The 65,222-nt window shown below is 61.0% G+C and overlaps 1 protein-coding gene and 1 long non-coding RNA gene across 2 annotated transcripts in view; one reads left to right on the forward strand and one right to left on the reverse strand.

Moving 5' to 3' along the window:
* The window catches only part of LOC135279433 (uncharacterized), a 5,486-nt gene extending 5,355 nt beyond the window's left edge, over window positions 1–131 (reverse strand). The window contains exon 1 of the long non-coding RNA XR_010346675.1: window positions 9–131. This is a non-coding gene — a long non-coding RNA (uncharacterized LOC135279433). The remainder of the gene's footprint in view (window positions 1–8) is intronic.
* Window positions 132–24,929: 24,798 nt separating this feature from the next.
* Window positions 24,930–60,611, forward strand: GSE1 (Gse1 coiled-coil protein). Its single transcript, XM_064386650.1, has 2 exons — window positions 24,930–26,861; window positions 60,143–60,611. The coding sequence occupies exons 1-2, from the start codon at window positions 24,930–24,932 to the stop codon at window positions 60,311–60,313; spliced, it is 2,103 nt and encodes a 700-aa protein (XP_064242720.1). The 3' UTR covers window positions 60,314–60,611.
* The last annotated feature ends 4,611 nt before the right edge of the window (window positions 60,612–65,222 follow it).

Genomic DNA, 65,222 nt, shown 5'->3' on the forward strand with positions numbered 1-65,222 from the left:
ACACTCACCCTGTGGCTCCTGCTACAGCTGCAGAGTCTCAGACACATCTTTAAATCCTGCGGGATCTGCTCCTCCCTGCCCTTCCAGCCGCCGTTCCTGCTGCAGCCCTCCCTCGCTGCCCACCATTGCCGCGTGAGGGAGAAACGCGGCGCCACAGCGCCCCCTGCAGGCTCGGAGGACCCATGGCCCCCCTGCCCGGCCGGCAGCCAGCAGCGCCCCCTGTGGCCGTGCCCGGAACTGCAGACACGGGGAAGCGCCCGCAGGCGGGCGAGGCCGCGCTTGGGTTCTGCTCTTTTTGTTGCTTGTTTGCCTTTTTATACATCCTAGTAAAGAACTGCTGTTCCTTTCCCCCTTATTGTCTCCTGAAAGAACCTTAATTACAAAGTTATAATAATTCAGAGGGAAGGGGGTCATATTTTTTTTCCGTTCCAAGGGCAGTTCCCGCCTTCCTTGGCAGACACCTGTCTTTCAAACCAAGATGCTTTCCCAGGAGTGGTGTCTGCCCGTCAGATGGACCCTGAGGCCAAGAATCCAGCAGAACACAGCTGTAAAGACTGACAGGAGCTGTGCTCGCTCCTCCAGCCTCTCCGTGGTTCCTGCCCTTCCCAGTACTGGTGGCGCTGGTGGGCTCTGGGTTGATGACTGGGAGCACCCTGAGTTTCTCTACTCCAGTGAACTTCTGCTTCCCAGTCCTCTGCCAAAACCGAAGCATTTCCAAGCCACTCTGGTGCTCCTAAGCCATGTGGGGCTTATCCATTCACCCAGATGAGCTGGGGACTAATGAGAGAAGGGAACTGGGACCAGTAAGGAAAAGGTGGGAAGAGCTGACATGAAAGTGAAGAATGAGGGAAAGCTGTGGGGGCTGAGGGCACATCTGGGGATGCTTTTCTCCAGAGACAAGGAGGATGCTGGGTGGATTGGGATGCACAGCTTGAATCCATGGACTGTTGGGAACACCACCAGAGCCAGCAGGTCCCCAATGGAATTATCTGGGAGGTGGGACAGTGGTGGAAATGAAAGGGATGTCTCTGCTGGGAGGAACACCTGGGGCAGGAAGAAGAAGGATGCAGCCTGGTTGTAGCTGCCTGGGAACCTCTTGAGCTCTGGAGCTTTTTCCTGACGAGGCCCCACAAATCCCACGGTGGGATCTTGGCTCGGATTGCGCAGAATAACGTATGGATCCAATAGAGCACAACCCCTGCCTGTCAGAGCTGCCGCCGAGCTCCAGCAGATGCAAAGTTTCGAGGAAATTGTGGTTTCTCCATGTGTCTCTGAACACCGGATCCAAACAGGGTCCTTCTCCTCCACCTCCTGCTCTCGCTGGGAGGTAGCAGGACAGCAGGATGCTTCTCCCTGCTTTCCTCCCTTGAAGGGATGCAGGAGGGGCTGTGATTCCCAGCACATGGCTTTCCTTGGGGAGCTGTGCTGGTGGAAGAATAAAGCCTTGTGTATTTGGAGAGCAAAGCTGTTGGTGGCAGCCAGCATCCCCACGCAGGTAACAGTGCCCAGGAGTCATTGCTGGGCTCGTTTTCAATTAAAAACTGATTAGCTACAGCCCTTTGCTGACCTTCAGTCTGGCAGGCTGCTGCTCTGCAGGAGAAATCAGCCCTGCTCCCTCCCTCCCTGCTCTTGTTTCCTTCCCCCATGCCCAAGATAACTCCCTGTCTTGCTCTGTCATCATGTCTTTATCTTAACCCTACAGATTTTTCCCTTCCCCAGCGAGCTGGATGATTTCTTAATGCTTATTGACAGGGGTTTGTGAGCACGCTATAGAACCCGGGAGCAGGACACGGAGGAACCTGGGGGAGGTCCGTGCTCCTGGTGGCAGGAGGGGCCACGCACAGACAGCGCCCTCAGCTCGCCCGACAGACCCACGGCTGTGCCCACACCCTGTGCCTGCAGCTGCTGCATAACCAGGATCCCAAGGGATTCTCCTTCCCCAGAGTCCTGAGCCATCTCCCATTCCCACACCCTGATGCTGCTGCATAACCAGGATCCCAAGGGATTCTCCTTCCCCAGAATCCTGAGACATTTCCCATCCCCAATTTGTGCCAGCACTTGCTGCTGCATAACCAGGGTCCCACGAGATCCTGGGGCTCTTTAGACATCTTCCCAGTGCTCACAGAGCATTATCCCTCCTCCCCGAGTGCCTTGGAGCTGTCAGGGCCGTGGCGTGGGCAGGAATTGCCAGGCAGGCTCTGGCTCAGCAGCTCTGGTGCCAAGCCTGGGGACCCGCAGGCAGGGCAGCTTTGGCCGGGCCCTCTGCCAGTGCTGGGACTGCAACGACAGCTTTGGATTTAACAATCTGCAGACTCTGCCTTCCGGATGCCAGCCTCCCTGTACCTCCTATGGATTTGCTTATGAGAGGGAAAATTACGGAGCTGTGGAGGGAGGGAGGAGGGAGTTACCTGTTGGGATGGGCACTTTCTGCCTGGGGATGGAGGTGGGGTGGGAGGAAGCGTGACTCCAGGGCAGGTTGCAATCCCCTGGGGATGGAGATTGGATCTCTGCCCCGGAGATTTGATTTTATTTCCTGGAGATTTGATTTATTTCCTGCGTGGAAGGCATTGCCCAGCTCGGCTGAGTGTCTCTGCAGGCTCAGCTAGCAGCAGTGCCTGTAAGGAAAAGCCTCAAGTGAGAGATAACAGGGACAGGGCACCAGAAAGGCTCTTTGCCAGCCAGGGGGGTGGAACAGGCACACAGGGGTGTGCCGAGGCGGAGGCAGCCGGGCTGAGCACGGGCACACTCAGCACACACGTGGCAGCAAGGGACAGCGCTGTCCCGGCCAGCCGCGCTGGGAGCCGGGCTGTCCCCGCTCTCCCTGTCCCTGGACCAGCAGAGGGCAACAGTGACCTTTGCAACCGCCTTGTCCCCAGAAAGTCACCCTCCCTGCACCTGGGAGGCTCGGCTGGCGCATCCCGGCCGCGGGGGACACGGGGGCCCCGGGTGGTCCCATGGTCCCGTCCTGGGAGCGCTCGGCATCTGCTGTGCGAAGCGGCGGCACCTGGAGTGGTGACCCCATCGATGGAGTGACAATTGCCACCTTGGGGCCCATCCATGGGAAAGAAGAGCCACTCCAAAGTGGGAATGATGGTCTCAGTGATGGCTCAGAGGCGGGACTCGGTCACCCCATCCATGAGCTTCAAGGTGGGAATCGCCATCCCATTAATGAGCTATAATCTAGGGAGAACTGCTCTGTGCCCAAATTTTGGGCCTGAGCGAGACCTGGAACTGCCTCCAAGGCTGATGGGCTTGGAGCTGTGTTTTCTAGCCTAGTTTGGACACAATTTCAGGCAACAACCAGTCAATGAAAAGTGCTTGGATGCTTCCTTGAAGCCCAAGTAACATTCCCCCAAGGGAATGACTCGTGGGCAGTGTGCTGGGATGGGCTGTGGGATGTGGATCTGGAGGAACAGCCCTTGCAGGGTGTTGGGGACGGGCTGCAGTGTGGGATTTGGGCACAGCCCGAGCCGGCTCAGCTGGAGCTCAGAGGCTGCAGCAGGACGAGCGCCGAGGGACCTGAAACCCAGACAAGATGTGAACCATCACCCCCAGCCCCTCTGCAATTAGCCTCCTGAACCAGCCGGCGGGCTGAAGCCGCAATTTTCTTTCTGGAATAGCTCTGTGCCTCGACCTGCGCCAAGGTCACCCCCAGAGCGGTCGTTAGCGCCGCATCGACCTCCCATTAACGCCCCGAGCTGCCGGGAGGGGCGGCCGGGCAGCCTCGGCCCTGCCAGCCCGGCCAGCCGGAGGGGTGCGAGGGGGGCCCTTCGATCTCCCCGCAGCCGTGGGAGTCGATCCATTTGCTGAAATGAATGGGAAATGCTTGAAAGGCTAAACCTCAAATGAGGTATTGACTATCTGCCGAGCCGGGCAGCGCTACCTGCCGCAAGCTGAGCCCTGCTCCCAGCGCTCCGGGTGTGCCCGGAGCTCCCGGACCCCCCGGCTGTGCCACACGGCTGCTGGCATCCCAGTCAGGGATGCTGGAGCATCATCTTGGCATCAGGTTTTCCAGTGCCCACCCGCCAGGGAGCCGGAGCCTTCCGTGGGGCTGAGCTCCAAGACGAGACAGTAGGGCTGAAATCCTGCCGTCACGCTTGGGTTAATATTAAACCATTAAATGTGCTCAGCTCTTAATAGAGGGGCTGGTTGGAGTCTTAACCCTGTGTTTGCTGGCTGCTGCTGAGTGTCCGCTTCTCCTCTGCCAGGGGTGGCAGTCCTGGCCCTGCTTTGCACGTTCTCCCTGCCGAGGTGTTTGCTCTGCAGGCTGTTTTCTTCTATTTTATTTAATTTCATTTAATTTCATCTTCATCTCCCCCCACCCCCCTCCAGATATTCTCCTGCCTTTTTCCCGGTCCCAAATCCAAGGCCACCCTGCCAAATAGGTTTTTAAAAGTCTATTCATTCGCAATGCCGTGGTACTCTGCAAAAAATGGTGTTTGAACAAACTCGAAATCATACTTTAAAGAAAACACAGCTGTTTAATTACAGCCTGCATGCAAAGCAGCCTCCATCATGTGAGTGGAGGAGCTGGGTGCTGACTGTGTGTTTGGCCTCTGATCCCCTTTAATCTCTGCAGTCAAAGGATTTTGGTTTGATTTCCTTTTATTTCCCCACCCGCCTTGGAATCTGCAACCAATTTGTTGTTGTTGTTTGGGAAATAAACCCCAGGGAAAAGGTCTGGATCCGGCACAGCCGGGCTCGCACCGGCTCTCGCCGTGCCGCCTCCTGGTTACCCCAGCGCCAAGAAAAAAATCTGTTTTCCCTTTGCCCATCCTGCTCTGCTTTTTTTGGCCCGTCTCTCTCCCGCCCCGGAGGAGCCGATGACTTTCGCATCTGCTGCTGCATCTGTTTTCCCCATCGGGTCCGAGAGCGCCGGTAACTTCAGCTGGGAATGGGAACCACTGCCGAGCCAGGGCTGGGGGAAAGCCCTGCTCCAGAGCCCCTGGCTCCGGGAGGAGCTGAGTGTGAAAAACAGGGGGTATGTGCAGGGATGAGTGTTCCACTGGGGCTCAGAGTCCTTCAGAGTTGGTAAATCCAACCTGGAATTTTAGGCAGTGAGAAGAATACAGGGATTCCAGTTGCACGTTATGTTTTTGGGATGGGGAGCCCGTGTTTTTTGGGATGGCGAGGGTAGCAGGCTGCTCGGCGGGTGAGGACACGCAGATGTTGCTGCAGGCTGCAGCTCCAGGTTCATCCTGGTACAAATCCAGCGCTTCCAGGCTCTGCCTGAGGGGGATCCAGCCGCAGCGAGCAACAAGGCAAATAACCCCTGGCCCCGGATTAAAGCCCAGAGCTCCAGGCAAGCCCTGCTTTGCATCGCTGAGGGGTGGCCGGGGGCTGTCCCCGAGCTGCGGTGGCAGGGGTTGGTGTCCCAGGGGATTGCTGGCTGCAGACCAGGACCACCAGGGCAGCAGGACGAGCTCCCTCGGCTCCGGCAGCCAGTTATTCATCCAAACAAGATGTGGGCAAGGTGGGAGGGTGAGTGTCCTCATGGTGTCTGGGGTCACCAGCTGTTGGGGACAGTGAGTTATGTCTCCTCGGGCTGCTTTGTTTCCCTGAGGTGACCCTGGGCTAACTTTGGCCGGGTTTCACACAATCCAAACCTTCCCCTGTGCCTCTCCTTGCCCTGCTGAGCTTTACCCCGTGCCTCCAGCCGGGTCAGCCCCTGCCTGGACCCTGCACCTTCCCAGGGCTCCAAGCTGTGCTCAGCTCCAGCTCCAGCTTTGATTCCCCCCTGGAGGCTGCACCAGCCTTTCATTCCTCTCTGCTCCGCCGTGCCCGGTGCCTGTGCCATGAGTCTTTCCAGGCGAACATTAAAGCCTTTGTCTGGTTGGGAGTGCGGAGCAGACCATTTAGGAGGAATTAGTGGTTACATTGAAAGGGGAAAATAAGGGCTCCTGGGTTAAATGCGCTTTAAATGTCTTAATAATTGCAATTGGCCAACTCGTTCCTCCCCGGAGCCAAAAGCCTGTAATATGGGAAGCTTTTCTCTAATCAAGAGCAGCACTGATACCTTATGTAGGAAGCCACATAGGATGGAGGGAATTATTTCTCAGCGCTGCCTGCCTGTCATCCCCCGGCTGCCGGCCGGCCCCTCCGAGCCCGCCGGTCACCGGCACAGCCGGGATGGCTTTGGGCTGGCTTTGGGCTGGCTTTGGGATGGCTGCAGCTCCCAGGTGCTGTGGGATTGCAGCCGTGCTCCCTGCTCCCAGCCAGGGTGGCCTCGCTCGTCCCAGTGGCACCCCCGGGTGTCCCCCTGGCCGGGCAGCCTGTCCGTGCCATCCAGGTGGCTGGCTGAGCCCCCGTGCAGACACAGCCCGGCTCCCTGGCTCCAGCCGCCGCACAACCACGTCATCCATCAGCGATGACAAGCTCCTTTTGCAAGGAGCCTTTGTTGGCACCCGGTGCCGAGCCAGGCAAGGGGGGGAAATCAAGGCTCGCTGGCTTGCGGCAGACCTCCAAGGCGAGAGCGTTGGCCCCGGCAAGGAGCAGCCCCCCTCCCTGCCAGCAGCCGGGGGAGGGAGGTTAAAAGGTGCAGCTTGGAGGAGGTTAAAAGCAAAGCAGCTTTTAATTTATAACGTGGCCGAAAGAGAAATGGTAGCCAAAAAAGATAAAGATGCTGAAATAGCTGGAATTCTCCAGCCGCCGCGACTCCGAAGGGTAAAGCCGCTGGAATGTGCGTGTGTGGCGGGTGGGGGTTCTGCTCTGTCCCCCTCGGGGTGTCCCCCACATCCCCCTGTGACAGGCAGGAGGGGTGGAGGTGGTGATGCCCGAGGGTGTCCTGGCACCCAGGATTGGGACTGTGGGGTGCAATTCTGCCCTGCTCCCACCCTCCTGGCTGCTTTGGGAGCTGAATTGGACCTGCTGCCACCCCGCCTGGGCGAGGGCAGGCTCGGAGGTGCTCCCAGGGCAGGGCTGGGGGCCAAAGCTCCTCCGTGTTTGGGCTCAGGGCTTGGCTCGGGCTCTCTGAGAAGCACAGCTAAAATTGAACGGCTGCCCGAGGAGGAGGAGGAGGAGGCTGCTCCTGCCCTGGAAAGCAGAGTGAGCAGGGGCTGTCCCCCAGCTGGGTGCACCCCCACTGGCAAGGTGGGTGGCAAAGAAGGGGTGCAAGCCAGAGGGGAGGTCTGCTCTTCCAGACGGGCCATAAGGCAGGGTCTGCCCCTTTGCAAGGTCTTTTGCAGCTCGGGTTTCTCAGATCTGGGTAACCTTCAAGCAAGGCTGGCCTTTAGCACCTGGCTGCATCGCTCAGGGCTCGGGCCACCGGCCCGTGACGGGGACCAGCCCGCTCCCCATCTGCTCCCTTCCCTCTCCCCACCCACTCACAATAGCCCATTCACAAATCTATCCCGGCTCTTGGAAGAGAGGAGGAGGGGGAAAGAGCCATCAAACCCTGTCTAGGTGGGGAAACACCCCCAAAAATGAGAGGGAGTGCTCCATCCCCTCACTGTCACCCTTGCAGGGATGGGGCAAAGCTCATCGCAGCTCCAGGGGTGAAATGCCTCTGTCAGGGAGGCTTGAGATGGAGCTGGTGGTGCCTGTGCCGCCTTCCCGTGCTGTGCCATCTGCTCCATGCTGGGAAAGCCGGCTGGAGCTTCATTTTGGGGACCAGGAGGGCACAGATGCCCCCAGCACACCGGTGTGCCAGAGCAGCACTGCCCTGAGGAGGCTCGGTGGGAGCGGAGCGTGTCCTGGCTCCCTGCTGGAGAATCCAGCGCTCTCCCTGGAGCTGGCAGCACCTCCAGACACGGGTCATAGGGGAGAAAGAAGGGGCTGCTGGAGCTCTGCAAAGTGCAGGGCCTGGCTGTGGGTTGGCCTCGCAGGGCCTGGCAGAACAAGGTGTCCCTGTGTGGCTCTGGCAGCGCGCCGGGCGCGGCTCGGCCGCAGACACCGCTCGTGTGTCTGCCAGGGCTGCAGGCGTGCTCCTGCCCGGAGCTGGGCTGGATACCCACACCCAGCCTTGTGTTCTGGAGCCTGGAGCTGGGCTGGATACCCACACCCAGCCTTGTGTTCTGGAACCTGGAGCTGAGCTGGATATCCACACCCAGCCTTGTGTTCTGGAACCCGGAGCTGGGCTGGATACCCACACCCAGCCTTGTGTTCTGGAGCCTGGAGCTGGGCTGGATACCCACACCCAGCCTTGTGTTCTGGAGCCTGGAGCTGGGCTGGATACCCACACCCAGTCCCCTGCTCTGGAGCTGGGACAGGTCTGGATGTCCACACCCAGCCCTGTGCTCTGGAACCCCAAACTCAGCTGGATACCCACACCCAGCCCCCTGCTCTGGAGCTGGGGCAGGTCTGGATACCCACAACCAGACTTGTGTTCTGGAGCCTGGAGCTGGGCTGGATATCTACACCCAGCCACTGCTCTGGAGCTGGGACAGGTCTCATGTCCACACCCAGCCCCGTGTTCTGAAGCCTGGAGCTGAGCTGGATGTCCATACCCAGCCCCGTGGTCTGGAGCTGGGGCAGGACTGGATACCCACATCCAGCCCCCTGCTCCAGAGCCAGGGCAGGTCTCACATCCACACCCAGCCCTGTGCTCTGGAACCCCAAACTCAACTGGATATCCACACCAGCCTCATGTTCTGGAGCCTGGAGCTGAGCTGGACACCCACACCCAGCCCCCTGCTCTGGAGCCAGGGCAGGTCTGAGCCTCCTGTCCCAGCCTCACCAGCTCTGCCTGCACGGATGGATGCTCTGACCCAGTTATTGGCTCTTTGCTATTGCAAACTCCAGCCAGGCATGAAAACCAGGGCTGGGGCTGCCTGGATGGACATGGGGGAACTTTTGGGATTTGTTTTTCGTACAGGGCTGGAGGCAGAGCCTTCCCAGCCCTTCCCCAAACAGCACAAAACCACCCAGGGCATCCCGGGTGGTGTCAACAGAGCCAGGCTGAGTTGCTGACACTCATTTCAACTCCCTGGTTTCTCCTTTCCATGGTTCATTTTCCTTCCCTTCATCTAGGAGATGGGACAAGATGCTTCCTTGATTTTTGCCATGGTGTTTGTAACAGCAGATCTTGTGCCTGTGGTTGTTCAGTAGGAACAGTGTTAAAGCAATGGAGTTTATTTGTTGCTGCACCCCCAGGCTGCCAGGCATCCCTTCCCAATGGGATTAAAAGCAAAATCTAGGATAGGCAGCCAAATTATCCATGTTTTGTTTGTGTGGCAAGGGGCAACAGCTCTTGGGATGTACAACCCTGCTGCTGGGGTGGAAAAGCTTGGGATGCTTCCCCTCTAGGGCGAAAAAATCCCATTTTCCAGTGTCTGCAGGGAAATCTGAGGAGAGGGGTGTGTATTTCCCCCCTTCTCTTCCACACTTGCACAGGCAGTGCTTCCAGCATCCCTTTGGCCCATCCCATCTCCCATCCAGATCCCAGCTGAGGTCTGCCTGGCTGCTTTCATCCCAGGCTTTAATACAAATAATGTCATTACCAGGAGCTAATGGAGCAAGAGTGCCTCAACTTCCCCGCTCCTTGCTGCACCTTCCTTATTTTCTTTGAGTTATTTAGAGGGAAAAAGAAGTAAAACCAGGGCTGAGCCCTCCCCCATCCCCACTGCTGCACAATTAGTGCTACAGCAAACCCGTTAATGCCATCCCTGGAACAGGAACTGCTCCAGCTGCTGGCCTGGGAAACAAAAGGGATTTTTTTCCCCCCATGGCTTTATTGTTATGGGAATACCCAGTGCCCCATTCAAAGCCATCCCAGGCAGATGTCAGCCTGAAATTCCCAGCTCCTGAAATCCCACTCTTCCCTAGTGCTCCCTCCTCTCACCACCATGGAGGGTTAGCCCTGGTGAGAGGGATGAGGATGGAGCTCCTTCCTCCTGCATCATCCTGAATCAGAGCAGACACCAGAGGGAATCTCCGTGGATAACCCAGGGAAGTGGTGATGGGGAGGGCTGTTTTCCCTGCTAGAAGCTGCTTTGCTGCTGAAAAAGCTGCTTTATTTTACCCCAGGTAAGTCCCACCCGAGAGCTTCCCTGCAGCAAAAGCTCCAAACCCAGCAGGTCCACCCAGGAGGGTGCCCGTGGCCCAGCATGGGGACTTATTTCATCATAAAATTCAAGCAGCTCCTCTCTCTGCTCTGCTTCCACCCCGAGACTCAGCAGCCACCGCTGAGCTTTTCCCAGCTTGTTAAGCTCAAGCCTAAGCTTTGAAATGGCAGCGCTGTCCCTGCGCTGGGACACCGGGTAAAAATAACGCCGGGGGGATGAAAGGGGATTTGCCATTTTTAGTTGAACTGCTGGAAGTTCTGCTTTTTTGGCAAGTCATCAGGGCACTGAGAGGGGGGCTGCTGCCGTGGTTCCCACCCCGTGTGGGCTCTTGGCTTCGGAGTGCTGGAGACCTCACGAGTGTGGAGCTGCTTTAGCTGAAGAGAGCGGCTTTGCCAGATGGGAAATGTGTTGTTTTGCAGCCTGTGTTAAATATTTTTTAACCTAGAAGGCATTAACAAATAAAAACTCTGTGGTATAGAGCGAGGCGATGCTCCTTGTGCTGCTTTTCCATCACGGTGTGCTCAAGGGCTGTAAAAACCAGCTTGGAGGCTCCTGTCTCCTCATCAAATTGAGCAAAACCTCTGCTTTCCAGTGGCTGGGCGTCAGGATGGCAGCAGGGAAAATCTGCCTTCACATCCAGCTGGATTAGGACTCTAGAGCCTGAGACTTCCTCTTGTGCCCATGGTTTTTATCACCATCAGTGTCCCCACAGATGGTTTAGCTGTCCATATAACGGCCTAGGAGATATTTATTTGTTGGGAAAGGAATTAATCCATGGCTTTAATCCTGCTGAGCTCCCAGCTTTGCTGCTGTGGAGCTGTGAGGAATCCCTCAGGTTAGCACCGAGCTCTGTTCTGGGGAAAAAAAGGGAAGTAATTTTCTTTCCATGGGCTGGTTCTCCCTGCTTAATGCTTCCTCTGCAGCTCCCCCAGTCCCTCTGCATCCCATTGCCCGAGGCCTTATCCTTCTGCTCCTGCATTTCTGCACTTGGCTTCCCTGCAGGGAGGCAGCATTGGGCAGCTCCAGCCCCTCCTCCTCCTCCTCCTCTTCCTCCTCCATCCCTTCTTTCCTCTCTGGTGGTGCTCCCCAGGCTGGGGTGCAGCAAGAAGAGTGGTTTGCATTGATCCATCTGCTGCCACGCTTGGATCTCCTTCCTGAGGGATTTGGGCTCGCTCTGAGCCTGGCAGTGTGCAGGAGTCTCTCTCTCCATCTTTCATGCTGCCGAAGCTCAGCTCCTGCTGCTCGCCCCAGGCCCATCCCCAAAACCTCTGAACGTGTTCAGCACCGGCCCCACAACCCCCTGTGGTATTCCCCAGCTGGATCAGGCCTTTATTCCCTCCCTCTGGAGCTGTTTCCAGCCTTCCCAGCCTCGCTGACCTCTGCAGGGGCTGCAGCAGCCTCAGGCAGGGCTCTGCACCCTCCACCTCCCAGCCCGTGTCCCCTGCCACGCACCAGCCGTGGCATCTCCCTCTGAGCACGAATCCCGCTCAGCCCCTGGCAAATTCCCGTGCCAGGAGCCGTTAGTGGGAATGCCTTGGCTTGGCCAAGCTCCCTAATTTGAAGGTTTGCCTCCAACACGCCCGTGCTGGCGCCCAGCGCCGCGTCTGTGCTGCCGCGTGGGTGGTGGGGAGCAGGTTCAGATGGTTTCCCTTTATGGAGCTGGGGGGAAAAGGTTTTCCTGGGGATTTCTCAGCCATAAAGCTGCTATTTCTTTTCCACAGATGGAGCCTGGGATGTCCTGCTCTGCTGCAGAGGCAGGGAGTGATCAGGGAGATTGGGGCACAGAATTCCCTGTTTCCAGATCCCAGCTGGGGACAGCGGCCTGAGCTCCCTGGACTGGGGAGGGGGAGCCTGGATCACATTTATCCAGGAAATTCTGAAATGTGGGGAGTTTTTCCATGCATCCCAGCCTCTCCCTGTTGTGTTGCTGCATTCTCCTCCCTCTCTGGGAATCCTGGTCCTAGGGGAATGCTGGGGGCTCCTCAAGCTGAACCCCTTTGTCCTGCTTGGGGTGAGAGGGATGATTTATAGGAACTATCTCAGTGCTGGTTTGAAAAACCCCACGGAGTGCCGGGCTGGATCCGCGTTCTCAGGGACTTTCCCTCCCGCATTTGTCAGTGTCAGCAGGACTAATTTCATAAATATGCTGGGAGCAGGGGTGGGGACTTCACCCAGACTTTACGTCAATGTAAACAGCCCTAATTGGTGCTGGAGCCTCATAATTCCAGGATTCTCCCCCCTCCCTGCCCGCGTGCATCGAGGAAACTTGCGGTGCCAAGGCAAAACGTGTTTTCATTCATAAATCCTGGGAGGGGGGAGCAGGGCCTCGCTGGCATTTCATGCCTGGGGGGTACTTTTTTTTTACATCCCCCTCTTCACCCTCCTCAATCTGACTTATCATGGCTTAAAGCAGTGGCAGAAACATGGAGTGTTTAATGGGGGAGTGCTGGGAAGAGAATAAAGCCATTTACTGCTCAAACGCTGTGCTGGAGGCTGCTGAGGGCCCCTGGGAGCCTTCATCCCGCTCACATTCACTCGCTGGCCTCTGTGTGACTGGAACCATGTGGGCTTTGTTAGGGGGGGGCAAACCCACCTGCCTGCACCCCACCTGGGGGTTTCAGGGCAGGGACAGCCCCCCGGGGCTGTGGGATGGGGTTGTGCAGGTCGGTTCCTTGGAGCAGGCAGTGATCCCTGTTTTCTTTCTGGCCTGCATCACCTTGTGTTTGAAAATCCATCCTGTGCTGGGAAGCATTTGGGAAGGGAGGGAGATGGGTGAGGGTGTCCAGCAGGGTGGCACAGAGCCCCCAACTCCTCCTGGGCAGCCCAGCACCCCCAGGAGGCAGCTACCAATCACTCACTTGCACTACAGCTCTTTTCTTTTTTCCTATAAAATTAGGTTTCTAAAAGAAGAAAAATAAACTCTGTAGCCCCTGGGGCTGTGTCCTGCTTCGCTGCAATCATCCCCGAACCACAGCAAGGCTTGGCAGCCATGGGATGTGGCTCCTCTGGCTGCCCTGCTCGGTGGGGATGGGTGTGAGTGTGGATTTGGGGTCCCAGGAAGGGCAGCATCATCCCTTCTTCTCCTTTCAGTGACTCAGTGGGTGCAGCACGGTGTGTGGGAGGATTGTGGTCCCTTTGCTAGGCTGGGAAAAGGGAAACGACTTCTGGTGTCCCGACTTAAATCCTTCCCACCCACTCATCCCCAAATCCAGGGGAAATCAGCCACCGTGGCTGTGTTTGCTTCCCACATCTCAATCTGTGGGGACCGTGGTGGATGGCAAAGCCATGTCACCAAGGAGCCCAGTGGGTCTCTGGGGGGCTCCCCATGGGTCAGACCCCTCTGCTGGCAGCACCTGCCTGGGGACAGCCCCGGGAGGGTGTGGGGGCAGCTTCCAGCACCTTGAGAGGCTGCTGTGGTTGTGGGATGTGCCTTGGTGGAACCAGGGCTGCTGCTTGTGCTCCCACTGCACTCTGGGCTTGTCAGGGTGAATCCAGAATTGCACAGAGCTGGGCTCCATCCTCCCCGAGCAGCTCTGCTCTGGAAGGCAAGCCTGCTGATTTAATCCACGTTTTAGCACCAGTGCTGAAGGGAGAAGCTTGAGAAGGGCAGCGGGCAGGATCTGGGTGTCCCCAGGCAGGACCAGCTGCCCCCGTGCCCTGGTGCTGGGTGCAGGACGTGCTGGCCCGGGTGTCACCCTGCCCTCGGGCACGCACACAGGCTGGTTTGCGCCCTCAGCCCCTCGCTGACTTTGAGGGATTGCAGATGTTTTCTCTGCAGCCCGGTCAGTGCGGGAGGAACGGCTCCGTGTCCATCGGAAGCGCTGTAAATCACTGCGATGGGTTCCTCAGAAGGGCTTCCAGCCAGGGCCATAAACATCTTGCCTCGGGCCAACGTGACATCCGTGGAGCTCCCCGGCTGTCCCCCCGGCCGGCGCACGGCTCGGCGGCTCTATCCCATCCAGCTAGCACTCAACAGCTGATAACTTTTCCCCCCTGCCTTTTCTTCCAAGAGTTGGGCTGTTCTTCAAACTCCAAAGCTCGGAAGGGCCTCCAGCCAAGAGTTTAAAGCCCAAGAAGAAGGTTTTGTGAGCTGGGTGGTTTAGCAGTTACAGAACACGTGCTCCAGGACCCCCAGCACGGGCCGGGTCCCCCCAAGAAGAAGCTCAGTCCCTCCCCTGTGTGCAAAGGCTCCGGTGACTCTGGAAAAGGAAATTTATTTCTACTGGCCACAGCAACTCCCACTTCTTTGGGGAAGCAGTTAAAAAAAACAAGAAACCTTTGAGCACAATTAAATTTTTTAAACCGTAGTCATCCCCTCTGTTCTCCAGTGATTTCCCACCGGCAGGGTTAGGAAATCATGTTTTACATCATTTTGGCTGCTGACCCTTGTGAGAGCTGCTGGATTTTTGAGAGGAGCTGGAAAGGATCTTCTGAGCTCACCTCAGCCCAGGCAGGAGTTGTTTCGTGAAGAGGTACAGTTAGCAGTTTGATCTAAAGAAAATGCAAAAAAATCCCTGAGTGATGGATACTCTGTTTGCATTGTGGAATATCAAGTTTTCTGTGAGGGAAAAGATTCCCTGAGAGCCCTGCTGCTCTGTGTTTCTGAGTCCTTTGGGACCTTCAGGGAAGGGTTGGCCTCTCAAAAAGCTTATAGTGGATGTGGTCTCATGTGGAAAAGCACAGACAAGGGATTTTAATTTAAAGTTGTCAATATTTAATCACTGCACAGTCGGTGTTCCACCCCCGGGTCGCAGCATCCTCAGAGGGATGGGCTGGGTCACAAGGGACATGGTGGGGCTGTGGGACCATCATGAGCGTGGGGGAGTTTTGCAGTCCCTTCTTCTGGAGCTCTCAGCAGGGTCTGGCTGGGATTTTATCCCTCCATATGGGTGGCTGCTTGGCATAGCCCTCTGGCACAGCAGAGCTGCCTGCCCTGGGAACGCTCCCGAGAGCCACAGCTTGGCCTGTGGACAGGTATCTGCTGCCTTTTACAGGCTTTGGTGCTCTGCCCCGTCACCTCCAGCTTTCCCGTTGATCCTGGGGGATTTGGGGACTGCCAACACCGGGGTGCTGCACTCAGCATCCTGGCTGTGCCATCCCACCCCATGGCACCGCGGTGCAGGTGAGCTGCTGGCAGCGGAACAGGCCGGGAGCTGCTCCCCCACCTCCTGCTCTCCCTCCTTCCCTCCCTCCCCGCGGAGCGTTTGGACAAATAAAGTTCGGAAAAAATCCGAGCTGGAGCTGCTGACTCCTTGTGCAAGCGGTTTAAAATAGGCCACGCTGTTCCAGGCTGGCGGCAGCCAGCTGGCCCCGCGGCCTCCCCGCTGGAAAACAACCGGGAACAAAAACACGGGAGCCCCGCGCCGGGGCTGTCACCGCGGCCCGGGACGTGACCTGCTGCCACCCTGGGACCCGCGGGCACTGCCAGGAGCAGAGGGCAGCTCGATGAGACATTTCTCTTTGCCGTGCAGGTGGGATGCCAGGGCGGGAGCGGAGCGTCGGGAAGCTGGGATGCAGAAGGAGCATCGGCGGTGACATCTCCGCGCCGTGCCCGTGTCGCTGCCCCAGCGGGGTCCTGGGCAATCCCCCCGCTGCTCCCATTGTGTTTCTGGAGTTTGGAGACAAAGCGGCGGTGCTGGCGCGGGGCCCGGCGGGAAGTGGCCCCAGGTGGGCTGGACAAGGTGCCGGGGTCAGGCCCGCGTCCCCCCGGGGCTGGCCGGTGCCTGAGCCCGCGGTGCCTTTTCCGTGCTCGGCGCTCCTTCGGGGACAGGAAGGGCTGCATTGTAAGATGGCCTTCCAGGATTTCCTCCTGCAGCCCTTGGGGCAGGATGTGGCCGTGCACCAGCTTCCAGGGGAACCTGCAGGGATGCTGGGGTGTCCTGGACGCTCTGCACAGCTCCTTTCCAAGCCAGCCCCAGGGCAAGCCCAGGTGGCAATCCCAGCATTGGGTAATTCCTCAGGGGAGGGCTCAGAACCCAGCAAATACACAAGAGCCCCATTAGCCCTGGACTGATCCAGCTCACCCTTCACCACCCTGGCCCCAAAAAGCGTGTGAAGACAGCACTGGGATCCCAGTGCAGGTGGGTTAGCTCAGAGATGATCCTTGGCAGTCTCAGGGGATGATGTGGCAGTGAGAGCTCAGCTGAACACAGAGCAGGAGGAGCACAGTCCCCCGAGGGAGACCTGAACCGCAGGTGCAGTGATGTAGCTTGTGAGGATGTGAGCAATGTCCCTGGGCTCCCAGGGGTCCAGGATGTCACCCCATCCCAAACCTGCCTGCACACACAGTGACACGATCCCTGCCTTGTTCTCTTGTCCCTGAACACCCCTGCTGGCACCTGCTTTGCTTCCCTTTGTCACAGTGCTTGGATCATTTTGGATCTCCCTTCCAACGTGGTCTGGGCAAGCAAAGGATCCATCCACAGGGGCAGAGCAGCTGCTGTGTGCTCCATCAGCCCTGGGTTGGGGCATCAACCAAAACCTCTCCAAGGAGTGCAGCAGCTTCTCTGACACAGCCACGGGGGACATCAGCCACTGGTCCTCTGTGCCCCGATGATGGCAATTCCTTGTTGCAAGGTCTAATGGTTGCCTGCAGCTTGCCTCAGAGAGCTCTGCACCTTGGCTGGGGGGAGCAGGAGGAGGATTTGGCAGCCGGGAGCAGGGGGATTAGCAGAGATTTGTTGGATCTCAAGGAGAGAGGTGCCAAGTTTTATTTGTCAGAGCGGGCGTCCTGCGGGCAGGGCGCACCCCCCGAGGATGCTGCGCGTCCCTGTCAGCTGCATGCAGCACCCAGGGCTGGCTGAGGGGGATCAGGGCTGGCTGTGTGGGAAGCCACTGCTGGGGGGAGATGCCAGGGAGGCAGATTTTGGTCTGGAATAACCACAGGCTGCTGGATGGCTTGGGGGTGTCCTGGAGGATGGAGCTCTGTGGGGCAGCGTGAGGTGGAGCAAAGTCGCGCTCCTTGAGATGCGCAGGTTAAAACCAGCTTGGGTTTAAGCTGAGCCCGTGCAGTGCTGCTCCCAAAACGCCCTCGGGATGCAGATCCCTGCTGTTGGGAAGCAGGGAAGGTGGTGACTCGTACCCGGGGCACGGGGAGCCTGCAACATCTTGTGTAACAAGGAGCGAGCATCAAAGGGAAATGCCTGAGCGAAGCAATAACCCATGCTAACAACAGAAAAAAAAAACCCTCTCCCCTTTCATTTCCCTCCCTCCCCTCTTGACCTTGAAGAATGCTGGAAGGTGTCATGTCATCAGCATTTCCCAGCCGCTGGGAGCTTGGGGGGGGGATTTTTTTCTTCCTTCGGGGCACCCTGCCAAGAATAACAGCCGACTCCAGCAGGTCGGCACAGGAAGGGAACGGCTGGAACCTGATTTGCAGTCAGACGCTCGGAGAGCCAGAATGCGTTTTATTGAAGAGGTCTCCAAGGAGGCATAAACCTTCACCCCCCCTCCAAAAAAAAAAAAAAAAAAAAGGAAAAGAAAAGAAGGGAAAAAAAAGCCTTTCCGATGAAGTTGTATTTTTTTATATGCGTTTTAAAAAGTCTTTAAGATAAATTTGCTTTTGGGTCATGCTGCTGGTGTTGATTTAGGGCAGGAGCAGGAGTGGGGAGGAATGGGGTGCATGGAATCCCTGGGATGAAGGCACATTTATTTTCCTGGTGGGATCAGGCTTCATCTCTGCCTCCTCCAGCGGGGCCAGCACATCCCTGGGGATGGATGTGTTTAGCAGAGGTCAGAGAGAGACACGCAGGCACAGTTCCTCCCAGGAAGGGGATGTTGCTTGCCCGGGAGACAACCTGGGCACAGGTCAAGAGGTCCAGTGTCCCCATCATGACCAGTGCTCATGTGTCCCACTGTGTGGGAGGTGTGGGGGGACTGAGAGGAGGGAAAAATCCCTGCTGGAAACCCAGCTTTGGTCAGGAAAGTTGTTGGCAGGACACAGGGGTGCAGCTCAGCTGGACAGACCAGACAGGAGCTGGCAGAGGAGGCAAAGCTTGGCCCACGTGGAATCTCTGGGATGAGGGGAGGCTCTGGGGCTGCTGGTGCCTCTCAACAGGCACGAGGGCAGCAGGGCTTGGAACAGGGAAGCCATGAGCTGGTGGTTATGGGAATTTGGAAGGGCTGGGATCACACTCCTGCAGATTCCTTGCCTCAGTTTCCCCAGCTGCAGTGTGTCTGAAGGGATGTGTCCATCACAGCTGGGGGGTTCCAGTGCCATGTGGGGAGGGTGAGCCCGCAGTGACAGAGGTGAGTGCCTGTTCCACCTGGATGGTGGCACCTTTTCTGGCATCTGTGCTTGCCGTGGGGGAGCTGGACCCTTCACAGGCTGCTCTGGCATGGCCACGGATTTCTGTCCCATTATTGCCAACACAAATCTTTCCAGCACAGGAGTTTCTCTTGTCACTCTTTGGCTACACAAGGGGACAGTGATTCTGACCTGGTCCATTGATTCCTGATCTCTTCCACTGATTCCTGACCTGGTCCATTGATTCCTGATCTGGTCCATTGATTCCTGATCTCTTCCACTGATTCCTGATCCATTCCAACCTGCCTGCACCAGCCTGCCTTCAGAAAAGAACCAAACCAAAGCCCACCCATTGCTTGGCAGCCCAAGGCACAGGAGAACCTCCCAAAAAAGCTCTTTCACCAATTCTTCGAGGGAAGACACTGGAGGCAGCCCTTGATCTCCAGCTCTGGGGGTGAACCTGCTGAGCTCCCAGCCCTTGCTCCTCTGATCTCATCCCCCAGCTTTCTAAATCCAGCCAGACATTCCCAACCAGGAGCAGAGATTGGGCTGGGGTTGTTTGCAGAGCTCCATCCTTGGGAACATCTGGAACCGCTGGCTTGTCCCACCTCCAGCTGCCTTTGGGGGAGCAGCAGCTGTGGGTGGCCACCCCGGGGTGCCACAGGGCTGGTGACAGCCACCCATGGGCATCTCTGTGCTGGCAGCTTGGCTCCTCCTGGCACAGCCATCCCAGCCCCAGGAGGCACGGGCAGGATCTGAGGGTGAGGTGATCCAGGCAGCTCCCAGCTCCCTCCTAATTCCTTTCCCAGCTGCTTTTGCTCATGGCCATGACCAGGCTGTAACCGGAGCAGGTCAGCGTTTTGCTGATGGAATGTTTTTCCATCGGGAAATACCAATTTCTGTGGGAACATCTCAATTTTGACCAAAGTTGTCTCTTTTTTGGGGGAGGGCGAGGGAGGGAGAATACTTGAAAACCAGGTTTTTGCAGAGGTTGACCTTCTGCCATTGCTTTAGAGATGAGCACAGAGGGTGGCTGTGGCAGGGAAAGGTGGGAATGAAAGGTGATGTGGGAATAAAACCATGGCTAAGGACAGAGCACCGTGCAAAATAGTAAACAAGAATACTTTTGAAAAAGTCAAAATGAAATGGATTATCCTCAAAAACACTTTCCTTCTGGGTTTTGAAGTAAGATTTGGGCTGTGTCTCTCTCTTCCTCTGCTGGCTTTATCTTTTCCCACGTGCTGTTACTTGAGCATCCCCTACATCCACTCGGGTGTGACATCCTGGCAGCAGGCAGAGGCGATGCCAAGGGGGATTTTCAGCTGGGCAGGAGCTGTGAGCTCCACCTGCCTCCCAGGGGGATGAGGGTGCTTGACTGCAGCCCCGGGTCCAGCCCCAGCTCCCCAGCTCCACCTTGGACTGCTGAATAACGGGCTGGGAATAGAAAGCTGAAACCAGAGACCTCCCGTTGCATCTTCGGAGTCATGTGAGAGCCTCCTTCCCTCCCATCCCACTCGGCAGCAGCCAGGGCCTGCCTAGAAATAGCTCCTGGCACTCACGGGGCAGGACCTCGACCCCACCCCGTCCCGGGGAGCGATGCCATGCACAGCCCTGCTGTGGCTCCCTGCAGCAGGGCCTGGAGGCCAAGCAGGAGCACAGCAGGCTTGGAGAACCCTTGGAGCTTGAAAAAACACTTTGTGCTGCCCAGCGGGGATGCCAAGTTGCTGGGATGGGTTTGTGCTCTGGAAGGACACAGGGTGCAGAGTCCCTGCTGGATGCCAGCACCCAAGGGCACTGCAGGGGTCTGCCTGCTGCTCCCGGATTTTTTTTACTGCTCTGCAAACTGTTATTATTTGCAGTGACAAACCTTTTCTTCTCTTTTTCACCCCCCCTCTCCCTCTCCTCTCCACCCTTTTTTAATAGCAGCCTCTAACAGCCACACTCATTCTTCTTTGTTGACACGGCCCTTTGGCATCAGCACTTGGCATTTGCAGAGCTGCTCACCCTGGAAAGGAAAAGAAAAAAAAAAATCTCTTTAGAAACAAAAAAACCTTCTGAAAAAACCCCGCAGCCAGCAACCGGGCCCTGGTGCCTTGCAGGGGCCGTGGCTCCCTCCTGCCCATGGGGATGTGGGGGGAATCAGGGCTGGTCCCAGTGAGCAGGAGGAGCAGCACCAGGTCAGGGCTGTGGGAGGGATTTGGGGCATGGACTGAGAGTGCTGGATCATCCTCTTAAACTCAGGGACTAACAGGATGCTCCTGGGGATCCTGGTTGGACTCAGCCCCTGTGACCACCGTGCCAGGCACCAAATGTGTCCCCACATGGCTTTGTCCTCTGGCTGCCACAGGAGCAGCAGTGACTTTGCCACAGCCTGTCCGGGAGCACCCAGAGAGGCTCAGTGTCCCCACGGGGCTGTGGTGGCACTCAGTGGTCCCCTCCTCTCCCCAGAGCCACCTCCCACCTTCCTGCCTGCTGGGGACCATGCCAGCAGCATCCTCCCTCCTTGCCTGCCTCCTCTCTCAGAGTGCAGCTGTGATTCCAGCGTGGGATGGCCGTGTCCCCTTCCCCTCCACCCTGCCACAGCTCCTGTCACCTGTGCACAGCTTTCCCTGGGTCATTATTTTTTGATTCCAGGCTCTCTGCTGTGCAGAGGCAGATGTTCCTGCTCTCACCAGCTGGGATCTTGGCCAGGAGCATCCTTGACTCACCTGCGTGGCCACACGAAGGACTGGGGGAAAACAGTTTGCAGGAGAAAAACTGCCTGGGCTTTTCCAGCGAAAAAATCAATGAAGTCAGTCCAGAAGTTCAAAGAAAGGTTGAAGCAGCAGATAAGGGATATATCCCCACTATTTCCATGAACCAGCCCTATCTGTCCCATCTGAAAAATCAGCACCAACTGAGAGCAGAGATCAGCCTTTTTAAAAACAACAACAACAAAAAAAAAGGAAATAAAAGCTCGCCGAGACAAATACAGCTGTCAAGTGCAGAGTTCAAGGTTGCTGAACTCCAGACCAGTGTCCCAGCATCCCGTGGCAGCCACTCTGCCACCTTCACCCCGGGCAGGTGACGCTGTGGAGCTCAGACTGGCCGCCCCGTGCCTCAGTTTCCCCAGGAGAGATTGTCACCCATGCTGGCACGTGGTAGCATTTAGATGTCCCTGCTGGATTTTGAGCAGGGATGATGCCAGGGCTGGGCTGCCCTTCCCAGTGCCCTTCCCTGCCTGGTTTTGCTCTCGGGCAGGACGCCAGGAGCCCACGGGCGGAGGTGGGAGCTGGACAGGCGCCGTGGAGGCAGCGGCTGTTCTGCCTCCCCGGCCACGCTCGGCTGGGAATTGCCTCCTTGGAGAAATATTCCCTTTTCAAACAGCAGACCCTGCCGAGGATTATCCAGAGGGGGTGGCTGGGGCAGCAGTCACGCTGTCTCGAAGGCACTGTGTTGTTTGAAATGCTCTTTAAGGCACTTGATGACTCACAGCAACAGCTGGAAGGAATAAGCAGTTGGTAATTTCCATATTAACCTCCCGGGCCCTGGGATGTGGGATCTGCAGCACGTGCCTGCTCCTCGGGGTGCCAGGGAATGGGTGCTGCTGGGGCCTGACCTGCAGGGCCCCCAGGGCAACAGGGACTGGGACAGGAATAGGGACAGAGAGGGGGATTGGGGTGGGAATGGGGATGGGGATGGGGATGGGGAGGGAGGGATAGAAATGGGGATGAGAATGCAGCTGAGGATGGGAACAAGGGTGAGGATGAGATGGGACAGAAGTGGAAAAAGAAAGGGGTGTAAGGATAAGGATGGCAATAGGGACAGGAGTGGAAACAGGAATGGGGATGGCAATGAGAATAAAGATAAGGCTGGGGCTGGCAGTGGGGATGGAGGCAGGAATTGAGGCCGGAATGGGGATGGAAATGAGGATGTGGACAGGAATGGGAATGGGGACAGGGATGGGGACAGGGATGGACCCAGCACCCTGTGCGCTGTTCATGCATCCATCCAAAATCCCTGCCCTATGCAATCCCCCCTGCCCCACGGGGCTGATCACAGCTGTTTGTACAGCACCTTGCACAACTGTCGCTGACTCCAGACACAAGAGACGGCCTGTCCCCTTCCTTGTAAGGGACATCTGTCCCCGGGGCTTGTCTTTGAGCAAGGGGCCACCTCCACACCGCAGCCAGCAAGGTACAGCGGGACATTTGCCATCCCCGGCCAGCCAGGAGCCACCCTGCCCTGCCTCCAGTGCTCACAGCGCTGGGCTGGGGCAGCAGCCCTGGCTGTCACCACCCCCAGCCCAGGGGGGCCGTGCAGCGCCAGCTCTGGCAGCAGGGCTGCGCGCCGGCGGGAGCCGCGCTGGAAAATCCTGCGCTAGGCTCGCCTTGATCCCCGCGCGCCCCGGGGGACGCGTCTGCCGCCAGGGCATGTGTTTTCAGTTCTTGCCGAGGCCGACTTGAGAAATTTTCTCTCCCTCCCAGCTTCTCTGTTGCAAACAGCAACCGCAGGGCCGGGGCGGCACAGGATGATAAATGAGCTGCTCTGTCCGGGCGCAGCCAAGGCCCGGGAAGCTGCTCCGAGGCCGCGTCCCAGAGGGGAGCAGGGGGAACAGGGGAGCCGGGGGCTCGTGGCGCCTCCGGAGAGGGGCACGGAGGGTTGGTGTTTCAGGGCAGGGTGGGGAGGGGGGTTTGGCCCTGCCGAGCTCTGGACTTTGAATACGGCACGTTGTTTTCTGGCCCATCTGCGGAGCAGGCGGGAGAGCATCTGTCGGCTGCGCTCGAAGGGTGGGCTGAGCTGGTGGCCACAGCTCCCCGGGGAGCTCCAGCTGGGCAGCTGGGGTGAGGCATCCCCAGATCCGCCGCTGCTGCCTGGGGTCAGGGATCCCATCCGGCCCAGTGGCCCCTTTCCATCCGGGAAGAGGGGTGACACCGAGAGACCGTGTGGATCTTTAAAGAGCGCCTGAGTCATGTCCACCCCGACGCGGCGTTCCCGCTGCCCTCGGCGCATAGAGCAGCCACCACATCAGCCCTATAAATAAATAAAATATAACGAGGCCCTGCTGTCTTCTGGAAACCCCTGAAAAAGCCCCGTGGAGCCTGTTCTCCCAAGGTATCGTATTCCCGCTTTGTGTGTTGCCTCCCACCCCCTGCTCCTTTACTACCGGAGCCATCTGCGTGGAAACTGGATCCGGGTCCCTGAAGAGCCCTCCTGCCCCTGCCCGCGCTCCAGCTGATGTCACACAATCTGTTTGATCTCAGGGCCAGTTGCCGGGCAGCACCGGACGCTGTCACCCGCAGTCCGGGTGGGAGGTGACACCAAGGGCTGGTCAGCCCGAGGGGGACCCAGACGGGGTGCCCCAGGGAGGGATGAGGAGCAAGGGACAGTGTGGCTTCTGTGCATCACCTGGGTGCGCTGGCACGTGGCTCAGGCATCCACCCTGCTGTCCCTCTGTCCCTGTGTCCTATCCAACCACTGACCTTGCCTCTTTGGGTTTCATTCTGCACCCTCCCAGCTCAGGGAGATTTGCAAGGACAGCACCTGGGATATTGCAGCGACTTGCCGTGAACTCAAACTCCGCAGCACTGCCGGAAGCAGGCTCCCTCCTAAAAAGACTGTTTGAAAAAAAAAAAAATCCCCCATCCACCTCCTAATATATTTATTTAACCGGGAGAGCCGTGCCGAGCCGGTGGGCATGCTGACGAGCCGCTGGGGTGGTTAATCAGTCAGGTTTAATTGAGGCTGGCCCTGGGCACAGTTTGCGCTTCCGCGGTGCCTATTGTCCAAGGACAGCAAAGTGCTTTCCAAGCATTAAATCTTATCGCGGGCTGCGAGGCAGGTAAGGATATACCGGGATTATTGCATGCGCCGCTGAAACGCCGCCAGCTCCGGCTGGGAACGCATCAGCTATTTACCAGTGAGTGGCAAAGCGACGCAGCATTTTAGGACCGAGCGGGAAATAGAATCTGGTATTGAACTGGAACAGCGGCAGCAGTTCGAAAGTGGGAAATAAATTACCGGGGGTGGTCGGGACGCCGAGTTAATGGCTGGAAAGGGCAGGAAAGGGCCGGTGCTTTCGGTGGGATCCGTCCTGCCGGCAGGACGCGGTGCCTTTGGGGAGCGGGAGCCGCACAAAGCGCCCTGCTGCGGTCCGGGGGTGGCGGGTGGGACGCTGGTGGCGGGCGCGGAGGGGACACCCGCGCGGGGATCCCCGCGTGGGGCGGTCACGAACCCCCTCGGGGGTGGCTCTGTAAATCCCCCCGTCCCTCCCCCGTGGGGTGCCCCGGCCGCGCTCCGCGCCGGGCTGGCGGGCGGGGGTGGCAGCGCTCGTTCCTCCCTCCGGGCCCCCCCGGGCGGGCAGAGGGGCCGGGGAGGAGCCGGGCCGGGGGCGCCGGGGCCGGGAGGCGGCCGGCAGCCGCCCTTCCTCCGCGCCGCCGGCGGGACCCAAACTTTCGCACCGAACTTTTATCCCGGGTTTATTTTTGTTGCTGTCCGTGGATATTTTGCTGCCGCGGGGAGCTTTTTTATTTTGTCGTTGTTGTCGCCGTTGTTTTATCATAATTTTTTTTTTTTTCTTTTCCTTTCTCGCTGCCTTCCCCCGGCGGGAGGAGGCGGGCGGAGGGGTGGGGGGGGAGCGCTCCGCAAACCCGCCCCCCGAGCCTGCGTGTCCGGCGGAGCCGCGGGATGAGCCGGGGGCGGCGATGAGCGCGGCGGGGCCGGGGGCGGCGGCGGGGCCGGGGGCAGCGGCGGCGCCGCTCTCCCGCAAGCAGCGGCTGATGGCCGCGCTGGCGGCCGGCGAGGCGGCGGCGGCGGCGGGGGGCGGCCCCGGGGCCGCGCAAAGCCCGGCGGCCCCGCTCTGCTGCTTCATCTGCGGCGGCGGCATCAGCCGCGGCAAGGAGCTCAAGCTTCAAGTGCGACCCCCCCGCGACCACCGGCCCTTCTTCCCCTTCCTGCAGCACCAGGAGCCGGCGCCCGGAGCCCGCGCCGTCTCGGCGGAGGGCTGCGCCCTGGTCTGCGCTGTCTGCCGCTGCTTCCTGGGCGAGCAGTGGGACTCCTTCGAGCGCAGCCGCACGCCGGTGGAGAAGCGCATGTACTGGCTCAAGCGGCCCCATCAGTGCGAGGCGGCGGCGGCGGCGGCGGCGGCGGGGGGAGCCGGGCTGCGGCGGGGGGCCACGGGCTGGGACCCCGCCGCGCCGCCGCGCCGCGCCGCCGGCCACCCGGAGGAGGAGGAGGAGGAGGAAGAGGAGGAGGAGGAGGAAGGGCCGGCAGCCGGCTCCGAGCTCTCGGAGCTCTCCGACGCCGAGCCGCTGTCGGAGCCCGAGGGGGCGGGCGGCGCGGCGCGGGCCCCCCCGGCGGCGGGGAGCGAGCGGGGGCCCCCCTGCTGCTCCTCGGACAGCGAGATCAACATCACCAGCGAGGAGGAGGAGGAGGAAGGCAGCGAGCGGCCCGCTTGGGCAGCGGGCACCGCCTGCTACATCTGCGGCAGCCCCTTGGCAGCGGGCGCCCAGCACCGCGTCCACGTGCAGAAGCAGGAGAAGAGCTCGCCGGGACCTTTCTTCCCGTTCCTGTGGCTGCACAGCCCCCCGCCCGGCGCCCAGCCGCTGTCCCCCACCGGCAGCACCCTGGTGTGTCCCTGCTGCTTCGCCTCCCTCATGCAGCAGTGGCAAAGCTTCGAGCTGGCCAACGTGCCCGTGCTGCAGCGGCTCTACGTGGTGCCCCTCAGCGCCGGGGCCATGCCCGCCAAGGGCCGCCGAGGGGGCAAGGAGGACGGCACGGGCATCCCGCCGGTGCCCGAGGCGTGCTACCTCTGCGGGGAGGAGTGCGGCAAGGAGGCGAGGCCGGTGGCGGCCAAAATCACCAACGGCAACGCGAAGAGCACGATGCATTTCCCCTTCCTCAGCCTCCTGCCCTGCCCGCCCGGCGCCAAGGGGCTCAACAAGCACTGGGAGGTCAGCAGCTGCCGCAAGTGCTTCGGGGTGCTGCAGGACCTGTGGGCCATGTACAGGGCCTGTCACAACGAGGAGCTCATCTCCTCCGTGCAGAGTTTCCTGGGGAGGTACCACCAGGTCTTCTCCGCCGGTGACCTCGCCGGCCACCCCGCTGTCATCAAGCCCGGTCCCACCTCTGTCTGCTACATCTGCGGGGCCGAGCTGGGAGCTGGCAGAGAGTTCCAGCTCAACGTCAACCCTCCGGGGCGATTTGGGGAGAAGGAGCCCTTTTTCCCCTTCTTGACCGTCTACCCGCCCGCCCCGCGGGCCAGGCCGGCCGACTCCACCGGGCTGGTGGCCACCTGCATCCTGTGCTACCACGACCTGCTGGGACAGTGGCTGCAGCACGAGGGCAGGAACTCGCACCACCCCAGCAGCGCCTGGTCCCGGCAGTACAAGGTGGAGACCTTCGTCTGCTTCTTCTGCCGGCAGGAGAAGAAGCGATGCCTTGGATTAAAAGCCGTTCAAGTGGCCAGGCTGCCCGTCTTCCTCTACACCCTGCGCGTGGCCAACAGCCTGCTGGTGGACGATGGGAAGCAGCTGACCATCGGCGCCTGTGCCGAGTGCGGGGCCGTGGTCCTGGCTGGCAAGAGCATGACCCCGCCAGAGCTGCTGGCAGTGGCACCCCCGTCTGTCCTCCCCAAGGTAAGGCAGCTGGCCCGGACCCCATCCCTCCTTTCCCAGCACTTCCCACCTCTGGAATCCAGGAGGAGTTGGAGCGCTGACATAGATGGATGCTCTTCTTTTGGGTCTGGTTCCTGGGGGAGAATGCTAATGGATGGGGTGCCTTTAGCAATGAACTTTTGGAGCTGTCAAGCTGCGAAGGAACAGATAAAAACCCTTCCAGGAGGTGGGAAGAGCCAAGACCTGTCCTGTTCCAGAAGTGTCTGTGTTGTTGGCAGCTTCGCATGAGGGAGGTGGGAGCCAGGACAGAGGAAATCCCAGTCCTGTCCTGCTTGCCATCGAGGGTGCTCAGAGGTGCCAGGAAGGGCTGCCTGGCCTCCCCTCCATGGGAGCATCCTTGGGAAGCTGGAAGGAGCTCATGGGCTCTGTAGGAAACTTCCCAACTTATCCCCATTTTTACAAGGTGCCTTAATGAAGGGATTTCCCTTGGAGAAGCCCCAGTTCTTCCCAGAGCTGATGGGTGAGAACAGGGCTGGCTTCCCCCCACCCGTGCTGCTCTGCTTGTCCTGCAGTGAGGGCTCCCCAAAAGCCCTGCACCCTGAAGGGTGTCACGGGTGTCATCTCCCGATTCCCCAGCTGCTCCTTTCTGTGGCTCCCCCTGGGGTTACACAGGTTCCTTTGAGGGCATCACCTCAAAAGCACATGGCAGAGCGAAAGTTGATTCCCCCCAAGCTTGTCTTTCTCGTGGGATGGGAAAATAACAGCTTTTACTCCCAAATTTCCAGCTTGTGGGAGCTCTCCAGAGCTGCTGCTCTGTATCACCAAACCAGGCCCCAGGCTGGGCTCTGTCAAGTGCCAACATCCCAAATCCCCGAGGTCATTTTCAAAGCCTTTCAGCTCCATCCGTGGCCAGAACCCTGCGGCTCTCTGAGGCACCGGCGTTTTCTTTAGAAATGTAAACCAGTCCTTCCAAGACAGCGCTCCTTTTCTCTCCCATCACTCTCCCTTGGCTGCTTACAAATATAATTTCCCATTCAGCTGGCTCCTGACCTGGTGGGGACACTGCTTGGAAAGCCACCAGGCAGGAGCTGCATTCACCTGAGGGTGCCAGCATGGCACAGGAGGCTGGGTTGGCACCGGTGCTGGGAATCCTCTGGAAGCTGTTGCTTTTGGGAGGTTTTCCCCCCCGGGTCTGTCAGCTTGAGCTGGATGGTCCTGACGTAATTTTGGGTCGTTTGTGGATGCATTTTCATGGCTGCTGGGTAGGTTGTGATGCCCACGTGGTCTGGTGGCATTGGGAAGGTGCTGGTGGCCATGGGGGACTCAAGAATCAGGTGAACAACCCGTGGTGGTGACCCAGGCACCCCTGGGTGCTGGAGTGCCCCAGGTGGGTGCAGCTATGACAGGGGTGTCACCTGCATGTCCCCAGCTGGTTTTTCAGGCCTCTGCCCCCTCGGTGTCCCCAGGCCACCTCATGGGGACATTACCAACAGCACTTCTGCTCCAGCACGGGTGGGTGCTCTGGGTGCTTCCCGTGGGGTTCCTCAGTGACCCCCCCAGTCCCAGGGGTTTTCAGGCACTCCTCGTCCCCACTGTCCCCAGCCCCAAACTCCCAGGAGGACACAGAGTGTGTCCCCAGGAAGGGACACTGTTGAGCTCCTCCTCTCGTTCCCAGGTTTGCTAATGAGCAAATTAAGGGGCTGGTGGCAGGAGGCACAGCAGAGCTGCCTGGGGACATGGTGGCCGGGCCCTGCCCTGTCCTGGTGGGGACTCTGGCTGCCCAGAAGGTCCTGGCACATTTTCCTTCCCTGTCTCCACATGCTTTCCAGCAGGCTGAGACCTCACACATGTCAAGGTTATTTAAAACACGGCTTAATGCTTGGGTAGGGCACTTGGTTAATTTAGCTGTACCCTTGTTCAGCCATGCTTGCTGCTGAAAGTCACCCCAGATGAGCCTTTCACTCTTGTGTGACACCCAGGTCCCCGTTCTGGTGGGACCAAGCTGGAGGGAGCCTGAGCAATTAAAATCATCTCCCCAGTTCTCCTTTCAGCTCTGCAACTTCACTTTTGGACTGCACTTGCTTTTTTGCATCCCCTGCACGCAGCTGGGGTGTGTGTGGTTGACACAAATGCCTCAAAGCTAGAGGTCAAATACCCCAAAAGCCACCAGACACCCCCACATGCCCCTCTTTGAGCAGGGCAGCAAGGGCAGGGTGGGGCTGAGGTCCTCTCTGTGACAGTGTGGAGGGGGTGGTGAGGGACCCCCACATCTGAGGCTTGTCAGGAGGGAGGAGCCAGCGAGATTTTGGGTGGGTGGTGCCTCTGCTGCTGGTGGGGTGGTGGGGAGCAGTGGAACAAGCGATGCTCTGTGGAGGTGTGGTGGTGCCTGAAGTTCTCCCTGCTGCAGGAGCATCTCCTGGAGGTGAGCTCTGCAGAGCCCTGCTGTGGTTTGCTCATGGGGTGGGTTTGGGTCGTTCCCTCCAAGAAAAAAAAGGCAGTGCTGGGGTGTAGAAAGGGCATCTGGCTTGGGCATCCTTTGGCTTGTCACCCTTGGTCCCCAGATGTGCGCTGTGGAAATGGATTTTCTGTCCAGCTGTGCCCCTTGCAGGGGGAAGCTGTGCAGATTATTGGTGTAGGGCTCTGATTTTGGGGTATCCAGGTGGGAATCTCCTCCTGCTGATCTGCCTGTGCATCCCACTGGGATGTGCCTCCATCCAGGAGGAGCTGCTTCCTCGAGCAGCCGCTGCTGGGAGCCATGGCTTTGAATAAACCACAAAATGCCCAGATTTGGTTGCTTCCCAGAGGTGACAGTGACCTGCTCCTGTCTGGCAGTGCCCTCTCCAGTCACCCCCAGGTTCTCCAGCCCTCTCCACAGGGGTGGGGTGATGCATTCCCAGCTCAAGGGCTGCTTGTCCTCAGCCTTTCTGGTGTTCTCGGTGTCCTGTGCTCACCAGGAAAAGCTTCCCCTGTCCTCCAACACTTCCCATCCTCACCTTCCACTGCTCTCTCTGCACTCGTGTGCCTGTAAAAGTGACTCCTCTTGAGGTTTTCTGGGTTTTTTCCCTTAAATGCAACTTTTGGGAAATACTTCCAGGTGTCTGGAAAGCTCTCAAATCCTACCATAACTCAAGCACAGCTGTTCAGGATAACAAAGTGATCAGGCCCAGGCCACAGGAGTTCATGACCAGCAGGTCCTTGTCACCTGATGTCCTGTGACAAGGTGACCCACTCAGTGGCTGAGGGAAGCCTCTGGATCTCGTCTGTGTGGATTTCAGGAAATGCTTTGGCAGCGTTTCCCTGGAGAAACTGGCTGCTCATGGCTTGGATGGGTTGCTGTTCCATGGCTAAAAAACTGTCTGGGTGCTGGGCCTGGAGGGTGGCAGGGAATGGGGACCAGTGGTGTCCCCAGGGCTCAGCATTGGGGCAGCAGAGCTGGGAAGGGGCTGGAGCCCCAGGAGAGGCTGAGGGAGCTGGGAAGGGGCTCAGCCTGGAGAAAAGGAGGCTCAGGGGGCCCTTGTGGCTCTGCACAGCTCTGCCAGGAGGGGACAGCCGGGGGACAGGCTCTGCTCCAGGGAACAGGGACAGGAGGAGAGGGAACGGCCTCAGGCTGGGCCAGGGCAGGCTCAGGGTGGATATAAGGAAAATTTCTCCACTGAAAGGGTCACCAAGCTCTGGCACAGCTGCCCAGGGCAGTTGTGGAGTCGCCATTCCTTGAGGGATTTAAAAAATGTGGCACTTGGGGACGTGGTCACTGGTGGCCTTGGCAGTGCTGGGGGAACAGTTGGACTCAATGATCTTGGAGAGCTTTTCCAGCCCACACAAATCTGTGGTTCTGTGCTCAGTGTCCTTTGGGGCTGGCATGGAGCTCCTGGGGAGCAGCTGGAGCTCCCTGCTGCTTGTCCTTGTCCTCGGGCCGTTTTCTGGGAATCACGTGGTGTTTTCCATGCCCCATTCCCACTTTTGGGAGCACACCTGGGGCTGGTGGTGTGGGGCTGTGCCTGACAGGGCACAGTCAGGGCTGAGTTCACTCTATTTACTAATTGCCAGCAGCGCTGTTGGCTCAGCTGGGGATTTGGCCCCTGCTGCAGGTTCCCAGCTCCAAAGGTCATGGCTGCATTTCCAAATCTCTGTGTCGAGCTGACAGCTGTTGGTGGGCACTTTCCTTTTGGCTTTCGAAAAGGGTTTTGGGCAAAAATCAAAGAGTTCTTGTGTTCTCCGCTAAACCTTGTCCCACTGATGCTGAGCAGCAGCCAAAGCTCCTGGATGCCAGAAAAACAAACCCAGAAGGCAGGGAGTGATGCCTGAGCCCTCCTCCTGCATTGCACCAGGCCAAATTATCCAAATTATGGGATATTTGGGTGCACTGCAGCATGAGAATTAAGAGACCTGTGTAGGAAGAGCCCCAGGCACCTCTGCCTTCTTTGCATCTTTTATGGATTTTGAAGGAAATCAAAAACCTTCTGGCCACTGGCAGTGTTTTGGGTGGTGGTGCTTTTTTGGCCAAGCTGGTGGCACCTCTGTGTCCTTGCCCCAGGCATCATGTGTGGGCTCCAGCAGGGTGGCACAGGCTGCATTTGGCTTCTCCTCATCCCTCCAAAAAGGTGCAGAGCTGGTCTTACTCACCTCAGTCTTTTGGCTTCCAGCTTGGGTTGGTTTTGGTGGTTCTTACCTGTGCTTGTGGCAATTTTTTGCCATCACGAATTCCAGCAGATTCAGAGCAGAATTTAGCCAACTTCACTGGGATAAACCTGTTCAGTTGGTTTAGCCAACTTCACTGGGATAAACCTGTTCAGTTTGCAGCATGTGAGGTTGTTTATAGCGAGGCCTACGTCGCCTTTCAGCAAAGCAGCTGCTGCAGCCAGCGCCGACCCGGGCTGGCATTTTCAGATGAGATCTCAATCCCAGCACGGAGGTGGCAATATAATCATGATATGACTTCATGTCTCGGGGCACGGCCTCCCTGGGGATCATGTTCCCAGATGGCAAACAAAGAAACAACACGGGGAAAACGCTTTCCCTGGGCTTTCTCCTGCCACTGAGGCCAGGGCTGCTCTTGCACCTGCCTGTCCCTCCTCATCCTCACCTGATGCTTACCCTGGGGTGTCAGTCCCCCCCTGGGGTGGTGGGTTTCCAGCTGGGGGTGTTGGTCCTTCAGCCCTGCTGTGGGGAGCAGCACAGGGGTCTTTGCTTTGGCCGGGCTGACCTTGCTGGACCAGCTGTCCCAAATTCCAGGGCTCCCGCGCCGCTGCCAGCGCCGTGTCCTGCAGACCTTGTGCTGACTCCACAGCTCACCAGCTGGCTGCTATATATTTATTTTTCACCCTGCCCTCCCTGCTCTTTGCTTTCTCCCTGCCTTTCCCCAAAGCAGCTGCGCTGCAGGACTGGCAGCTCGAGCAGGCACCTGCCAAAAATGACAGTGTGCTGCACCCCCCGAAACACCCGCTGCGGGCACCCTGGGGAGAGGGACCGGCTCCACTCTCACCCCGTGCAGTGAAAACGCTTTTGCAACCTCTGGAGCATCCTCTGGAGTCGCAGCCAAGTCGGGAGATGGGGTAAAGGGCCGGCTCTGGCTGCTGCAGCTGGACAGATGTTCTGTCCAGACACTTGGCCTTGCTGAGCCGTCCGGGAAGCTCTGGTGCAGAGGGCAGCCTGGGATGATCTTTGGCTGCTTCCCAGCCAGCAGGGACTTCCCTGCACAGCAGCGTGGGTTCCTGCTTTTCCAAGTGCATCAGGAATGACAGGAGTTGGCTTTCCACCCCTCAAGATAGCGGCTGGGTCCTGTCCTGATGCTCCTGTCACTGTCCTTGAGTGGCAAGGAGGCGTCTCCATCTCCTGAGCAGGTTTTGGGGCACTGGGCACAGCTGGTTTGCCAGGAGCCCGTTTACACCTCTCTGTCTGCAGGAGGTGCCTTGGATCTGCTCCCACGCTGGTTTTTGGGGTGGGGAGGGCTCTGTTTTCTCCCTGTTGGCACTTTTAGCTCCTTTTTTGGGCAGCATCTGGCCAGATGTTCCTCCCTGCAGCTAAAGGCCTGTGCCACATGATGCCATCCTGGCCTGGAAGGGATGGTGTGGAAATGTCCCTTTGAGGGACATTTGAGGAGACACTGCCCTCCTTGGGGACCACCAGGGTGAGGACTTGGGTACAAATCCAGGGAGATGGCGAGGCAGGGGCACCCCTGGGGATGGGGCAGGAGCCCGGCTGGCAGTGGCAGCCTCCCAGCCACGCCGGGCTCTCTTCCTCCGGGAGCAGCTGGCGGCGGGAGCCTTTCCAGCAGCACGACTCCCCCGGGCCCCGTCCCAGGGCTGTGACAGCCCCGGGTCCCCACGGCCAAGGCGGGTGGCAGCGGTGCCTCGGGCGTGCCTTGGCACGCGCCAGCCGCGCCGTGGGCACCGCGGGGCTGCTCCTGTGCCAGCGGCAGTGCTCCCGGCCGTCCCAGCCTGGTTGCCCTCCCTGGGCCTCGTGGAGGGTGCCAGGGCCCCGGTGCCAGCCCAGGCTGCTGCGGGCAGCTCGTGGTTTGCTCCCAGTGCCGGGTGAGCGGCTGCTGCGGCCTCTGCCCGGCACACGCGAGCCAAGCCGTGCCCTGGCTGGACAAACAGCCTCGTGCAGCTGCTGTGTGGCTCCTTTTCCCTGCTGGATCTTCAGTAGCAGGGCAGGGATGAAGGGGATGGCTCCAGGGTGGATTTTTGGCCGGGCTGGGAGAAGGGTGACGTTACCTGGGCGCGCTTTGCAGCCTGGCGTGGGTATGACGCTGCTTCTCCCTCTTTGGCTTCCTTCTTGTCCTCCCCCCCTTCCACGTTAGCACAAGTGCTGCCGGGCTTTAGTAGCTCTCGGGAGACTGAAGTCATCTGTTTACCCACGGAGCTGGCGTGCTTGGAGCAGCAGCTGCCCCGGCTTTCCCTCTCCAACCTGCCGGAGAGGTGCCGAGCGTGCCGCGACCTGCGCTGGGGCAGAGAGAGCCTGTGGCTGCTCTGGGCTGTCTCACATCCCTCCCCATGCCATCCCATGCCATCCCATGCCATCCCATGCCATCCCATGCCATCCCATGCCATCCCATGCCATCCCATCCCATCCCGTCCCATCCCATCCCATCCCACCCCACCCCACCCCATCCCATCCCATCCCATCCCATCCCATCCCGTCCCATCCCATCCCATCCCACCCCACCCCATCCCATCCCATCCCGTCCCATCCCATCCCATCCCATCCCACCCCACCCCATCCCATCCCATCCCACCCCACCCCATCCCATCCCATCCCATCCCATCCCATCCCATCCCATCCCATCCCATCCCATCCCATCCCACCCCATCCCATCCCATCCCATCCCATCCCATCCCATCCCATCCCATCCCATCCCATCCCATCCCATCCCATCCCATCTTGGGGCTGGTGGTGCAGGTGGAGGAGCTCCCTCCATCCAGAGGACTCCCAAAATGCTGTTTTTGCGTGGCCGTATCCAAGCACTGGTGCTGGATGGGCCATTCCTGGTGGCACAAGGATTTACCCAGGGTTATTCCATTCCAGCACTGCCTGCCCTGGCGTCCTGGCACAGCCAGGTCTTGGCAGGGGTGAGCTGCTGGGTTTTGAGGTTTGTTTTGACCCTGGCTCCCCCATGAGGGATGTGAAGAGGGCAGGAGGCCTTGCAGGGACTGGTTTGCTCTCTCCCATTTTGAATTTTTGTCTTCCACTTTGAGCTGAAGCAAGGCTGAGTCCCAGCTGGGATGGGAGGGAAGGTCCTGATGGGAAAAGGGTGGTGGCCACCCCACAGCCAGGGACATCCCCCCTTGGTTTGGGATGGACAGCTGCCTTCCCTGGCCAAAGGACAGGAGCCTGGACTGCTCCCAGGCTTCCAGCCCCTCTGTGACCCCCCTGAGGCTGTTTCCTGGCACGCTGTCACCCAGCCTGTCCCCAGCACCTGCTGTTTTGGGGCTGGGGATTCCTGTTGTGGGTGCCCATCCCTGCAGGATGTGCATCCCATGGCCACAGCTGCCACAGCCCCGTGCAGGTGGAGCTTTCCCAGCTGACCCTCCAAAATGGTTTTAATTGCCCTCCCCAGCTTTGCCCCCCTTGGAAATGGGGAGTGCATCATCTGACGGATCTGAGGGGCCACCAGCAGCCACCTCTGTCCCTGGGGACTCCAGGGAGGGACCGTGGAGCCAGGAACATTTTGGTGACAGCCAGGACCTTGGGCTCTCACTCAGGTGGGACAGACAGACCCAGGAGGGAGGGACACACAGACAGCTGAGGGTGTGGGGCACACAGCAAATTGCCACCATCCCCTTCCAGCATGTTTCTGCAGAGGGGCTGACTTCAGTGGGCCGTGAAGCTTTACAGCGAGTGATGATCGAGTGCTGATGATTCCAGTTATTATCCTGGCCAGGAATAAGTGTATATTTATATATATAAAATATATGGATGGATATATGGATGGATGTCTCCTGCTCCCTCCTCGTCCTCTCTGCCAAACCAGCCACATTTTCTCCTCCCCGTCTCTCCCCCGGCTGTGGGAGCAGGCAGCAGGAGTTATCCCGGAGTGAAAACACTGCAGACAAGGCCTTTCAGTTCTCCCTGGAGGCAGCGCTGCCAAGGTCAACCTGCTGGGGGGACAGGGCTGGCTTGTCCCTGCTGGCCCCAATCTTGGGGCTGGGTTGTCCCAATCTTGGTGCTGGTGGCACCCCAGGGGTGTCCCGGCTATTCCTGGTGTGGCACCCCAGGAGTGTCCAGACTGTTCCTGATGGGGGTTCCAGGGGTGTCCTGGCTGTTCCCAGTGTGGCACCCTGGGGCTGTCCCCGCTGTTCCTGGTGTGGAGCTCCCAGGGCTGTCCTGGCTGTTCCTGGTGTGTGACTCTTGGAGTGTCCCGGTTGTCCCTGGTGTGGCACCCCGGTGTGTTCCAGCTGTTCCCGGTGTGGCGCTTCCAGGATGTCCCGGTTGTTCCCGGTGTGGCACCCTGCTGTGTTCTGGTTGTTCCTGGTGTGGGGCTCCCAGGATGTCCTGGCTGTCCCCGGTGTGTCCCGGCTGTCCCCGGTGTGTCCCCCCAGTGTGTCCGACTGTTCCCGGTGTGTCCCCCCGGTGTGTCCCAGTTGTTCCCGGTGTGTCCCCCCAGTGTGTCCGACTGTCCCCGGTGTGTCCCCCCAGTGTGTCCCGGCTGTTCCCGGTGTGTCCCGGCTGTTCCCGGTGTGTCCCCCCAGTGTGTCCGACTGTTCCCGGTGTGTCCCGGCTGTTCCCGGTGTGTCCCGGCTCTTCCCGGTGTGTCCCCCCGGTGTGTCCCGGTTGTTCCCAGTGTGTCCCCCCGGTGTGTCCCAGTTGTTCCCGGTGTGTCCCCCCAGTGTGTCCCGGCTGTCCCCGGTGTGTCCCGGCTGTTCCCGGTGTGTCCCCTCGGTGTGTCCCGGCTGTCCCCGGTGTGTCCCGGCTGTTCCCGGTGTGTCCCCCCGGTGTGTCCCGGCTGTTCCCGGTGTGGGGCTCCCGGGGCTCGGCGATCCAGCCCTGCTGCCTGCAGACACAGTCCAGATGCTCCGGCTGCGGCGTCTCTGGAGGGGGAGATGAATTCGCTCCTGCCGTCTTCTGTTTTCAGTCCAGAACATCTGCACAGTAACTGGGAAATCTGGGCTTTCTCCTGCTTCTCAGCCAGGTCCTGTCAGCCCTTTCCTCTTCCAAAAAGGGCTTTGCTGGTTGTTTTATTTTTTTTTTCCCTCCCCTTCCCGCTATTGCTTGTGCTGTGTAACCTGCTCCCTGCTGTGCATCCTGTCAGGGCTCTGCTTGGATTTTACTCCAGCAGGAGCATTTGGAGGGACCTCCCCAACCCCGCCACCGCCTGAGCTCAGGGATGTGGATCCCCAGGAGCAGATTTTCCTCTGGGGCTGTTCCCTTGTGGCACTGGGATCACCCAAGCTGCTGTCTCACTCATTCCAGTTTTTTCCCCTCGCCGATTTTCCCATTTTCATGCTGATCCTGGAGCCTGGGTGCTGCACGCTGAGTGCTTGGGGCTGGACAACCCCTCCCAGAAGCTGGCACTGGGGAAGCATTTGAGGCTGCAGGGTGGCCCCCACCCTGCTCCCTGTTCTTTCCAGCAGCGAGTGGCTTGGCCAGGCTGGCCCTGGGCTGGCCAGGACAGCTCTTGGCTTGGCAGTGTCCCACAGGGGTGAGGTTTGTTCCGCAGCCCTGGCTCGGGCTCCTGGCACGGCTCTGGTGGGTGCTGGGCACCTCCTTTTCCTTGCTGCTGCTTCCACCATGCCGTGGGGACCCTGAGGAAGTGTCACCCCAATAACTGAGGTCCTGGAGGAGGAATAAATCCTGCTGTCGTGTCCTTCCCCCCCTTTTCCATGCAGAATCTGTGCTCTCACCCTGACCTTCCCCACCACTGCTGGGGTCCAGTGAGCCCAAATGGGGCTCCATCCTTTATCCAGCCTGCTCCTTCTCCTTCATCCACATGGGTTTCCTGCCTCTTTGCTCATCTTGTGGTCCCTTTGCTGTGTTTTGCCCCACCCCTTGCTGCCCTAGTTCTGGCTGTGCTGGCGCTGTGCCCGGTGCCCTCTGCTCCGAGCGGAAGGAAGGGATGGCAACGTCGGGGTGATGCCAGCAGGGGTTTGTCCTCGGCTGGGACAGGGGACTGACCCCTCAGAGGGGCTTTGGGGCCATGGATATCATGGGTGCTGCTCCCCCAGTCGAGCAGGGGTCTTGGAGGACACAAGAGACAGTGAAGGAGGGAGATGCCACCTCTCTTTTTGGGGACCTTGGGACAAAGTGCAAGCAGTGCTGCTCCCCCGTGGGCTCCCTGCTCACAGAGGAGGGGGGAAACCCTCAGGATGAGATGATTTTGGGTGGCCTTGAGGGGCCAGCAGGCTGCCTGGGGGGCTGGCTGGGCAGCGTGGCTGTGAGCTCGGCATCCCCAGGCACCTGGAGGTGACGTGTGTGCCCGGTGTCCCTGTCCTGGGGACAGCCACACAGCTCTGGCCTCACAGCTGCTACTTCTGGCCAGCCCGTGGCCTCTGCACCGCAGCCACCGCCACCGGGGCCAGCAGCTGCTGCCCTTTCCCTTCCCATCCCCTCAGAGCCGTGGGATGGATGGAGACAGGATGAGGAATCCCCCCGGCGTGGGCAGCAGCTCAATCCCTCCTGGGATGTTCCCCACAGCCCCGTTTTCCTCCCGTTTAAAGCCGGGACGTGTCTGTGTTTGGTGGGCGGCTGTAAAAATAGCACTTGGTTTGAGTTAGGAGGGTGGCGGGGAAGGGCCGGGAGGGGGCCGGGGTGCAGGGGGAGGTCCGGTTTCTCCCTTTCCTGGAGGAATTAGGGAGGCCACATGCTGCCAGGAGTGTTTGGCTGGTAGAGGCAAGCGGAGGCTCCGAGGAGGCGAGCAGGCGTCCGCACAGATGGAAATTTGATCACCCACGGCTCAACAGATTGTTTGATTTATTTTAAAATCAAGCAGATGGCTGCAACAGGAGTTTGTTTAAGTTCAGCTCCGAGCTGGGCCAACGGCCAGGATACTCGGGGGTAGGCGTGCCAAAAAATGTTCAATGACTTTGGTCATCACCCACCTCTCCTCCTCCTCCTCCCTCGCCTCGCTCGGGCGCACACACCCCGCTCCCCTCTTATCGCATCCTCGCCTTCATCTCTTGGCTCCTGCACCTCGCTTTGTCTCTCCCGGCGGGCGCAGCCTTGCCCTCCACTTTTCCTCCCCTTCCACGAGCTCCAGAGGGTTTAACTCTTCCCCAGCCGTCCCCTCGCCCTGGTTCCCTTCTGCTGGAGGGGTGCACTGGGGGTTGTCCCCTGGGGAGAGAGGAGAACCCCCATCCTGGACTCTGTCCTCCTGTCTGTCTTCTCTGGGACCACCTGGGGGGAATGGAGAGCTGTGGGAGCTGGCTGCATGCCCAGAGGATGCCCCCACCCATACCCCTCTGTGGTGGGGAGGGGGTGGATGCATCCTGGTGTCCCCCTGCCCTGTCCCAAGTTGGTGGCAGCCTGGATGAGCTGGGGTCTCGGCGGTGTGGGACCCCCATGGTGGGGTGTGAGGGGTGAGCTGGGCATGGAGCAGAGCCCCTGCTGCAGCCTGTGGTGGCTCTGGATGAATTCCTGGCCTCGCTGCCATCTGGCCAGCAGGGAAAGGGGCTGGAGGAGCCAGTGGGAACAGCCTGGGAGGTGCTAAACTGCTGTAAATGGGATGGGGCCTGCTGTGCTCAGGGCTTTAAATCACCCAGTGCCACCAGGCTGGCACTGCCAGCGGGGGTCTGACCACCCTGGGGTGGCACGGGGTCCCCAGCACGTGTGGCCACATCCCCTCAGCCTGCCAAGGGCCACCTGGGATGCTCTCTGTGGCAGGCACAAGGAGCTCTCTGCCCCTCCTGGGCTGAGTGGGTGGGATGCTCCAGGACCACCGGGCATCCTTGGTGGCCTTGGGATGTCCCTGTGCCCCACAGCAGCTCCCAGCACCACGGCAGGTTCAGTGCACCCTCTCCCTGCAGGCTTTCCTGCCAGAGAATTGCCCATTCCCCCATTTTTGGGAGCAGGACCGTGTGATGAGACCCCTCCCCAGCTCCCCTCTCCTCTCCAGGCAGGGCTGGGGGCTGTGGCTCTTGCTGGGAGCAGGGCGTGGGGCTGGAAGGGGTTAAGGCAGGCAAAGGAAAACAAGAGTGCTGCAGGGCCTGGGTGGCTGACAAGCCAAACAACTGTTTTTGACTCACTGTTGCTGCCTTGCCAAGTGCAATTGCTTCCACATTCCCATCCCCTGGCTGGAGGGGCGCGGGGAGATGTTGGCTTTTTGCGGTCAGCAGGGGAAGGGGGATGCCGGGGGAAGGGCTGGCTCTGCACTGCTTTTTCTCAGCTCTTCCCTCTTCAATTCCCCTCCCTGGCCAGGGGCAGGAAGGGGCAGGGGGTGATGCTGCCAGGGGGGTGATGCTGCCAGGGTCGCTCTGCCCAGCTTCTGGTGGAGCATCCCCTCTGCCAGAGTTAAAGGTGGGAGAGGGAATGGGGGGGTAAAATACACCCCCAGGGTGTCTGTCCTGCCTTTTCCTGCTGTTTGTCTGCAGGGAGGAACTGAAAAGTGGCTCCTTCTCTGTCGGGGAGTGCTGGGGGCCAGCAGCACCCATTTCACCCCTTCCATCCCCTCAAGAGTGGAGCCCCACATCCTCAATGTCCCCATTCCCACCCTCCACGGGGGTGGGGAGTGATCCCATTGCTCAGAGATCTGAGTTCTCATGTGGGGCTGGGCCCCCCACCTTGCCTGGCTGGAGGCAAATCTGCCTGCAGGGTTTGGGGGACACACACAACCCCAATAAAACCCCCAGGCCTCCGGGTGCTGGTGCCCTTGTGTTGGAGACAGGGAGAAATAATTCCTTGGAGAAGAGGCTGGGGAGTTACAGCGAAGATTTGAGCTACCCGGGGTCGCTGCTTTGTGGAGTTAATTACCTTCTGAGTCTGGGTTTTTTGGGTGTTTTTTGAGTTGGTGGTTTTTGGTAGTTTTTTTTTCCTCCTTGGGATTATTTCTTGGCAAATGAGGCGTCGTTCTGAAGCACTGAGCTCTGCTCCCTCGGAACTCCTGGCTGCTAAGTGCTGTGGAGGAGATCCTGGTCTTAAAAAAAAAAAAAAAACAACACACCAAAAAAAAAAAACCAAACAAAACACCCTCAAAAAGAGCCCTGCTGCTTTTGCAGTGTGAATATGGGGTCTGGGATAGCTCAGGAAGGTTCTGTGCTCCTGGAGCTGTTTCTTTGGGGAAGCTGGAGCAAGAACCTCCTGTGGGCACGGGCAGCACTGGGATGGGCAGGGGAGGATGTGGAATCCTTGGATTCCTGCTCCCTGCAGGGCTGTGAGCTGTTTGGGGTCCCCAAATGGAATGGGGGTCTGGAAGGAACCCCCAGCATTTGGGAGGCTGTGGGGGTGCGCTGTGAGCTGACCCTTGGGTGAGGAGGGGGTTTTTGGGGCACCTTTGTGGCAGCTGTTTCCCCATATGGGATGTTTTGGGGTTGGGACATCGCTCCAGCATCACTTTCTCATCTCATTCTGGCTCCTGGGGCTCTGCTGCTGCCTCCCCCCACTCTGGAGAGGCCATTTCCCCCTCCTGGCTGTGGGGAGGGTCTGACTGTGCTGGCACAGCGGGTGTGGGCTGCAGAGGATGGCCTGGATGCTGTGGGACAAAGGGGATGCACCCCTGGAGCTGCTCCTGCGGGATCTGACTCCTGCTGCTGTCCCTGCTTCATCCCAGCCTCCTTTGAGTCCCAGGGGAGGGAGGCAGCAGCAGAGCAGGAGCTGGTGGTGCTGGGGGTCCTGGGGGTCAGGAGCTGGTGGTGCTGGGGGTCAGGATGGAAACCCCTTCCCCTGTTCACGCTGCAGACCCCCAGAGCTTTCCCCAAAACATCCCAACGCCCACGAGGGATGCGGGATCACTGTCTGGCAGCTGTGACACCGGGACAGACACACACCATCCATCCTCCCACCTTCAGGAGAGCCGCAGCCCCGCTCTGCCCCTCTCCTGAGCACCCACCATGCAGGACCCACCCATGCCACTGCCACCCCGCTGGCACGGGAGGTGTCACCGGTGTCACCCAAACTCCGCGCGCCAACCACAGGGCCCTCCCGGCCACGAGTGGCAGGGGATGCTGATGTCCCCGATGTCGCACACCTTGTCAGCTCCTGATCCCGACACGGGAAGGCAATTAGGGGCCGGGATGCCCTGGATGCCCTGGCAGATGGGGCGCGGTGCCGCCGTGGGGCTGCGCCGGGGCCGGGGCCGCCTCTGCCTCCTAATGTGTTTGCAAATCCTCCCCAGCTGAGGGGATTAAAGCCGGCATCTGGCTCGCTTTAGAATATTAAAACAAAGGGAGTTGTAGGCGCCATGATCGGGGGCAGGCGAGGGAGGGAGCGGGGCCGGGGCTGGGGGGGCTGCTGGGAAAGTCTGCAGGAATCCCCCCCCTCCTCTCCCAGCCTTTCCACGAGCTTTTCCCTGAGGAATAAACCCTGCCGTGGGTGTGCAGCAGGGCGCAGGCAGCAGCACCCGGGGACCGGGGGGATGCTGGAGGCGGGTGGGCCACGGGGGTGCTTTTTATGGGGGGGGGTTGAGGGAGGTTTCTCTCTGCTTTTTCCACCCCGTTGCGCTGTTCTGGAAGCAGCAAGAATTCAGGAAGCCGGCGTGCGGCGAGTGCCAAGTCAGGCTGTACCGCAGCCAAGCCCCTGCTTGTTTTCTCGTCTTGCTGGAGCCAGTAAGTGACCTTATTAGCTTAGGGGGCAGCTGCCTTATTAACACACATCTGGCGGCGAGGGGGCCGCATAGGCCCGATATTGTCTCCCCTGCCTGCTCCCAGCAGGGCTGGGGGGGCTCCCCCCGTGGCTTCTGCCACCCCTGCCGGTAGCAGGGCTGGCATCCAGGCAGCCCCATCCCCCTGGGAGGGGGTTTGGGCTGGGGGGGGCAGGATTAGGCAGATGGGGTTTGGATTTGGTGGGGATTAATAATTTAAGGTTATAATCTGTGCGGGGTTATAATCTTTAAGGTTATAATCTGTGTGGGGTGATAATCTGCAGGGGAGGGAGGGGTGTGGGGTCCACACCAGCCCGTGCTGGTGGCATTCCCATGGAGGCTGCCCCATCTTCCTTGTGGGCCAGGCTCTGCTTTTTGGGGCACAGCATCACCCTGAGGGATGGGATCACTCAGAGGGGCTGGACCACCCATGCAGCATCCTCACATCCCTGCCAGCAGCCGGGGTGGGCACTGGGATTTCCTTCTGGAGTGGTGTCAGCGTCTCCTGCAGCAAGGGGAGCCTGGAGCACGCCGGCTTCGGGGCTTTTCCAGCACATTTGGCTCTTGGAGCAGGGGGCTTCCCAGGAGGATGGGAGCTGGGAGCCTCCTGCATGCCAGGACAGGGAGCTGGGGGCTTTTTGCACATCCCATCACAGCCACCCATCGTCCCCTTGTGCCAGTGTCCACCCTCAGCCAGAGCTGCAGTCAGAGCCAAGCTGGGAGCACCCCCGTGCCACATCCCTGACCTGGCACACCCCGGGGGGCACTGGGCGCCCGCCCTCCCCTGCACCACACAGCAATGCCCTTTGTCCTTCTTGGCGTGTGGGGGAACTCGGCAGCTCTTGGCTTCTCCCTTCTGTTTTGGAAACTCAAAACATTTGCAGGGCGGCCCACTCGCGCCCTGCCGCCACGGAGAGAGGCACTTGGCTGACTCCTCTGCTTTCCTTGGCCGCTGCTCCCTCCCGCTCACGCTCGGTGGGGGCTTTTCTCCACCTCCTCACCCCTCTTTTTTCTCTTTCCCTCCTTCCTTTTTTTTTTCTTTTCTTTTTTTTTGGTGTTTTTTTGTTGTTGTTAGGGTTTTTTTGTTTGGTTTTTTTTTGGAGGGGTGGGTTTCTGTTTTTTTGGGTTTTTTCTTCCCCTATGCTGTAAGCTTGCAAGAACACCACCAGCCTGCAGGGAGGGCCACCGAGGGGGCCAGGAAGCAGAGCCCAGGGCGAGCATGCCCGCTGGCCCCTGGCACTGACCTTGCTGTCAGCTGGGAAGGGCGGCCGGAGCAGCCCCGGCGCTAATGAGCTCTGCCTGGGCAGCAGGATTAATTAGCTGCTGGCAGGAGGGGGGGGCATCCTTCTGCAGGGGCTCCGGTGCCACCCGAGCCTGGCACGGCACGGCACGGTGCCCAGGGCTGCAGCTCTGGTTTGGGATGCTCCAGGAGGAGTGAGGCTCTTCCTGGAGCAAATGCCATGAGCCAGGAGGGGAGAGGGAACGCCAGTGCCACGCTGGGAAGGCACAAGAGCTGCTGATCAATCACGCAGGCTCCTGCTCTCTGTATTCTGTTTTTTCCCCCCAAAAAAGCCTTGTGGGTTTTTTAATTGATGTTTCCGTGCTGTTGTCCCTGTGGGAATGGGAACCCATTTAACATGGATGTGTTAAAAATGTCCTGTGCAATCTAAAGTGACACTGCAGGGGACAAAGTGGCAGCAGGGCCTGGCTGTGTGCTGGGGGTCAGCCCTCACCCCAAAACCCCAGGGGCTCAGGGATGATCAGGAGCGTTGTGCTGGGGACTGTCACCCTCCTGGAGGGTGTCCCCAGGCTGGCTTGTGGTGTCACGTTTCTCCGGGTGCATTTTCGGGGGGTGGCTGTGTGCCTCCAGCAGCCCCTCGGCGCCCCTCTCCTCTCTGGAGAAGCAGACCCGGGGCAGAGGTGACATCAGGGGGCCCTGGAGAGACAAGCAGGGACACGGTGTTGAGGCCGGGAAGGTCGCGAGGACGCGGAGCTTGAACTTGAATTAGATGGTAATTGCGACGTGCCTAATTACAGGGAAAGAGCAAATCACTCCGGTGCTTCATAAAGTGTCTGACACGGAATAACGAGGATAATTAGCAATCAGACGGGAAGCTGCTGCCTCCCCGGCCCCCGAAAGCCCTGGGGAGCCCCTCTCCCCCTCCCCTCCCGCAGCATCTGCCCCTGCCCGGGGTGGTTTGTCCCCCCCAGCGTGGGACATCTGCCCCCCAGCCCCCCCAGGTGCCACACTGGCCCTGCAGAGCCACCTGAGCCGGGCTGAGGTGCCGCTGGTGGCCGTGTCCCCTGCCCAAAGGGCTCTGGTGGCCGTGCCGTGTCCCTGCCCGGCTGTGTGTCCGTGTCCAGGTGTCTGTCCCCGCGCCGTGTCCAGCTGTGCGGCTGCAGCCTGCTGCCAGCAGTGCATTAATGCTGCCTGACGCTAGAGCGCACCACGAGCATGTGGTGACATCCTCCCGGGGACACGGCTGCCAGCGGGGCCACCTGCCCCGGCCACCCCGCTGGGGACCCGGCTGGCCGCGGGGGACGTGAATGGGTGTCAGGGCTGGGGCTGACCGTGCCTGATGGCGCCCGGAGGCAGTGGGAAGGGTGGGGAGGTGTGGCACCCCAAAAATCCCCCCCTGGCTGCTGTCACCCCCGGGGGACCGGGAGGAGGGCAAGGAGTGTCTGGCTCGCAATTAGCTGTGCCTTTAATGATGCTGCTGTTGTTCAGGGGGTGCGTGTCCCCCCTCAGGGAGGCTGGGGTGTGCTGGGGAGCTGATCCTGAACCTCCTGTCCTGCCATCCCGGCACCCAGGGCTGAGGAATATCCTCCCTCTGGGCATGAAGGGCCCTCCCAGCCCCCAAATGCCCCTGGCTGAGGGGTGCAGGCTGCTTGGGTGACTTCACCCCCACTCCTGCTTTCCATGGAGCCACCTCACTCCCGTCCCCCACCCAACACCAGCAAGGCCCATCCCTCTGTCCCTTTTCCTTCTGGGGACCCCACAGCAGATCCCACCTCAGGATTTGGGGATTTTTGGGCTGATTTGCTGCTGGTTTTGCAGAGAGGGCTGAGCACGCCGGTGCCACCATGGGGATGATGCTCCTGGTGTCCCCGAGTGCTGGGGCAGGGTGGAGATCACGCTTGCTCATCCTCCTACGTGCCTGTCTCCTTCCAGCCTCTCCTGCTGGCTTCTCCTTTTTTGTTTCCCCCTCTTGGAGCAGCTGTTCTCTAATAAGCTGTTAATGATGATACAGTAAGTAGGAGCAGAGAGTCCTGCGGGAGCTGCCACGATTTGTGTAATTGGCCTCAGAGGAGACAGAAGTATCTAATATTTACATGCCGGTATTAGTCCCCCGGGAGCCTGTCTGGGCTGGCACGGGAGGCAGCTCCCAGCCCCAACCTGTCTGCTGCCAGCTGATGGATCCTCACATCTCCAGTGGGTGGGAGCTGCCGGCTGGGAATGGGGGAGATCCCCCCACACCCCAAAAAAAAAATAAAAAGCTGGGAATGGCTGAGCATCCCCAGCGAAATCTGGAGGCTTTTTGAAGGGGTTGAATCACCCCAGGCTCTGCGGGTGCCCAGCCCATCACCCATTGTCCCCATGTGCCAGTGTCCACCCTCACCCAGAGCTGCCCATTTCCTCTCCCTGGCTGCAGTCAGAGCCAGGCTGTGCCCTGTGCCACATCCCCGACCTGGCACGGGGATGTTTGTGGGAGCAGCGGGGCTGGGCTGAGCTTCCAGGGGGGAATTCTGAGGTTTGGGGAGCCCTGTGCTGGGGAGGGTGGAGGCAGGAGCTGGGCATGTCCCAGGGTGACTTTGCCAGGGCTTTGACCTGGCTCTTGAGGCACAAACATGTTGCTGAGCTGGCTGGTGCCTGGAGCAAGGAGTGGCAGCAAGAGGGATGTGGCCGTGTGGCCACCAAGCCCCCTCTGCCCTGTGCCGGTGGCTGGGGTGGGTCCCTGGCAGCTGTGCTCCTGGAAGGGCAGGTTTGGAAGCACTGCTGTCACCCAGCGGGCTGGGCAGGGACTGCTGAAACTGCCCCTGGTGATGCTGCCTGCAGCCATGAGGCCGGAATGCCAGGGGAAACTGAGGCACGGCTGGGGAAACTGAGGCACGAAGGGCTGAGGAGCAGCCTGCCCACCCTCCTGCCAGCTCTCACCCTGTGGGGTCTTGCCCTGGGCTCCATCCTGTGCCGTAGTGTGGACAGGGAGCCTCCAGGGCTGTCCCACTTCCCTCGGTCCCCCCTGGTGTCTGGGGGGCTGTCCCCTCCTGCTGGGGTCAGTCTCTGGCCAGGATTCCCTCAGCTGAGCTGTGTTGGGGTGCTGGGCACTCCAGTGCTCGTGTTCCTGCACCCCCAACCCCGCAGAGACCCCCCAAAGGAGAGGGCAGGGACCGGCACGGGGACACCAGTGCTGAGCAGCGGGGCCAGGCTGTGACTACATCCCAGTTCCCTGCCTGGGCTGGAAGTTTGGGGGTGCCCCAGCCCATCTCCCACTGCATGCTGGTGTGCTGGAGGGGTCCCCAGCCCCGTGGGATTGCATCCCCACCCTTTCCCACCCACATTCCCTCTCTCCATTGCCTCGGCAGCCCCGGAATGGTGGCTCAGCTGCGAGGGGATGTCTCACATCCACGCTGGGGGATGAGGGGGACATGGGGGGCTGCTGCAGGTGGCCAGGGGGGTTTTTTGTGGGGTGCCAGGCTGGGCACAGCTGTTCACCCCGCAGAATGAAAGGCACAGTGTTCTCCAGCTGTTTTCCAGGAGGTAATGGGCAGCTTTGCTTTGGAGTGGCCTCATCCTGCCCGCTGGGACTGGGCTGGGAGCCACCAGGACCTGGCACCCGGGGTTCTGGGGGGTCTCCAGGGGGCTGTGGTGGGAATGGCTGCGGGGTGGAGGTCACTGAGCCCCCAGGGCCATCACACCCTGAGCTCGTGGCAGGATGGAGGCGTTGGCTGGAGCCCCACGCTGGTGTGGTGGGGTGAGGAGCTGTTGGGTCTGTCCTTCCCTCATCCCTCCTGTCATCCCTCCATCCTTTCCTCTGTCCGTCCCTCCCTCCATCCCTTTTGGGCTGTCCTCCCTGCTCAGGACGTTCCAGCCTCTGTCCCTGGCTTCCTGCCAGCCCTTTCCCACACTCCCTAATCCCGGCCTCCAGCCCTGGCTGCTGATGCCCCGGGAGCAGCTGCTTCCATCTCCCCGAGCCAGGGAAACAGGACCTGGCCCTTGACCTCCCGGAGCATCTGGGGGTGGCAGCTTTGGCCTGGGGACAGCAGGGGTGTCCCCAAGTCCCCTGCTGTGTCAGCCACCCCTCGTCCAGGGCACAGCAGATGGATTTGTGCTGGCAAGGGGTGCAGGGGGGAGCAGGGCAGCACCCCTGGGTGCTCACAGGCTCTCATGGGGTGCAGGGGGGTGTTCACAGCCCCTCACACCCCTGTTCTGAGGGTGTCTGGGGGGGAGATCCCCCCACCTCCTTCCCTCCCTCCTGCCTGATCTGTTCAATCTGCTAAGCAGGGGAATAGTGCAGCCGCCATCTGTGAGCCTGCCAATAATGGGATTAACTCCTTCCCCTGGCCGGGCCGAGCCTGCCGCTCGTTCTGGCACCCCCTTCCCGGGGCACCCCCCCTGCCCCCGGCCTGTGGGGGCAGCCAGCCCCGCTGCTGATGCTCCAGGGCTGCCTGGGGACAGCCTCAGTTTGCCCTCCCGCAGCTCTGAGCCACCAGCATGGGCTCACCCTCTCCTGCCTCAGTTTCCTCTCTCTTTGCTCCGCGTCCCTCTGCCTCAGTTTCCCCCCTGCTCCCTGTTTTCCCCTCTTCTGCCTCGCTAATACCCCATCCTGCCTCAGTTTCCCCTCCTGCCTAGCAGCGTGGGTTTGGGGCATTCCAAAGGGCTTCCCTGCCTGGGAGTGGGAACATGGGAACACTGAGCTCTGCGTGAATCCCTGCGCGTTTGTGGGTCCTGCTCTTTGAGGCAGAGGAATGCAGGAGGCGAGCCCACCCCCCTTCCCCCGGGCTGCAGCCCGGGGAGGGATGCAGGGATGCAGGGATGCAGGATTCGAGCCCAAACCCCCCGGGATGCTGCCCGGGCAGGGATGCAGGGATGCAGGATTCGAGCCCAAACCCCCCGGGATGCTGCCCGGGGAGGGATGCAGGGATGCAGGGATGCAGGGATGCAGGATTCAAGCCCAAACCCCCCCGGGATGCTGCCCGGGCAGGGATGCAGGATTCGAGCCCAACCCCCCCGGGATGCTGCCCGGGCAGGGATGCAGGGATGCAGGGATGCAGGATTCGAGCCCAAACCCCCCGGGATGCTGCCCGAGGCTGGGGCAGAGGCGACACCGCACGTGGGGGGGTTCAAGGGACCCCCACCCCCAGCCCTGCAGCTCCAAGCCCTTTTGCCGGGGGCGGGATGCCCCCGCTAATCCTCTTAGGCTGCGCCCCGGAGCAGCTGGCGAGGCCGGCCCTGCCGCTGCCCATCCTCCCTCCCAACAGGTGCCCCCCGGCCCCCTCCCCGCCGGGGCTGGGCGGGGGGCTCGGGGCTCCCCGCAGCAGGCAGCCCCCCCTTCCCCTTCCCCCGGGGCCGGCCCGGGAGCGCTCATTAATTATCTAATCTTCCCTTTATGTTTAATTTACAGCCCCGCGCGGCTCTGGCCATATGCTGCTTTTGTTGTGTCTGGCTCTTTGTTGTGGCAGGCAGCGGGGGCTGGCGAGACCCCCCCCCCAACCCACCCCCAGCCTTTGATCCCCCCCTCCCCTCCCAGCGCCACCCTCCAGCCACCCCCGCGGCACGGTGGCGAGCCCCGCGGAGGGGGTAAGTGCCTTTTTCTCGGTTATTAATTTGCCTGACCCCCCCCCCCCCGCCCAGCCCAGCTCAGCGCAGCCCCCAGCCCCGGCAGTGCGTGCGTGTGTCTGTGTGTGCGTGTGTCTGTGTGTCTGTGCGTGTGCGTGTGTGTCTGTGCGTGTGTCTGTGTGTGTGTGTGTGTGTGTGTGTGAGTCCCCCGCCTCTCCCGCGGGCTCGGGATGTGAGATGTGATCGCGCGTGTGCGCGGCGCTGCCTCCTCCCGCTGCCGCCGCCGGGGTCACCGCGCTGCCCGCACCGCACCCCGCAGGTACGTGCAGGGCAGCCAGCTGCCCGTGCCCTCCCCTCGGGCTGTGCCCCCGCCTTACCTGTGCCCCCCCGCACTCTGCTTGTACCCCCCATCCCGTCCCATCCCATCCCATCCCATCCCATCCCATCCCATCCCATCCCATCCCATCCCATCCCATCCCATCCCATCCCATCCCAGTACTGCCCCTACCCCCGGGCTGCACTTCCCTCCTCTCTGCCTGTACCCCCCCCTCACACTTGTACCCCTCCATCCCCATCCTAAATGCCCCCACTCCCTCCTGTATCCTCCCACCCCTCTGCCTGTGCCCACCCTGTACCCCCAACCCCTGCCTGTACCCCCTTGCTGTATCCCCCCTCCCACCCCTGTCCAGCCCTGAGGTGGGCACCCCATGGGGGTTGTTAGGAGGATAAACCCTCTCCCCGCCCTTGCTGTGTGTCCCCCCAGTTTTGCTGGGTGTGTTTGGGGTGGCTGTGGGGGGGCCCCTGTGGCCCCCTGACCCGTGGCAGGTACTCGTGGGGGGGCTTTGTGGAACTTGCTGCAAACTTTGTGTGGTGCTGCCGGGCGCCTTCTGCACTTCCCTTTTTTTTTTTTTTTTTTTTTTTCCTGTGGTTTTATTTCAAAAAGTAACAAAATGGTTTTCCTGCACCCCAGCAGGCCCCCAGGCAGCTCTAATGGGGTGCACGGGGTGCACCCCAAGCTGATGTGCCCACCCTTGGGGGGCTCAGCTCTGGCTCCTGGGGGGCAGCAGGCAAAGGGCTGGGGGCACCAGGCTCTGTCTGTGGGTGATGGGGACACCCCCTGCTGCCCTGGCATTTGTCCCTGCAGTGAGGGATGCTGCTGGCCTGTGGGGTGGCCCCCCTGGGCATTGCCAGGGGATGCCCAAACCCACACCCAGAGCTCGGGGGGCGGCGCGCAGGGGGCTGTGTTTGTGATGTCTGTCTGTCTGTCCGTCCGCACATCCCACAGCCACTGCCAGCCCAGGGTAAGGAGGGCGGCTGCCCGCGCTGTGGGAGGGTGGGTGCCAAGCCACCAGAGCAGCCCTGTGCTGGGCCAGGAGCTGGGCTTGGAGCGCTCCCCCAGCGGGGGAAGGTCACCAGCCAGGTGGCCCTGCCAGGGCGTGCTGGCTCCTGCGTGCCAGGAGCCACGAGGGGGTGGCAGGAGCTGGACCCGGGGTCACCGAGCCGCTCGCCAGGTGAACAGATCTCCTTTCATGGGCACGGGAGGCAGCTGGCTCTGCAGGCATCCTGCTGCCTGGCATTCCGGGGTCTCTGCAGGACGAGGGATTCCGTGTCCCCAAGGGGATGCAGTGGCTTGGGGAACCCATATCCCTAAAGGTGGGATGTGGAAACAGGGGGCAGTGCCAGCTGCTGGTGTGGGTGATGAGGTGGGGGTGGCACTGGATGACCAAGGCACCTGTCCTGGCAGCAGAGAGGGAGCAGAGTGGACACCACCAGCGCTCCTTGTCCCTGCACGTGGGGCTGGCTGTCCCCACGCAGCCCCGTGTGCCATCAGGGTGACTGGACTGGCCCTTTTTGGTGTTGTTTTCTGCCCACCAGGTGTGTGGAGCTGAGGAGGGGTCATGCCACCATGCCAGGTGCTGCCATCTGGCCATGCTTGTCCCCATACAGAGTCCCAGCCCCACACTGGGGGTCCCTTCCCAAGTAAGTCATCACAGCTCTGTGTCACAAGGAGCCACAACACGAGGCTGGGGTTCCCCCATGGCAGCCCACCCCCTGCCAGCCAGGGAAACTGAGGCAGTGGGGCAGGAGGCGGCTTGCCCGAGGGACGCAGTGCCAGGGCTGGGGAGAGCAAACAGGATTCTTGGCACGGGCTGGCAGTGCTGCGCTCTGCCTGCGGGCCAGGGTTGCTCTTTGCTGGCTGTGCAGTTTTGCTGCTGCTTTGCACCCCGGCTCTGTCTCCCTGGGGGCTGTGCCTCTGTCCCCACAGGTGGCACCCCTCACCTTGGGGCAGTTGTTTTTCCCTCTGGGGTGCCCGGCGCTGTGTGTGGCACAGAGAACAGCTTGGCCTTGGCCCCCTGCCCGCTGCCGTGCCCTTTTCCAGAGGCAGCTGCCTGTGGGCATGGCTTGGCAGCTGTCCCTGCTGCGGGCTCGGCCGGGGCAGGACCCTGTCCCCTGGGCTGCCGGGTCACCTCCGTGCAGGGCTGCAACACGCGCGGCCACCGCTGCCATGAGTTTGCAGTTCTCAGCTCGGCCGTGGCGTTTCCTCCCGGGTTCCTGTGCCAGCTCCATCCCTAAAGCAGAGGAGGGGATGAACAAGGAGCCGGCTCTCCCCAGCGTGCCGAAAAGTCCCTCTGGAGAGGCGCCCAGTGGCGTCACCCCGTGTAGAGGCGATGTGTCAGCTCTGAAAGCCCCTGGTTTTCCACCTTGGAGCTGCGTGCGGGAAGGGGGCGGTTCTGTCCCCGCTTCCAGGGCACAGGGGGGCCCTCGGGGTGGTGCCATTCCCTGGTCCGTGCTGGGTTCCGTGCTGGGTTCCGTGCGTCCCTCCCCTCCCAGCTCGCTTGCCAGCTAATGGCGCGGCTTATTCCTATGGCTTTTTAAGTGCTTAATGGCGCGCGGGGCTAATGATGCAGCTCCCTCTGTTCCTGCCGCCTGGATGGAGGGAGGGATGGATGGATGGGTGGATGGATGGATGGTGTCAGATAGCGCTGCCCGAACCGCCGGGAATGGGGACAGGGACACGAGGAGGGGCCCAGCGGGTGCCCCGTGGAGCTGGGGCTGGGAGCAGGCATCCCTCCTGCCTCTCCTCCCTCCCCTGCACGGCTGCTCGGAGCAGTAATGTCACCATAAACGATATTTATCACGAGGTGATAAAAATCTATTTCCAGCGACCTCTTGGAAATGGCCCTCATAAAACCAGGCAGCAGACGGAGGCAGGAGGCAGACAGCGGGGAGGGGGCACGGGCAGGGAAATGGCTGTAATCAGCCACGGAGCAGAGGCTGGATCTGCCGGGGAGCCGGCCCTGCCGTTCCCGACCCCGGGAAATTGATGGCAGCCGTCAAGGCCAGAGGGCTGCCCGGGCACAGCTGGGTGGATGCTCGGGCATCCCAGGGCTTGAGCATCCTGGGATGGAGCATCTAGGCTGTGAAGGGAAGGCCAGAGGGATTTTTGTCTTTAGGTGAACAGGACAGGAGGGTTCTGGCCATCCTGGGGTGTTCCCAAAGTGACATCTGAGGGATCCTGGAGCAGCAGACTGGGATGGGATGCTGGGCTACCAGCCATAGAGATGGCCCCCTCCAGTGTCGGGCACTGCTGGGTCACCCCAGTGCTCCCTGTGTCCCTCCTGGGGGGCCACCATCGGTCCCAGAGCCCCCCCCAGCTCCATCCCTTCAGTGCCGATGGCCAGGTGCTGATTCAGCATCCCAACACTAATTACTGAGCCCATAGTGGGTCCTGGCTGTAAATTCTCCGTCAGGAGTGGTGGAAAACCTCCCTGGCTCCTTTCCCTGCTGACCTGAGCAGGGACTTGTGATCCTGTGTAATTCACTGGGGTGCTGAGTTGGCAGGAGGTGTCCCATCCTTCCCCACCCAGCTCTGGGGTTCACTGCCCCCCAGGAATCCCCACAGAGGTCGTTCCTGGCTGTGTGATGCTCAGCCCAGCTTTGTCCCCACTAGCACTAGGGACAGCCTGGGTGACCCCATGTCCCCTCTGCACCCCAGGTGATGCTGCTGGTCTGGGCATTCCTGGGGGCTTCGCCAGGCGGGGGGCACAGAGGACACCTGGGCCACCTTTTTGGGGCTGGGGAGGTGGGATTTGCTCCTAAAAACAGGGACAGTGCAGGACCCCCCTTGTTGTCCCCTGGGGGAGGAGATTGTGAGGGAAAACAGCTCTCAGCTGCAGGGTCTAATCTGCTGCTCTGATGAAGAGACTTTAATCACTTAAAGTAATTAACCAGGTGGGGCATTGGCTGGACCCCCCATGCATCTGGGTGTCCCCTGCCTGGGGTGGCTCCTTTGCGGGGGGGACACGAGCTGGTGAGGTGGGGGCTGGCTGGGTGTGCAGCTCCCAGCCATGGATCCTCACAGGAGGGGACAGCAAGGACGATGGGGACATCCAGGACGCCGGGAACATCATGTGCAGAGCCTCAAGAGCCCCGTGGCTGCTCAGCGACTCGGTGCCACCGCGGGGCTCTGTCCCCACGTGGCGCGCGGTGACACGGCGGGGTGTGCGTGGCAGGTATTATCCTGCATTAAAGGCTCCCCTTGCAGATGGTTCACGTTTAATCTGCGGCTTAAGGCAGCGCCGGACCTGGCGGTAAGTCCGTCTTTAGATGGCAGGCGGGAGCCGGGAACGGGCGCTGAGCTGCCCGCGGGATGGAGAGGGGGGACGCGGATTGGGGCTTTAATGCCACCGTGCCACAAGCTGATGGCCCAGCCGGAGCGTGGCCCTCGCTGGGATTGCCGTGGTGTGCCCCACCAAGAGGGATGGGGACGCCCAGATGTGTCCCCTCACCCAGCAGAGCCTTGCACCGACCTGGCTGCTCCTCCCTGCCTCAGTTTACCTCTGAGCACCTGTGGGAATGTCCCGAGAACATGAGCCGCTGTGGGGTGGGTGGGGTTTTCCGGAGTGAAAAGCCCCTTGTGGCAGCCTGTGGTTCCCATGGCAGGTATTTGTGGTGGCGGGGAGGGGACACTGGTCACAGACCGCCCGGCAGCTCTGGAGCTGGAGGTGGGTGAGCTGTGCTGGGCTGTGGTCTCCCTGAGATGGGGATGGGAGTAGGGGCTGGGGCCGAGCAGCTGCGTGTCCTGTGGGGTCTCAGCAGGATTTGGGCGGCAGACACCAAGCTGCCACCCAGCTTTGGGCCCCGTGGTCTCCGGGGGACCTACGGCAGGGCTGGGTGTGGTGACAGAGGGAGGTGGGAGCCGCAGGGACACCTGAGGCCAGGCAGTGGCTGCCCCAGCCAGGGCAGTTTGTCCCAGCGTGGAACAGCAGCATTGCAGCTGTTAACTCTGGAGTCCAATGATGACAGCGAAGGCTCTGTGCTGCACAACCTTGAGGAAATCCTTGTGGATTTGAAAAAGCTGATGGTTCCCTGCAGGGCGGGGACCAGGAGTGGCAGTGCTGCTGCCACCCCTGCTGTCTGTGCATGGGTGGGATGCTTGCATCCTCCTCTGCCTCAGTTTCCCTACCTTGAAAGGAGGCTGAAGGGGACATTCCCCAGCCTGGCAGGACTGGCAAACAGGAGCTAGAAATGTCCCCATGGTGGCACAGGGACTGAGCAGGTCCCATCCTGCCCAGCCAGTTTGGTGCTGGGGTGATGGAGGGATGAGCACGGGGGGAATTTCGTGTGGAGCATTGTGGAATACAGCACTGCCCTGGCATGGGGTGGAGGTGCTGACATCCCCACCAGCCACGGCTCTTCCCACAACCTGGAGAAACTGAGGCACGGGAGGTGACACGGCGTGGCCAGGGCTGCCGGAGCAGCGAGCAGCCGCCGATCCCCACGCCCAGAGCCCCAGAAGAGCTGGAGGAAAAGCCGGGAGCAGGCGGCTGCGTGCCCCCCGCCTCCCCCTCCATCACCTCCCTGTTCGCTGGCGAACAAATGTCTGTTCTTGCAAAAAAAAGAAGTGACAGGGGTCGGCGCAGCGCTTTCCACATGACCTGCCCGGGAACAGAGGACGTCTTTGTTAATCCAGCGAGCTGTCAGTTCAGCCTCTTCACAAAAGGCATAAACCACTTATTGCTGCTCTCACCCCTGACCCCGGATCCGCCTGCGCGCCCTCCATTGTGCCGTCTCGAGGAAGCTGGCAAACAATTTCGGCTCCGGCTCCCCCTCCCCGCCGGCGGCTGCACGCGGGGGCCGCCGCTTGCCCCGCCGGCGTGGGGAGCCGCTGCGGGGGACCCCCCTACACACACACACACACACACACACACACACACACACACACACAGAGCATCTCCTCCCCCGGCCGCATCTGCGCGCCCGCCGCCTCGCCTGGCAGCTGCTGCGAGGGGATGGGGGCTGCCACAAAGGGAGCTCTTCCCTCCCTGCAGCCGTGCCTCCCTCCCGGGGCTGCCGGAGCAGCTGGCCGGAGCCCCCAGGCTGCGGAGAGGGGGTGCTGGGTGCTGTGCCCCGTGGCCCCCTGGCCAAAACCCCGTAATGAGAGGGGACAAAAGCTCCTTAGGGTCCCTGGCTGGGACGGGCTGGGACGGCGGCTTTAGCCAAAGCCGCTTATGGCCTGGCACAAAGCTGCTGGGAATGGCCCAGCTCCTCGGGGCTGGCGTGGATGGGGTGATGGTTGTGCCCCGCCAGCCTCAGGGTGCCCAGGGGGTCACACGGGGTGACAGCCGGGGGAGAGGGCTGAGCACGTGCCGCTCACCCTGTCCCCTTGAGCCCAGCACCCGGACCCCGCGGCGTGGCCGGTGTGCGCTGGAGCAATTAGATGCAGTCACTTTGGGGCTATATATAACCCAAATTGCTGCCTGCAGCTCGTTAGCTGCTGTCAGAGCCGCTGCGGCCGCGGCGCTGAGGTGGTGTCGCCGGGGGGGGGCTGGAAAGTGACGCAGGGACCTGCTGCTCCCCGGGGATGGGGCATGGGGGGGGCTGTGGTCATGCTGGGGTGGCCACGGGGTCAGACCCTCGCTGGGGATGGGGTCCTGGGGGTATGTGCTTCACCCCTTGTGCTGCACCAGCTTCTGCTCCATGTGGTGCAGGGTGGCTGCAGTGACACACTGGGGTCACTGCCAGGCCTGTCCCCCTGCCCGCTGTTCCCAGGGCTTGTGGCACAGCCTGTGTGAGCGTGCTGGGGCATGGGGGGCCACTGCTGCATCCCTCGCCCATGCCAGTAGTGTTTTCATCCTCGTCTGCCCTCGTGGCATCCAGCCTGACCACAGCGTCCAGCCCCTTCCATCCGTGCCAGTTCCCGCCTGGGCTCGCGGCACGTCGCGGCTCCGCCGGCGCACACCGGCCCCCGCGCCGGCGAGGAGCGCGGCACCGCGGGCTGGCTGGGGGCAGCTGCGAGATGAGTGCGAACATATTGTGTGGGCTCCTGGAGCAGGCGTCACGGTGTCGCTGCTGGAGAGCGAGCGGGAACCGCAGCCCCGCCGTGACAAACGGCTCCGGCACAGCCGCAGCCGTGCCCACGCGGGCGCCGCGGCACCGCTGCTGCTCCAGGACACGGAGCGGGGATCCGGGTGGGCAGTGATGCTCACGGGCAGACCCTCGGTGCATGGTGTCACCTGCCACCGCTGTGAGCCGTCCCTCCAGCTGTATGAATTCCCTGGGGGGTCACATCCCCATCTTGGGAAGGGTTAACGGCACTGTGTCTCAGTCTGGAGCCTTTTGTTTCTTTCCCTTTTTTTTTTTTTTTTTTTTTCCCCTTCCCCTCTTTAATGAGGAGTTAGCACAGCTGTAATTGTAGGTTCCAACTTTCCGCCAGCAAACACGCCTGAGAAACTTTAAATACGGTGGAGATGCATGGGCCCAGCCACCACCCCTCCTGTGGGCGCCCATCAGGGCCAAGCCATGCCACCAGCAGGCACCCCAGCTCCCCAGGGGCACCCCAGCCTGCTCTTGTGGGAAAACCCTCTGCTTCCAGGCTTCTGGGACAAGGATGAGAAGGGCAGAGGCTTCCTGGAGGGAAGAGCAGCTGGAACCGTCTGGGGGAACACAGGCAGGGGCTGTGCTGTGATAAAGCCCCAGCAGGAGCCAGGGGGCTTGAGGGCCTCAGCCACAAAGGGAGCTGGGGGGAGCCTGCTCCCGCAGCCCTCAGCACTCCAAAAACACCTTTCATCCTGAGCGCCGCCTCCCAGGCCTGCGGGGAGCCTGGGACAGCCAGGGCTTGTGTCCCCCAGGCCTCTCTGCATCCCCTGGGAAGGGCAGGATGTGGCCCCTCTGTGCTGGGCATCCTCCTCACCTCATCCCTTGCTCACTCCCAGGAGCTGGCACCGGCGCTGTGCCAAACCCCGTAGCCGGTGCAGCTGTGCCGGTGCTTGCCGGGCTCCGTGCCCGCTGCCTTGCCGGGGTGATGCCAGCCAAGAGCCAGAGATTGCATCCACCCCCGGTGCCCTGGCTGCTGCCAGAGCAGGGGTTTTCCGGGGTGCTGCCAGCCGGGAGGGCGGAGGTTGGGGTGATGCGGTGGGGGCTTTGCCGTGCCCGCGGCATTCCCGCGGGCGGCATTCCCGCGGGCGGCGTTCCCGTGGGCGGGTGGCATCGGCGCTGCGCACGCTGCAGCCTGTCCCAGCAGCAGGGGAGGCAGAATGGGGAAGCCACGTTTTTGAGTGTCCCGAAGGCACAGGAAGTGCGCTGGCGTGGCCTCCTGCCCTTCGCTTTCCCACTCCCACCACTGCCATCGCAGAGCTGGGAGCTGAGGCAGGTATTTAGCCCCTGATGGGAGCAGAAGGAATGTGTCCTTGGCAGGGAGGGACACACTGGGGACACTGGGAGCACTGGACGTGGGGACCCATCCCCTGCCCTTGGTGCCATTCTGTCCACAGAGTGCCACGCTGCCTGCCCTGGGCACCATGCCAAGGACACGGGGCACCATGCTGGTGACATGGCCACCGTGGTGTCTGGCAGTGCCTCTCTATGCCTGTCCCTGGAGGCCACCAGCTCTGTTTTGACCCCACTCAAACTCTCCATATCCTTTATACCAAGAACCTGCTGGGGTAGATGGGGACAGACACCACCCAGGAGGGGTTTGAGGAGTGTCATGCCATGGGGCCATCTCTGCCAGCTCTGGTTGGAGCCTTTCCCCTGTGGTTTTGCCACTTGTGGAGCTGGCCTGTGTGCCAGCTCCTTTCTTGCCATGTTAATAACATCACATAACGATGTCACATTGCTGTCACCTTGCTGCACACCTACCCCTGACCTGAGGCTGTGCCCCGTGTCCCTGATCCCTGTTGTGGATCTGTCCTGGGAGCTGTTTCAGGCTCATCCATCCATGTGTCACAAGTGGGGTGGCCTCAGCTCAGCCCCATTTGGCAAGCACAGATCCTGCTCCCCTCTCTCCATCCCTGGAAACATGTGGGATTAGCATCTCCCAGAGCCAGGAGGAGCTGAGCTTTATCACAGTGGGACATGGGGGATCTGCCAGCTCTCCCCTCAAATTTCAGCGCTTGGTGCCAGAGCACACTTCCCTCCCAGCCTCCTCCCGAGCACCTCAGGGTGCTGCTTAGCAAATAAGCACCCAAATCAACCTGCTCACCTCTAATGGGGTTGAGTCTTTGAGGACGTGGCTGGGGAGGAAGGCCCCCGCTCCGAGGGGCTGCCGCCATGCTTTATCTGGGTGGACAGATCCCTCCTAATTGAGCAGATATTCCATGTTCGCAAACAGATGGCTCCTTTGCATCAATTATTCCTTATCTGTGTAACCGGGGATGATTTGCTGACAGATAGTGCCGGGTGAAGTTAAAGCAAGGAGGCGGCCGGTGCTCCGTGCGGAGCCTGGGGGTCCCAGGGGACACGGCTGGTGAGGGGGGGTGGGATCCTGGCTGCCCTTGGGCAGGTGGGACCCATCTCTGGTGCCTTTGCATCTCAGCATCCCTTGGCAGGAAAACAGAGGGGGTGGGGGCTGCTGGTGCTGTGGGGCTGATGGGTGGGTTGGGGTCTGGGGGGCTCCCTGGGGAGCAGGAGGGTGCCAGCCTTGGCCCAGCTGTCAAAACCCACTTTCCCCACCAAGACCCTGGTCTGTGGCTTCCCAGCTGTGTCTTGCCCAATGCTGCTGTGACGCATGATGAGGAGTGATTAATGCTAATTAATGATTAGTTGCTCCGGGTATCAAAGTGCGCCCCAGCCTTTCCCATGCCCACAGGTAGGGGATTGCTGCCTGCTGCCGCCGCTGGCATTGTCCTGGGAGGAGGAGCAGTGGCATGGCCACCCCCCTTAGACATCCCTGCCACCTCCAGGGATCCCACACCAAGCTGTCAGGGATGGGGACTGATCCCTGGGCTTGTCCCCTGCCTGCTGTGAAAGTCACCTTCTGTTAATCGCTGGGAAAGAGAAGAGCATCCTGCCATCACCGGGGCAGCTGGTGGCACCCCGCCAGTTGGGGCTGGGACGTGGTGGCACTCGAGGACTCACGGGATGTGCCAAGCGCTCGCGGTTGTGCGGCGCTGCCATATGGATTCCATAAATTAAACCTTTCCAGGAAGCAAACGGTAAATTTATACGCCCGCTCGTGTGCGTGGCTCATTGAGTCTAAGGGCTTCCCAGTAAAGCATCCACCGACCATCCATCTCCATGTTTATAGGAGTAATCCTGAGCAAAACAGGATCAACATAAAATCCTCGCCGTGCTCCTAATGTCCCCAGATCAGGCACACTGTGTCCCCTGTAGATGTCACCTGTGGCACGGGGAGGTCACCTGAGCCCCGCCGTGCCCGGGGTGGGCGCAGCATCCTGTGAACCTCGGCTGTCCGTGTGTCTTTCCCAGGGTGGCACAACAGCACTGGGATGAGCGTTGTGTCACTGGCTGTTGCTTTATTAAAGCTAAACAGGAGCGGTGACAGCCAGGCTGTGTGCCCAGGCAGGAGGGTGACAGCTACAACAAACCCCGGGCCACAGCAGCGCCCGGGGGTCGAGGAGGGGGACTGTCCCCAAACAAGGCACAGCGGGAATGCCATCCCCATCCCAGCAGCACGTTTCCCTCGCCCGCCTGGCAGGGAAGGCGATGGGGGGTTGTTGATCTCGAGTAAACACTGCCCGGTTGAGTAATCGGGAGCTGCCTAACCGGCCAGCTGCCGCCGGCGGGCGAGGGGACGCCGCTTTGATTCATGTCCTCACCCCCCCTGCAGCCTTTCTTGTCTGGCTGTGCTGGGAGCCATCGGCCGGATCCAGCTGTAGCCCCGCGGCGCGGGCTGGCGTGCGGCTCTCGTGCTGGCCACGTGCACCGGCCGGCAGGAAAACAAAAGCATCTTGTGTCTGTGCACCCCAAACCCCACCCCGTGCCCCCCACCCGTGCCGGCGCTGCTCCGACCGGGAGAGGCAACGGCGCTGAGTCTCTGTCCTGCTTCTCTTCCAGGCGTCCTCTTCGTCCCTGGAGACAGCCGCCACCAAGGCTGCGGCTGGTGAGTCCCGGCACCGGGTGGCCAGCGCTGGGGAGAGCCCGGGAACGGGCAGCACTGTCCCGGACATCGGCCAGCGGACGCCTTTGGATGCGGAGGGTGTGGACGCTGGAGCCACAAGTAAGTGATGCGGGGGGATACTGGAGGGTACAAGGCTGCCATTCCTAAGGGATGTCCCCTGTCCCGCTGTGGGGTGACCATCAGCCCGATGTGCTGCTTGGGACTCCGGGTGAAGGCTCATGCCCAGTGGCTTGGGGTTGGGATCCACCACCCGCAGCCCCGCTGGGAAGGTGACCCCGACAGCACCGCAGTCCCTGCCCGCCATCCCCGGGGCCGTGAGTCAGGCCGTGGGCGCCAGGGAGAGAGAGCCGCGGTGTTGGGCTGGCTGTGCTGGGGAGCTGGGGGGCCCCCGGGGCTGGGATGGACCGCGGCTCCGGGGACTCGGCCGCCCTGTCCGTCAGGAGCGGCAGCATTTTTAGGAGCGGCATCACGCGTGCTTCCCGCCTGCCGCCTCCCTGGCCCGGCCTGTTTGCCAGCCCTTCCCGGCGGGCGCGCCGGGCCGTGTTGTGCTGGGCCATGCCAGGCTCCTTTGATCCGGTAACAACCGCCGGTGCCGGTTCCTGGCGTTGGGCTGGGAAGAGTCAGGAACCGCAAGGTGCAGCGGGCAGGAAGCTGGGGCAGGCGGGGAGATCCTGCAGGGCCAGGGGGCTGCTTGGTGGTGGGCGTTTGTGACCCCTCACATTCCCTAAGAAGGATACTTGTCAGGAATGCAGTGGCCCGTGTCACCCATCGATCAGCCCCGCAGGAATTCCGCTGTGGTTTGGGGACCCCGCAAGGCGCTGTGTCCCTCGGGGAGGGGGCTGGGATGCATTTACAAGCTGCTCACAGCCCAGCCGGCAGTGGCGTGGAGGCAAGCTGGGAGCTGTGGCCTGGAACGGGCCCGCTGGAGTCAGCCCGGGATTTATTACCCTGCCAGTGGCTGCCGGGCAAAGGTGACAGTGACTAATGGCTTGTTACACGCCTGCCACATCTCATCTGCGCGCCGCGTCCGGCTGCTGCGCTCCCAGCCCTGCTGTGCAGGCAGCCTGCGCTGCGTCCCTTCCTGGGGGGGACACAGGGGTGACCCCCCTTTGCCCCTGCGGGGACCTCGGCCACGGAGGGTGACAATGACAGCTGGACAGCTTGGCATGGTGTCTGTCCCCATGCTGAGCGTGGAGATCCACACTGTCAGCGTTCCCTGTGGCCAGGCAGAGCCAGGCTGGCAGCTGTGCTAGCACCTCCATATCTTGGGGGTGGTGACACATCCCAGGGTGTCCTGCTGAGCCTCGTGTGACACACGGGACTTCCCAGTGCACAAAATCCCTTTTGTGGTTGCCAAACCATGAGGCGCTGCTCTGCCAGCACGGTGTCAATCCCACGCCAGGGTGGCTGGGCTGGGATGCCGGGGGGATCCTGCGTGCATGTCCGGATGGATGCTGACGGAACCACAAATGCATTCACCAGGAAAATTAAAAAATTAACAGGCATTGGCTCGCTCTAGATTAGTAAAGGCAGGAGATAAAAGCGGCTCTTTATACCTTGTGAGAATTGCTGATAAGGGCATTTGTTCCTCTGTATTCTTTAAAAAGAATGCAATAAAAATTTAAAATAGAACGGGAAAAGGGAGTTGGGGGGGGGAAGCACGAGGAGGGTGGGGGGAAAGCACGAGGAGGACTGGGGGGGTGGCGGGCAGCAGCGGCACCGCGGCAGCACCGGCGTGGAGGGCACAGGGGCCTGTTGGAGGAAGAGGAGGAGGATGGAGGGGATGCAGAGGCAAGGGTGAGCTAGGAAGGGATTTGGGGGTGTGTGTGTGTGGTGGTGTGGCAGTTTGTTTGGGGACAGCTAGGTGTCCCTGTCATGGCCTGTGTCTCCTCCTGCAGAGATGCCAGTTCATGGCTGGCAGTGCCAGGATGAGATTCCTCACCAAAGCCTCCTTCCTGTCCGAGGGAGGTGGGGGTCTGGCCTGTCCGAGCCAGCCCAGCCTGTCTGGCACATGGAGCCGACTGATGTGGCCGGTGAATGATGGACAACTTCCTCCTGTGCCAGTGGGCCGAGCCCCACCCCACTCATGTCACTGGTGTCCCCAAGCCCAGGTGATGGTGGGATGGCACAGGGGTGACCACCACCATCCTCACCTGGGAGGGATGGTGCTGTTCCTTCTCCCACACCTGGCACAGAGGGTGCCTGGGGCATTGGGGCACCCCGAGGGGGAACACCCCTTATTTCTGCATGGTCTGGGCTCAGGACCACCCTGGGTGCTCCCTGTGCTGGGCCACACTGGCACCCCGGAGCCCCAGGGTATCTTGGAGCAGTTTTGGGGTGGGGGTCAAAGGCCTGGCTCCCACCCCCATCAGCGCTTGGCACAGGCATCCCCCCATCTCTCCATTTGGGGAGGGGTCCCCTGTGCACCATGATCAGGACCGACACCCCCATCACCCAAATTCTTGCCAAGCTGCGGAGAGGCAGAAACCCCGCGGGACCCCCCCGCACGGGGGGACCCCCCATTCCCGGTGAATCCCCGGTGGTCCCGGGTGGGGTGGTTCCTCCTCCCTTCCAGCATCCCTGTTTTGGGAGCGCCCCGTGCCTCGCTCCCGGTGCCCGCCCCCGCCGCCCTGCCCTGCCCTGCCCGGCCCGGCCCGGCCCCCGGTGAGTCACGCTCCAGCCGTGCGGCTCTCGGGGCGGCGGGCGGGCGCCGAGGGAAGCAGGAAGCGGCGGGGGAAGGCACGGCACGGCTCGGCTCGGCTCGGCTCCGCTCCGCTCCCTCCGGCGCTGCCCATGGAGGAGCGCAGCCCCCGTTGGACAGCGCGGCCCGCGGGTGAGTGACCCCCGCTCCCAGCACGGGGACCCCCCAGCAGCGCCGTGGGGAGGGGGCAGCGGGGTCCCCCCCCCCCGGGTGGGAGTTGTGCTGGAGGGGTGGGATGGGGCTGGTGTGGTCCCGCTGCTCACAGTCCCCTCCCAGCCCCTCTGCTGGGGGGTCTGGAGGTCACCCAGGGGTCGGGGGACCCTGTGGTGGGGGGGACAGAGGTCACCCTGGGGCTGAGAGAGGCTGTGCTGCAGGGGATGGAGGTCACCCCGGGGCTGGGGGACCCCATGGGATAGGGGGTGGAGGTCGCCCTGGGATTTGGGGGCACGGTTGTTTGGTGAATGGAGGTCACCCTGGAGTTGGGGGATCTCGTGGTGTAAGGGGCAGAGGTCGCCTTGTGTTTAGGGGAAGCCGTGGTATGGGGGATGGAGATCTCCCTGGTTTGGGGAACCCCGTTGCAAGGGGAACAGAGGTCACCCTAGCTCTGGAGGAACCCATGGTTTGGGAGACCAAGGTCACCCTGGGGTTGAGACCCCGTGGTTGCCCTGAGGTTGGGGGTCCCTGTGATGTGGGGGATGGAGGTCACCTTGGAGTTTGGGGACCCCATTGTGTGTGGACTGATGTCACCCCAGAGTTGGGGGATCCCATGACACAGAAGAGGGTGGTGGTCACCCTGAGCTTTGGGGGTCACTGTTGTTTGGGGTTTGGAGGTCACCCTGAGGCAGGGGGACACTGTGGCCTGGAGGATGGAAGTTGCCTTTGCCTTGGAGGCCCTTACTGTGTGAGGAGTGGAGGTCGCCCTGGTGGAGGGGTACCCCATCATGGGGGGACAGAGGTCACCCCGAGCTTCAAGTGCTGTGTGATGTTGTGGACAGAGGTCACCCTGGCCTTGGGGGACGCTATGGTGTGGAAATTGGGGGTTGCTTTGGAGTTGGGCATCCAGCTGGGGAATGTTGTGAAGAGATGAGACCCTCTGGGTTCTGTGGCCAGCTGAGGTGCTCAGTCCCCATGACCCACATTCCAGAGAGACCCTTGGGGTCATTTCCCATGGCTGGCAGGGCACAGGCGGGCCCTGACCTTGCCCCTTCTCCTTGCCTTGGTGCCTGCCCCTCTGTCAATGCAGGCACACAGGCTGCAGCGTGGGGCCGTGCCTCAGTTTACCCACCAGTATTTCTGGACACCCAAGACTGCTGGAGCTGGGGAGGGACCATGTTGCTGACTGAGCCGGACGCGGGGAGCCCGGGCACCGCACCCTGTGCCGGGGTGATGCCGCGGCCCCGGCGTCTCGCCTGCCTCCGCCTTTACTGCCCTGCTCCATCCTGGCTCTTCCAGCCCTGCCTGCGCTGCCTGCCGTGCCCTTCGCCCTGGGGCCGTGCCCTGCTAGCGCCCGTGTCTGCTTTGCATGGTGACAAGGGTGCCAGTCCCCAATGGGTGGCATCTGTCAATCAAGTTGGTACATCTGTCCCCAAGCCCTGGGCAAGCGCCCACTGCCAGCGCTTGGAGCAGCAGGGCTGAGTGCCCCTCTCTCTTCATCCTCACCCCCATCCTCCTCCCGTGGCTGGGGGCACAGAGCTGTGGGTGCCCGCTGGGCCACAAGCAGGATCCAGATCCAGGGAGGGAGTTAATGGAGGGAAAAGGCAGCGGGAAGCCAGCGCCTCTTCCTGCAAGGGCGCGCGTGCGCCGGCGAGCACCGGGGTGAGCCCGTGTGGTTTGTGGGTGTGAGCGAGGCGAGCGTGCGCCCGGCTGCGTGTGCGCCCTGTTTGTGTAACCTGCCGGGGAGTGCCACGGGCACGGCGGCCTGCCAGGGCCGGCCAGCCAAGCCTGGGGGGTCACACGGGGCTGGGGGGTCGCCGTGCAGGGGGGCTGGCTGTGAGCACACGTGTTTTTCTGTGTGTGTGTGAGCGTTGCACAACGCCGGGGTGTGAAGCGCTGTGTGCTGAGCGCCGTGACCCCTCGCTGGGGGCACGCGGGGTGCGTGTGCCTGCACGTCCTGTGTGCACACACGGGGCCTGTCCTGGCCGGTGCAGGGGGGTGAGCGTCTTGGCTGCAGGGCAGGGAGCTGCAGCGAGGAGATGGTGGCTTTGGCGGGGGGCCAGGCTGCCGGGGGGCGCAGGGGGGGTGCCGAAGGACGCAGGACAGTTTATTCCTTGCTGGCACGCCAGTGGCTGGGACGGGGGTGCAGGCTGGGGGACAGC

This window comes from Passer domesticus, chromosome 12 (assembly GCF_036417665.1).
Source record: "Passer domesticus isolate bPasDom1 chromosome 12, bPasDom1.hap1, whole genome shotgun sequence".
In the NCBI taxonomy this organism is placed as follows: domain Eukaryota; kingdom Metazoa; phylum Chordata; class Aves; order Passeriformes; family Passeridae; genus Passer; species Passer domesticus.

Excerpts from the sequence above, each read along its gene's own strand:
- GSE1 (XM_064386650.1), top strand. The coding sequence starts at position 24,930 with ATGAGCGCGGCGGGGCCGGGGGCGGCGGCGGGGCCGGGGGCAGCGGCG. Across the intron at positions 26,862-60,142 it reads CCCCGTCTGTCCTCCCCAAG|GCGTCCTCTTCGTCCCTGGA; the intron begins GTAAGGCAGCTG and ends CTTCTCTTCCAG.